Raw genomic sequence first — 72,089 nt, 5'->3', positions numbered from 1 at the left:
CCTGGGGTAGGGGTAGACCGAGCCACGCTTAGGGTGGACGACGATGGCGCCGTGCACGGTGGCGCGGTCGAAGTCGCTGTGCGCGTGCCACCACAGCGTGCCCTCCTCCTCGGTGAAGATGATGCGGTAGGTCAAGTTGGCGCCGGGCTTGATTGGGCACTGCGTGATGTACTCCGGCCCGTCGGACCACGGGTTCCGTGGCTGGTCCACGCCGTGCCAATGGAGGGTGATGTTCTTGCTGCTGCCCTGGTTGTACACGTTGACGACGACAACATCGCCCTTGCGGGCGTAGATGGTCGGACCGGGGAACTGCCCGTTCACGGCCAGGATGGTCTTCTCATGGCACAGCCGGGTAACCTTCGTCTCCTTTATCTGCAAAATAGTTGATCACACGCCGGCCGGCGTTATATTATTAGCTACATACTGTTCAAGCAACTGCCTGCATCTCTGAATGAAATATAAAACTGGTCGTAATATAAGTCGAAATGAGATCTATATATCGATGAATAACTTACAACGAAGTCATAGTGAGTATTCCTTGAGGCCTGCGCCGGGCTAGCTGCAACTCCAAAGGCTAACACCATGCTTAGTAGCAGTAACCAGCAGAGGCATGCAGCCGGCATCTTAGCTGCAAAGCCCATCGTGTATGATGATGATGTGTGTGCTCTCGGTTAGATTTGAGCAAATTGCAAGCGATCGATCGAGAATGCAAAGCAAAGGCAAGCTATCTTCAATTCTGCAATGCGCGCTCGGCTAGAGCGCTGCTGCGATGCTCATCTACAGCGGATACCTCAAGCATTTATAGAACTGCATGCCAATGCAACGACGAGGGATGTGTATGTCTTGGATGTAGTGTTGGACCATACTAAACGTTGTTTAGTACTATTCAGTATTTATTCAGTATTTTTCTGTTCAGTTTTGACTTACGGTGTACAATAATATAATAAATAATATAATATGATACACTTACATATATACAAGTACTATTCTACACTTTACGTGTATTCTACATCAAACTATTATACTGAACAGAATTTAATATTATTTTGTATTCACATTTTAGTTTGGTTCAGCATTTCGTGATCGGGAATGTAAACGTGGGTATTTTTTTTTTTTGAATTTGTCATGCTGCCACCCACCATCCGGTCGATAATAACTTGGAATGATTGGTCTTGGACGCCTAGCTTAGCAGCTCGTCCACGTTAGTCCTAGCGTTTTTATATTTCCGCCGTCGGCCAATGCACGTACGGTCTGGCTGCACAAGCCGCCGCGTACCCCTGAAACGGTCTCCTTGGATCCGTTAGAGTGAGTTGTTGATTGGCAGCGTACGTGGCCAAGCTATAGACGCATCTGCCCTAGCCGTCTCTGCTTTTTCATCTCTATAAATCTACAATAATAATCAACAATTTGTAGATTCTGAGCCGCCTCTACAAATATCATTGACCAGAAATCAAAAGTGTGGGCAGAAAAATAGCATTGCTCCTCCATTATTTATCATGTATTTCTCCTCGAACCACTCCACAGTGTCTATTTCGGACGTTCGTCCTCCTTTATTTATTATCCATCTGGTTTTTAAATAAGTATTTGAGACCAGAAATGGATTTTAAATGGATAAGTTGTAACTATAAAGTTTCATAACTTTTTGAGATCTATAATTTAGTTTTGGTAATTTCTCTATTCGAGGTTATCTCTAAAACTCGAATTTCAAATGTAAGAACCTGAAACATAATTTTCCATGCATAGTTGAATTTTAATGAAAATGCTATCAGTTGCAAAGTTACATGACTTTTGCAGATCCAAAAACCTTTTATTGGTGTGGACGTTTGAAAAATTAGAATTTTAGTATATGTAACCCCTATTTTTAGAGATGGCTGGAAACATAGACACCTCTAAAATTAGGGCATTTTTTAGAGATGGCAGGGAATAACAGCTACCTCTATAAATGCATTTCGAGGGACAGCTTAAGCAGCTATAGTGCCGATTGTATATATATTTACCCGGCTCTAGAAATATAGTTTTAGTAGTAGTTAGGTTCAGATGGCGAACAATTGATCGATTCTTCAGCCACCAGTACAGGACAGGCCTTTTGTCCCGGTCAAAAACAACTTGTAGTCCCGAGTGGCGAGCCGGGACTAAGGGATCGGGACTAAAAGTCCCACATTTAGTCCCAGCTCTCTGACCCGAGACTAAATGGAGACAGTTAGTCCTGGTTGGTAATACCAACAGGGACTACAGGGGGCACCAGGCAGTGACGTGGCGCCACCCCTGGCCACCCTTTTTAGTCTCGGTTGGTATTCCCAACCGGGACTAAAGGTTTTTTTTTCTTTTTCTTTTTCTTTTTCATTTCTTTATAGATTTTGGTTTTCAATTGTATATGTTCTCCAATTTAATCGTATACGCCGCAATTATCCATATACGTTGCACCTATACGAGAGCGTCATTATTGGACATAAATAAAGTATGAAACTACATATATATATTATCCGTATAATATATATATATCTATATATATTATATAGCTATACACATACGTACATACACATTACATTTACAATAATAATATTATGTACAAGTAATAATCAAGTGTGCTGCCACCGGTTAATGATTACATAATGTTTGCCCGCCCACTCAAAGCTCATACAAGTATTCGTCCTTGTTTGGAATGGGCTTGAAGCCCTGCGGGTATAAGTGGAACTCGCCGTCTTCCGGAATGACATGATCGTTGATAAATCCGGCGATCGTCTTCTGGACTCTAAGGAGTAATGTGTACTCGAACACTTTATCTTTCATATTCCACTCCTTCCATTTGCATTAGTTAAAAAAGATATTAATATACATAAAATCTATTTAGTTTCAACAAATAAATAAGATATAAATTTACTGTATACACATGCATGTTACTTACTTTTAGAACACTTTGAGCAGGTTTAAATAGGGTGCACTGCATAAATTCACAAACATAGTATCCACATAGATTCGTTCCAAACAGCTGCGTGGGCACCCAAGGGAGTAGAACAGGAGGAGGAAGTGACACATTCAGATCCGTACAATATTTTTGTTGTAGCCAAGCCCAAGCCCTGCCCAATAAGACGCTCGTTGATTAGGTATAGCTAGCATAATGAAGTAAAGGAGCACGCATCGATATTTAAAGTATGATATATACTTACCTCTCGATCATGTCTATTATGTCTTGATAGAGTGACAGGTCTTTTTTCATTGAGTCCCACACATGTATTCTTTGTTCCGTGATCTTAATCTCAATGAGTATCCAATGATCTCTGCATTTTTTTCGAGTCAACTTATATATGTATATCTTAATGCCGGATTAACTAAGATATTATATAACACAACACTTACCCCATATTGTAAGGGAAGAGCATCTTCTCCGTATGCCTTTGGTTATAAAAGAACCTCCGGAGGTTCTTCTCCATTTCCTTAGGCTTCAGATTCAATGGATCTTTAGGTTTAGTGTCCTTGTACACGACATATGGATCGATGAAACCAATTCGATTGTCTTTTTTCAATCTTTGTTCTCTCATCATGTGTCTGCACATCGTGAGCGTAGTTATTACGAATACATACATATACTATGATGGGATTAATGATTGAAAGGAAGAATCACTTACAGACAGTAGCAGCTCATGAGAGATTTGTCGAGAGCATTCATATGGAGAAGTTGGTGTACTTCACTAAAATCTATCCATATGACGTCATCTCCATGGAAGTAGTGTCGGTCGCGGACTCGGACGGCAATCAATTCTTCTTCTATATGTTTTGAGCTGACTCTCAAGTAGTACTCGTGCAGCTTGTATATTTGCGTACCAAGTCCTCGTACCTTCTCAGGGTGGCACAAACTCCTGCCGTAAATGTACCGACTCTGATAGTCATCGACACCTTTGTGGATTGGTGCATCGGTACACCCTAGAAGTGCTTCTAGGGGCAGCCCAGTTTCTTCCATCCAATTCCCGAGCTCATCTAAGTCCACATTAGCAGGTATAGTCATTGCCAGCAAGTTGGCGTTTGAACCGTACTCATTCGCAACCACTAGTGGCTGAACTGATTGTTGCGCTTGTTCGCCGAGCTGTGCAACTTTTTGCTGGACTTTTCTTTTGTCTGCCTTGATTTTCTTTAGGACAATACGGTCGTAGTCTGATATTGTTGACCCTGGTTGTTTACTCGCAGCACGGTTCGCGTCTGTCATTTTCTGCACCACTTGACGTAGCTTTGAGCGAGGATACATTAGGTATGGCGGCTCTTGCTCTGCTTTTCTATTAGCTTTGCATTTTTCAAAGAATGCTTTGACTTCCGCTTTGCTGGCAGCAAGGACTTCCTCATCGGTCTTCTCATATGAAAGCTTGGTCGTCTTCAGGATCTTCATGTTCAAAGCTTTCCTCTTTGCCGCAGGTGGTTGGAGTGATCTCTGTGTCTCGGCGGACGACCTCTTCCTCTTCGATGCAGCACCAGCCGGTGCCGATGAGGCGGCGGCCGTTGTCGTCGGCATTGGCGGAGGCAGCGGCGCAGGTGGAGCTTGCTGTTGTGGAGGAGATTCAACCGCGGGCGGCGTTGGATTCCTTCGTGGAGGTGATGCGGCGGCCGGTGGTGGGGATGCAGCCTTCTCTTGTACGTCGTCGTCGTCGTGTCCCACGGCACTATGGTCATGCGGTGAATGGACAGACGGACTTCGGTGAGGGGAGGCCCTGGATTTGAAGAAAAACAAATAAGGTATATGTATACATGACTAAATGTTTTTTGATACAGTATATAATTATAGAAAAAGCAGTAGCGTCCACAATAATCCGCACCTGCTAGGGTTCGGTTGTGGCGGCGGCACCCCAGGAATAATGATGTACCGTTTCCTCCAACATATGAATGTCTTCTCCGTTTCACCAAGTGTCTTCTCTCCATCACCGCCTTCGATATCGAGAGGCACATTTTCACGGCCTCTGACCACTCTATCCACCGAGACACAAGCATATCCGGCTGATATTGGGACAGAGTGGATCGTTGGTGTCTTGGTGGTGTCGATAGGAGATACAACACCAGTAGCCACCTTTACTGTGCCATCGCCCTCCGGAATATGGAGCTCACAAGACGTCAACGGAGCGGTGACGTCATCCACCAGGAATCGCAGCCCTACGTCATCAACTTGCCTCGCAGGCGCCTCCGTAGAAGCACAACTGCTGTTTAGATGAGCTGAGCAAGGGCTGATGTTGACAGCCGGTGGCTGTGATAAGCTTTGGAGGCGGGAAGTTACAGCTTCCTCCACGGCCTTTTGGATTTTCTCATCCATTGTGGCCTTCAGCGCTTGCTCCCGCTCAAGGGCCCGTTCAGCCACTTCTTGGGTCTTTATGAGTCCTTCCTCCAATCTGCGTATCCGTTCCCTGTCCTCTTCCTTCTTTCTCTAGCGGCTTCTATAAGTTTCCCTATCAGCAGGGAAGGCATGTTCCCACGACACGGTGCCATAGCCTCTCGTCCGTCCACCGTGCTCAGGGTTCTCCAGGGCGAATGTCAACTCATCTTTATCTCTATTCGGCTGCCATTCTCCACTTTCAGCGATGGAGCGGGCTTGATGGAATCTTTTCGCAACAGCTTGGATGCGTTCCCCATACACGACCTTTCCGGTCTCAAGGTCCAGTGAGCCTCCGTGAGTGAAAAACCAGTGCTTCGTGCGCTCAGGCCACTCGAGGGATTCGGGCACCAACCCCCTGTCGATTAACTCTTTTTCGGCCTTTTCCCACTTAGGAACTGCGGTTTGGTAGCCACCTGATCCCATCGTGTGGTGGTAGGTCTTGCGTCGGGCATTCTCTTGGTTCTTTCTCACCCGTTCCTGAGCCTCTTCGGACATCTTGAACCGTACAAAGTCGTCCCAAAACGGTCGTAGCTTCGCATAGTTCGGAGAGTTGAAATCTGGAGTCATGTTTTTCTTGATGTAGTCTTGATATAGACGCTTCTTATAGCCCTGGAACATTGGTGCCATCTTCTTCATAGACCAATCTCGGACTCTTTCCTTCAACTGTTCATCGTTTGTCTCCAGTGTAAAATGTTGCAAGACATCACCCCAGAGTAGCTCCTTGTCACGTATAGAGACATAACTGATTTCTGGGTGTTTCTTGTTCTCCTTCCATTCACGGACACTGATTGGGATCCTATCGCGGACAAGGTACCCTAAGTGGTTCAAGAAGGCCCTTGAATGGGGTCCGAGTGGCTTGCCTGTTGCTTCCTCGAATTCTGAGATTACTAACCGGCCCTCCATAGGCTTCTTTGGGCCTCGTACTCTCCGGCTGGTCCCCGTGGTTGTCGTCGAGCCAGAGGGCTATGTAGAAAGAAAAAAGACAATTTAATACAAGATTTCGAATTATATTTGTAAAAACAAAGGAGACTGCCATATTACAGACCTGCTGGCCAGCATTGTCTTGCTCATTCGGGTCGACCAAATACTGAGAGCAGTCATCGATTCCCTCAGGGTTCTCATCTCCTTCGCGATCATCGTGATAAACTTCTTCAGTGGGACCGCGGATCAGGTTCATCATTTCCTCTTCGTGTTCTCTCGGATCGGCCATTTCTGCAGAAATATGTGACACATCACTACTAGCACTATTGTGTATACTTGACAAGGAAACAATATATAAAACTAGGGTTTAGGGTTTAGGGCTTAGGGCTTAGAACATCACTAAATACATCACAGAACACTATATGTATACTATATGTTATTACGTGAAAAAAAAACTAAATACACCATAGAACATCACTAATTACATTAAAGAACATCGTATATATATTACGTGAAAATAAATAAGAAATTGGTGACACATGACTACTATAATATACATGAAAATAAATAAATATATATGAATTTGAGCAGAGGCAATATTCTAGATTTATAAGAAATTGGTGACACATGACTACTGGCACTACTGTGTATACCTGACAAGGAAACAATATATAAAACTAGGGTTTACAACTTAGGGTTTGGGGTTTACGGCTTAGGTTTCAAGGTTTAGGGTTTACGGCTTAGGGTTTACATCATTTGCTAACAAAAGTGGCATGATCTGAATCGGTCACAAATAAGTGAGAGAGAGAGTATATGTGTTCAGGGCTTAGGGTTTAGGGTTTAGGGTTTAGGGGTTAGGGTTCAGTGTATATCATTTTCTAATAATTAAATATATCATAATTGTACCACTAATTTAAACCAGTAATTGTACCACTAATTACGGCGGAGAGACGGCGGTCGGTGCGGAGACTCGACGGGGACTTTGGTAACGACAGTAGAGAGACGTCGATTTGGAAGAAGGAAGAAATAAGGAACAAATATTATATCACATTTACATATTGTGGCACATGCATGAAGCACTAAATACAGAAAAAAAACAAAAACTAATAACATAGTTTGTCTGTAATTTACAAGACAAATCTTTTGAGCTTAGTTAGTTTATAATTGGACAATATTTGCTACAAATAAACAAAAATGCTACAATACCAAAATAGAAAATCTTTTCGGAACTAAACAAAAAATATATAATGTAATACAAATAATGATTAGAGCAAAGCATAAGAAAAAAAATAAATACATGTAACAAAGAAAAAAATTTAAAGAACATCGTATATATATTACGTGAACAGTGCAATTAGTTTTTATTTTCGTCTATTTGCAATTTAGGAATAGTACTACTTTCGTTTGTATTTGACAAATATTATCCAATCATGTACTAATTAGACTCAAAAGATTCGTCACGTCAATTCCAACCAAATTGTGCAATTAGTTTTTATTTTTGTCTATATTTAATACTTCACGCATGCGTCTAAAGATTTAATGTGTCGGAGAATTAAAAAGTTTTACAAAATTTTTTAGGAACTAAGGCCTTGTTTACTTCCAAAATTTTTTACAAAATATTTCGTTTGTATTTGACAAATATTGTCCAATTATATACTAGTTAGGCTCAAAATATTTGTCTCGTCAATTTCGACCAAACTGTGCGATTAATTTTTTTCTCATTTATATTTAATACTCCATGCATATGTCTAAAGATTCGATGTGATGGAGAATCTGAAAAAATTTTGCAAAATTTTTGGGGAACTAAACAAGGCCTAAACAAGGCGCGCAGCGCCACGGGCCGGCTCGGGCGCACGGGGCCGGGGCTCGGCGGCTGCGCCGCCAGCCGGTGGGGGCGAGCGTGGCCGGGCACGGTGTACGGCGTGGGGCCCGCGCAGCTGCCCCCGCCCGCAGCGTTGTCGGTGTACGGCGGCGGCGCGGGCGCGCGGAGGGAACGCGGCGCGTGTACGGCGGCGGCTCAGGCGCGCGGCATTAGGCGACGGCGGGCGCGCGCGCGAGAAGGAGAGAAAAAGAGGAGAGAGGGAGCGCGGCGTACGGCGGCGGGGCGTCCTCGGGGCGGCGCTCGAGCAACGACGACGGAGCGGCGGTGGAGGAGACGAGCGGTCGCGAACGCGGCGGTTAGGGCAGGAGGAAGACGGACGCGGGCGCAGTGGGCAGGAGGAAGAAGGCCTCTGCCCTTTATAGGGCAGGGCACCTTTAGTCCCGGGCTCTGTCTCGGCCCGGGACTAAAAGGTTCTCACCAATTTATGGCGCCAGTTTAGGCGCCATAATTTGGTTTTTCCTTTTTTTTTCCTCTTTACATTGTTAAATGCATTATAAATTAAATAAATCTGATAAAATTGTTAAGAAATACACATTAATTTTATTCTGCTCTACTCTTGAGTATAAAAATTCTTAACACAATTGCTTTTTAAATATTCATATTATTCAAAATAAATGTTATTCATAATGAATATTTTGTTAATGCAAAAATATAATGACCAATTAAATTTTAAAAAATTGTTGGCTTTAGACAGATACTTTGTTTTTGGGTCATTTGGACGTTAAACTTTTGTTTCTTTAGTAATAATTATACAAATGCGCGACATTGATTGTATAAATTTGAAATTTAAATTTTTAAAAGTTGTAAGATGTATTTTGGAACCCTGGATGGCCTCAAATGGAAAACTCATGAATACTAAGTTTGTTCCACTCATCAAGACCTACATTTTCTCTAATGGTCACATTTTCATTTAAAAAAGTTTAGACCACTCAATTTTGAAATTTGAAAGAATTCATAGCGAAACGCTAATTTTCAGAACCATGGATGGCCTCAAATGGAAAACTCATGAATACCAATATTGCTCCACTCATCAAGATCTACATTTCATATATAGACCATTTTTACATTTGATAAAGTGTTGGCAAAGTGTAGTTCAAAATCCACACTTCCCACGTATAGTTTCATAAAGTTTGTGTGAGATTTAAGATTTGGTGAGTATTGTTTACATAAACTTTCCCAAATGGAAAAATGGTCTATATAAAAAGTTTGGATATTGATGAGCTCTAACCACTTGGTATTCAAAAGATTTTCATTCCATGTCATTTTCTCCGTCGTTTGACCAAAGCTCGTCTTCGAATTTGAAAACACGTGCCTCGGACTCGATCAAATTTATCCGGATGAAAATATGATCCATATATGAAATGTAGGTCTTGATGAGACCTAACAACTTGGCATTCAAAAGTTTTCCATTTGAAGTACTCAGGTGGGTCATTTGACCAAGTTTGACCAAAGTCAAAATAGTGGGTTTCACAAACACACACTTTGACCGAGCCCTGGATGGCCTCAAATAGAAAACTCATGAATACAAAGTTTGTTCCACTCATCAAGACCTACATTTCTCTAGTGGTCACATTTTCATTTAAAAAAGTTTAGACCACTCAGTTTTGAAATTTGAAAGAATTCATAGTGAAACGCTAATTTTCAGAACCATGGATGGCCTCAAATGGAAAACTCATGAATACCAATATTGCTCCACTCATCAAGATCTACATTTCATATATACATTTCATGAATACCAATATTGACCAAGTTTGACCAAACTCATGAATACCAATAGTTCAAAATCCACATCAAGATGTTACAATTATATTACACATAATGTTACAATTATATTACACAAGATTTCAAGTACAAATCACTACCATTATCAAGCTAGCACAGTGGTAAACTTTTTCTTAACATAATGCCCTTGGTTATGATCATTCCGTAACCATGGAGTGTCCTCTGCAGCGAGCATGATGCTTGGGTCTTTGGCCACACAGAAGGGTGGGATCCGTTCATCCTTTTCATAATCCTCTGACACGTCTGACTTGTCTTCAATTCCCACGATGTTTCTTTTCCCTGTAAGAACAATGTGTCGCTTTGGCTCGTTGGTGTTTTTCTCTTCTTGTTTCCCTCTCTTAGGTTTTGTAGACATGTCTTTCACATAGAACACCTGATTCACCTTAGTACCGAGGACGAATGGATCGTTTGTATATCCAATATTGTTGAGGTCCACTGTTGTCATTCCGTACTCCTTATCGACTCATACCCCTTCTTTCATCTTCACCCATTGGCATCGGAATAAAGGGACTTTAAAATTATGTGCATAGTCTAGTTCCCAAATCTCCTCTATACGACCATAATATGTGTGCCTGTCCCCATTCGTGTCCGTGGCATCCACACGGACACCACTGTTTTGGTTGGTACTCTTTTTATCTTGTGATACGATGTAAAATGTATTTCCATTTATCTCATACCCTTTGTATGTGAGGACGTGCCACGCTGGTTGCCTAGCCAACAAATAAAGTTCATCTCCAATATCTTTATCACCCTGACATTTTTTTCGCAACCAGTCACCGAATGTTTCCATGTGATGATGCGTAACCCAAGTCTCATTCTTTCCAGGATTCTCGGATCGTACAAAATCCATGTGTTCCTCAATATAGGGTTCCACCACAATGGAGTTTCGAAGGACTTTGTAGTGCGCTTTATTGAATAAATCATCACCCTGGCTAATATATGTTTTCTTTCCTAGTGTACCCTTTCCACCGAGTCTCCCCTCATACCTTGATTCAGGAAGACCAATTGGGTCAAGATCAGGAATAAAGTCCACACAGAACTCAATGACCTCCTCTGTCCCGTATCCCTTGATGATGCTTCCTTCTAGCCGACCCCGCTGGTGAACATATTTTTTCAGTACACCCATAAATCTCTCTAAGGGAAACATGTTGTGTAGGAAGACAGGACCCAGAATATGAATCTCTTTGACCAAATGAACTAGGAGATGTGTCATGATATCAAAGAAAGATGGAGGAAACACCAACTCAAAGCTGACAAGACATTGAACCACATCGTTCTGTAGAGTAGCTAGATCAAGAGGATTGATTGCCTTCTGAGAAATTGCATCGAGGAATGCACACAACTTCACGGTGGCCAGATGTACATGTGGAGGTAGAATTCCTCTTAAGGCAACCGGAAGCAGTTGTGTCATAATCACGTGGCAGTCGTGCGATTTTAAGTTGACAATTTTTTTTCTCTAGCACATTTATTATACGCTTTATGTTGGAGGAGAACCCAGATGGGACCTTGATGCTGCTTAGGCACTCAAACCTGATTTCCTTCTCCTCATTGCTAAGAGTGTAGCTAGCAGGTCTTAAATACTGGCGTCCATCATCTGTCTGCTCTGGATGCAGGTTGTCTCGTTCTTTCATGCGCTTTAAGTCCTCTCGAGCCTCAAGGGTATCCTTAGGGTTTCCAAACACACCCATAAACCCTAGGAGATTGACACAAAGATTCTTGGTCAGGTGCATCATGTCGATGGAGTGGCGGACCTCAAGGTGTTTCCAATATGGTAGCTCCCAAAATATTGACTTTTTCTTCCACATTGGGGCAAGCCCCGAAGCGTCTTTCGGAACAGGTTCGCTGCCTTCTCCCTTTCCAAACACTACTTTCAAATCTTTGACCATCTCGAATACCTCTGCCCCATCTCGTTTGCCTGGCTTGGACCGGTGTTCTGCCGTACCTTTAAAATGTTTGCCTTTCTTTCTCAACTGGTGGTTCTTAGCAAGAAATCAACGATGGCCAAGGTACACGACCTTTCGGCATTTTTTTCAAATAGATAGCTTGAAGGTCACCAAAGCAATGGGTGCAAGCATTATATCCCTTGTTTGTCTGTCCTGAAAGATTGCTTAGAGCTGGCCAATCATTGATTGTCACGAACAACAATGCTCGTAGGTCGAATGCTTCCTGTTTGTACTCATCCCACATACGCACACCTGGTTTGCTCCATAGAAGCTGGAGTTCCTCAACCAATGGCCTCAGGTAAACATCGATGTCGTTGCCAGGTTGCTTCGGACCTTGGATGAGCACCGACATCATAATGAACTTCCGCTTCATGCATAACCACGGAGGAAGGTTATAGATACATAGAGTAACGGGCCAAGTGCTATGACTAGAGCTCTGGTCCCCAAAAGGATTAAATCCATCCGTACTCAATGCGAACCTTAGGTTTCTTACGTCCTCTGCAAATTTCGGGAATTCTCTATCAATTCCTCTCCACTGAGAACCATCTCCAGGGTGTCTCAACATGTTGTCCACCTTACGGTCTTCTTTGTGCCATCGCAACAACTTTGCATGCTCCTTATTTCTGAACAAATGTTTTAGCCATGGAATTATTGGAGCATACCACATAACCTTGGCAGGGATTCTCTTTCTCGGATGTTCTTCATCCTCAACATCGCCAGGGTCATCTCGCAAGATCTTGTACCGTGACGCATGGCAAACAGGGCATTCATCTAATTTCTCGTGCTTGCCACGGTACAGGATGCAGTCATTAGGGCATGCATGTATCTTCTCGATTTGTAATCCCAAAGGGCAGACGATCTTTTTTGCTTCGTATGTAGTGGTGGGTAACTCATTAGGCTTCGGAAGCATCTTTTTTTGGATCTTCAGTAATTTTCCAAATGCCTTGTCAGAAGTACAATTCTCTGCCTTCCACTGTAATAACTCCAGTGTCGTTCCTAGCTTTTTTTGTCCCTCTTCGGCCGACAGGTAGAGTAGCTTCTTGTGATCCTCTAGCATTTGGTCAAATTTAGCCTTCTTCTTTGCACTTTCGCAATCTCTCTGTACGTCGCGAATGACATCACCAAGAGCATCGTCATCATCAACGATACTGTTTCCTGCATCCCCGTCTTCATCACCTTCATCCTCTACTGCGAAGTCGCAGTATTGAGCAAAAACATCGTCAGGGTACGCTTGCTCTTCTTCACCTTCTTCCATCATAACCCCAGACTCTCCGTGTTTGGTCCAACAAATATAGTTTGGCATGAAACCATTCGTGAACAAGTGCAAGTGAATTTCTCTTGAGTTTGAAAATTCCTTCAAATTCTTACAAACAGCACATGGGCAGCACATAAAACCATCCTGCTTATTTTGCTCCGCCACTCTGCGGAATTCTCGCACGCCCTCAATGAACTCGTTGGAGCGGCGATCAGCATTGTACATCCAATGGCGTGTCATTATCTGCATTATCATGGAATTATAATTTTTCTATTAAAAGCTATAATTTTATCAGTAAAGAAAATTAATTTTAATAATTTTTAAAGTGAAAAATAATTTATTTAACAATTACAACAAAAATTATATTATTAATATTTTAAAATAAGAACATGAACATATTAAAGTAGAAAATATCCTATAATATCTATAATAGAACTTAACATGATTCGTGTATACATAGTAGTAATGATTTGTGTATACTAGTTTTTAGCGGGCACACACTTAGCATCGTTCAAAAAAATTCAAACATGAGAAGACGATGATTGGAGAGATGGCAACATGAAATAATCAAAATAGACATATATCCAATATATGAAATTACATATGGCGGTGAAAAACATAGGAGGACGAAGCTAGCAACCTTTCAAACAAATCGACGACGGCGTAGAAGCGTTGAAATGGATCGATCGTGGGAGATGAGAGCACTAACAAGCAAGAACAATGAAAGAACAAGCAAGAACAAAGCACCTCGAGCTCGGGCAGGGAGAGAAAGAAGGGAGGAGGGAGATTCAATTTATTGCGGGGAGGATTTAGTCCCGGTTGGTGTTACCAACCGGGAGTAAATACCTACTTTTAGCCCCGGTTAGTGCCAACGACCGAGACAAAAGCTTTAGTCCCGCTTAGTGTCACAAACCGGAGTTAAAGGTAGGTATTTACTCCCGGTTGGTAACACCAACCGGAACTAAAGATTTTTTTTGTTTCGGGCGCCCAAAAAGCCGGGACTAAAGCTCATTCGGCACATCGACGAAAGGTTCTGTTTCGTTCTCTAAGTAGTGAGCCGTCTCTCCGGCCGGCTACTCAGCTCGGCTCATGAGAATCCCTCAAACGGGAACAGTTGACCGGCCGGGTTATAGTTGAGCACAAGTTTATGTAATAGAATATATACTTCCAGCTGTAGCTTTTTTTTTTTTTAGGACATATTAAGGTGTACCTACTCCCTCTATGTTATACTAGGCTAGTTGATCTTATTAGTAGTTAATTAACAAGTGCTTTATTAGTACTTAATTGCCTGCAGAGGATGGTGGCATCATGTGAGGTGTGATGCCCGTCATGATATTGAAGCAGCTTCTGCGCAGAACCGCCGCGGCGGCCATACGCCGACGACGACAACCACCCGGCGGCTGCCGCCGCCGTAGGTCCCTCCTCGTACTATTAAAATTTAAACTAAACCTAAAGCGTTGATGGCCTCTGCACATAAAATGCACCACGCCGGCATGCTCTGCCCACACACAAACTCCTCAGTAAACGCAACAAGAACCACACCCCCACCCCACCGCCTTTGAAAACTACAACCACTCGGAAGAAGCCCCAAAAACACCAGGACCAAGCATGAAGACCGGGCCTCCGCACGTCGCCATGCTCGCCACGCCTGGGATAGGCCACGTGATCCCGCTCGCGGAGCTCGCCAAGCGCCTCGCGTCTCGGCCCGGCGCGACGGCGACGCTCATCACCTTCGCGTCCACGGCGTCCGCCACCCAGCGCGCGTTCCTCGCGTCGCTGCCGCCGTCCGTCGCCTCGCTCCCGCTCCCTCCCGTCGACGTCTCCGACCTGCCCCATGATGCCGCCATTGAGACGCTCATGTCCGAGGAGTGCGCGCGCTCACTCCCGGCACTCACGGGCATCCTCTCTGAGCTCAGGGAGTCCACCCGCCTCGTCGCGTTCGTCACCGACTCGTTTGGAATTAAAGATGTCAATGGAGGCCCGCGACCCGATTGATATTTACTCTATTAGGGTACCAATATGGAGTGAAACCAATACCTATGGGTACACAAACGGAGCAAACCCTTCACCCATTGGGTATGCGGGTATGCGGACTTCTATTAGGGTACCAATATGGAGTGAAACCAATATCTATGGGTACACAAACGGAGCAAACCCTTCACCCATTGGGTATGCGGGTATGGGAACGTTCTAGTAGTCTCCATACCCATTTACCCATGGGTGAAAAATAACCAGCCCAAAACTAAAGAAGCCCACCAGCCACGAGTGAACCGGCAGCCCATACACTGAACCCCTATGTAGTACTAGCAAAGTACTACTCTCTACTACGTAATTTGTATGGACAATGAACCATACTTATGGTGTTGTGACTAATGGTTGCAGCAGAAATTATTATGTTGGTATTTGCTAGGTATATGGTGAGGTGGCTATGTGACGATGCTTGTGAATTGCTACTACGTGACTGGTGCTTGTGAATTGCTGATGTTTCGCGGGTATGGGTGACCCGTCGGGTCTAATTTACCCACTCGGGTATGGGTCTGGGGAAATTCCTCCACCCATCACCCTATATGGGGATACCCGTGGTGTCATATTGTTGTCACGGGGATGGGTCTGGAGAGTTCATACCCGATGGCAGTGGCGGAGCCACCGCCCGGCCACCCCGGGCGGCCGGCCGGGCTCGTGGCCAAGTTCATAAAGAAAATTTCTTTATATCAAAGTAGATTTTTATAATTTTCTAGCTAAATATTCTTATACAATAAATTTTGTCCGGTCTCCTAAAAACTTCTGGCTTCCCTAATGGATTTACCCATTGCCAACGCTATTCGGAATCGGCTCCTTCGACGCCGCGCGGGACGCCGGCGTGAGGAGGTGCCTCTTCACGCCCATCAATCTGCACGCGGTATCGCTCCTCCTCCACCTCCCCGAGCTCGCGGCCTCCGTCGCCGGCGAGTTCCGGGACCTCGCCGAGCCCGTGCGGCTGTCCGGCTGCGTGCCCATCCCGGGCCCCGACATCGTCTCGCCCCTCCAGGACAGGTCCAACCCCTCGTACATGGTGATGGTGCACCTCGCCATGCGCCACCGTGAAGCTGATGCCATCCTGGTAAACTCCTTCGACGCCGTCGAGCCTGAGGTCGCCAAGGTGCTGCGCCAGCCAGAGCCCGGCCGGCGGCGGCCACCTGTGTACCCTATCGGCCCTCTAATAGTGCAGCAGTCCAATGGCACCACCACCAACACCGTTGCCAACGGCGGCGTGCCTCCACACTCCCTGGCCCCGCGTGCGGCTTGCCTGGAGTGGCTCGATCATCAACCTGCCAGGTCGGTCATCTTCGTCTCGTTCGGCTCCGGCGGCGCAATACCCAAGGAGGAGATGCACGAGCTCGCGCTTGGCCTGGAGCTCAGCCGGCAGCGCTTCCTCTGGGTGGTGCGCAGCCCAAGCTACGAGGGCACACTCAGCGACAACTACTACGATGCGGAGAGCAAGAAGGACCCCTTCGTCTAACTCCCGGAAGGGTTCCCGGAGAGGACCAAGGACGTGGGTCTCCAGTCTCCTGGTGCCGTCGTGGGCACCGCAGACACAGGTGCTTGCCCACGGAGCCACCGGAGGTTTCCTGACGCATTGAGGGTGGAACTCCACGCTAGAGAGCCTGGTGCACGGCGTGCCAATGGTGGCCTGGCCCTTGTTCGCTGAGCAGCGGCAAAATGCGGTGATGCTGGCGGAGGGGGCAGGAGCGGCGAACCGGCGATACGGTTGCCGGAGACGAAGGATAAGGAGGCCATAGCAGCGGTGGTGAGGGAGCGGTGGCTGAGCTGCAGAAGGCTGCTGCAGAGGGCCTGCGTGAAGGTGGCGCCGCCACCATGGCACTTGATGAGGTGGTGCAGAAGTGGGAAGCTGATGCTGCCAACTAGAACGTGCCCGATCGGGAATACAGAATTACAGAGTACCTAGCAATGCTTTCCTCTACAAGCTTTTGTGTCCACAGTTTCAAGTCCAAGCCATGAGTTGTCAGTGTACATGTTCTTGAATCTGCATTTTATATTTTATATATCCATCAATTAAGTGGTTTGAAAGATTCGAAGGGAGGGATGGCTAAAGCTTTGCCGCTAAGAAAAAAAATAAAACAGAGCAAACCCGACGCTACTCCCTCCGTCTCAAAAATATTATTATCTTGTTGGATCCTCCGTCTTATTAAAATTTTTTTATAAATATTATTCATTTTGATATGACTTATTTGATTATTAGAAATGTTAACATTTAACTGGTGTTAGTGGTAGACCTCTTTCCATACGTGATCATGCATATGTGTTGTACTAAATATAGAGCATAGTCATATATTAGATCGTCTTTGGGCCTTTGTACGGTGAGCATAGTCATAGATTAGATCCTGGTTTTTGGGCCTTTGTACCGCTGTAACAGCTTGTAAGCCACGGTGGGGCTCTTCCCACCTTCTATTTAATATGCAACCCTCAACGACAGGCATCACGTTACAACCATTCAACCATTCTTAAGTTTAGGAGAATCGTTTGTTTCTTTATATATTATTCTCTCATACTTCACTAAAGCAACATATTATTCTCATACAACAGTATCCTAATTAAATATCCAACTAATTTAATATTTGCTTATCTGAAATTTATATCTTTAAATTTTTGTAGTAACACGCGGGAATTCGTCTAGTAATTGGAATGGACAACCCTTTCTATGATGACACATGTCCTATGGGCATATTAAGAGGACAAAGATCCAGTAGTAGTACATATCTCAGGCATTCAAGGGGCAACAAGGCTATGTTTAGTTGGTGAAGGAAAAAATTTCGCGACACTGTAGCATTTTCGTTTGTTTGTGGTAATTATTGTCCAACCATGAACTAATTAGGCTCAAAAAATTCGTCTCGTAAATTTCGACCAAACTGTGCAATTAGTTTTTATTTTTGTCTATATTTATTACTCTATACATACTTGTAAAGACTCGATGCATGTGATGGGGAAGTAAACAAGGCCCAAATGCCTTGGATGAGAGCCTATATTTTTTAATCACCGTACCTATGATTTTTTTTAATATATACATGCCATCCCATCAGATTGCTAAGTAGCTAGCAATAGCTTCATTATAGATGTACATTTGGCCCGTTAAATTTGGCCCGGTCCGTGGCACGGCCCGGTCCGGTGTTTGCGGGCCACGGGCGGCCCGGCCCGTTGCCGGACCGGGCCATGGGCCGCACCCTCGGCCCGCAGCACGGTGCTGGCCCGGCCCGGTCGGCCCGTGGCTCGACATGGCCCGCTCATTTTGTTCTATATGTTGTGATTTTGTGCTCTTTCTCTTTTGATATAACTTGTGAATTGAGATATGTTTTTGCTTGAAACAATGAAATTGTATGCTGCTTCTTTCATATGTTGTAATTTGTGAAAAAAATTGACCTTTGTTAAAAAAACTGGTAAATTAAGACATGAGATGCTTGTTGGGATGTGGGCCGGCCCGGCCCGACCGGACTGAACGGGCGGCACGGGAAAATGGCCCACGGGCCGGACCATGGGCCGCACCCTCGGCCCGCAGCACGGTGGTGGCCCGGCCCGGTCGGCCCGTGGCCCGACGTGGCCCGCCCTGTGCTGGCCCGGCCCGGTCCGATTGGGCTGTGTACATCTATAAGCTTCATTTAGTCATCCCATCGGTTGCTAAGAGCAGTAGTTTAGCAGCTACCAGTTAGAGGGGTAATGTCCGAATGATCACGGACGTTGAATCCTTGCTGGATGGTCGGATCCGGTGCTACACTGCTACTGCATCTGATTCTGATCTAGCCATCTAGGTCCCTCCAATGATTATTGACATGACCACACAAATGAAGATCAAACAAAGAAACGACCCACTGGTCCTCTCTGTAAACTTAATCCATGCATACATTCCTTGTTAAAAAAAAAATCCATGCATACATAAAACTACGTACGGGAGATTCAATTCAAGAACATACACAACTCATGAAATTTGGTCTTAAAACTGCAGACATACTCTGCTGGGCAGAGCATTGCAATTGCAATGCTAGGTGTTCTCGATCGGGCACCTTCTGTTCTGCTAGTTCGCTTCATCAGCTTCCCACTTCTCCACCACCTCGTCAAGCGCCGTCGCGGCGGCGCCACCCTCACGGAGTCCCTCTGCCGCAGCCTTCTGCAGCTCCGCCACCTTCACCCGCACCATGCCACCTTTCCCTTCCCCTGCCATCAGCTCCCTCACCACCGCTGCGATGCTCTCCTTATCCTTCCTCTCCGGCAACCGTATCGCCGCTCCTACCCCCTCGGCTGCCAGCATCACCGCGTTAAGCCTCTGCTCGGCGAACAACGGCCAGGCCACCATCGGCACGCCGTGCACCAGGCTCTCTAGCGTCGAGTTCCACCCGCAGTGCGTCAGGAAACCTCCGGTGGCCCTGTGTGCAAGCACCTGCGTCTGCGGTGCCCACGACGGCACCACGAGACCCACGTCCTTGGTCCTCTCCAGGAACCCTTCCGGGAGGTAGACGAAGGGGTCCTTCTTGCTCTCTGCGTTGTAGTAGTTGTCGCTGAGCGTGCCCTCGTCGCTGGGGCTGCGCACCACCCAGAGGAACCGCTGCCCGCTGAGCTCCAGCCCGAGCGCGAGCTCGCGCATCTCCTCCTTTGGCAGCGCGCCGCCGGACCCGAACGAGACGAAGATGACCGACCTCGCCGGCTGCCGGTCGAGCCACTCCAGGCACGCCGCACGCGGTGACGATGGTGGACCATCAGTTTCGCTTCCGACGAACTGCCGTATGAGTGGACCGATAGGGTACACAGGCGGCCGGCCGGACTCTGGCTGGCGAAGCACCTGGGCGACCTCGGGCTCGACGGCGTCGAAGGAGTTGACGAGGATGGCGTCAGCTTCACGGTAGCGCTTGGCGAGGTGCACCATCACCGAGAACGAAGGGTTGGACCTGTCCTGGAGCGGCGAGGGAACGTCGGACCCCGGGATGGGCACGCAGCCGGGCAGGCGCACCGGCTCGGCGAGGTCCCGGAACTCGCCGGGGACGGACGCCGCGAGGTCCGGGAGGTCGAGGACGAGCGAGAGCGCGTGGAGGTTCATGGGTATGAAGAGGTAGCACGTCCGGACGCCGGCGTCGCGCGCGGCGTCGAACGAGTCGATCCCGAACTGGTCGGCGACGAACGCGACGAGGCGGCCGGTGGCGGTGGTGGCCTCCCCGAGCTCCGAGAGGACGCGCGTGAGCGCGGGGAGGGACCGCGCGCACTCCTCGGACATGAGCGTCTCGATGGCGGCGTCGGACGGCAGGTCGGAGAGGTCGACGGGCGGGAGGGAGAGCGACGACACCGCGGGCGGCAGCGAGGCCAGGAGCGCCCGCTGCGTCGCCGACGCCGTGGACGCGAAGGTGATGAGCGTCGCCGTCGCGCCGTGCCGCGACGCCAGGCGCTTCGCCAGCTCCGCCAGCGGGATGAGGTGGCCCATCCCCGGCGTCGCCAGCATGGCAACGTGCGGCGGAGGCCCGGCCTTCATGCTCGCTCGCTCGCTCGGTCCCCGGGGGTCTTTTCCGAGTGGTTTTCCCGGTGTTTGGAGGCGATGGGTGGCTCTTGATGCGCACAGTGAAGATTGAGAGTTTTGGGTGCAGGTGTGCTGCGTTTTATACGCATGAAGAGGTGATCAGTGCTATACATTACCTACACTACACGAGTAGTATAATTTGGCAAACTTTTAGAGATGTTGTTAGTCAAAAAGCTACACTGACTCAGCTTTAAGCTCAACCAACATTTGCTTATTACAAAGCTAGTGTTGTTTGTTTGTGTTGGTTACAAAGCAAGTGTTGTTTGTTTGTGTCGGTTGAGAAGTAGTAGTAGTAGTAGTTAGGTGTGGGCGGAAGGTTCCCGGGCGGCCGGCCGCCGGAGCGCCGGAAGCATGCATGGGCGGCGTTGATAACATTATCGTGTGGAGGCTGGAGGGTCCTACGGCGGCAGCAGCCGGCAGGCTGGTGGTGCGCTGCATATGGCCGTGCGGTGGTTCAGCAGAAGCTTCGGTCGTCGTGACATCACGCGTGACCGTAGTCACGGCCGCCACATGCACGCATCTGATGGAGACTGATGTAGCCTTGTTTTGTTTCCAAAATTTTTCAAGATTTCCAGTCACATCGAATCTTGCGGCACATGCATGAAGCATTAAATATAGACGAAAACAAAAACTAATTACGCAGTTTACCTGTAAATCGCGAGACGAATCTTTTGATCCTAGTTAGTTTATGATTGGATAATATTTGTCACAAACAAACAAAAGTGCTACAGTAGCGAAATCCATTTTTCTCAAACTAAACAAGGCAGTATTGATGACTCTGGACAACCGTACTCGCCAACATCAACACTAATGTCCGTCCAAAATGTCATTTCACAAATCTAAGACCTTGTTTACTTCCACCCAAAATTTAAAATTTTTCAAGATTTCTCGTCACATCGAATCTTTAGACGTATGCATGAAGTATTAAATATAGGCAGAAATAAAAACTAAGTGTACAGTTTGGTCGAAATTTACGAAACAAATTTTTTAAGCCTAGTTAGTCCATGGTTGGATAATAATTACCACAAACAAACGAAAGTGTGTGAAAATTTTCACTTGAGAAACTAAACACGGCCTAAGTAGTATATGAAGAAAAATAGCAATTTAGTTTTTCTGGTACCAGTTGCAAAAGATGCGGACCATGGACATTATACTTGAACTAGTTGCTCTGGTACCGTTAGAATCTTAGGAGGCACCAACTAAAGAAAATTACTTATATTAAATGTTTTTTCTCTTCACTATTGTTCTAAAGTAATAGCTATAATAGGTACTCTATAGTCTGTATTCAGTTTTGATAGGAGAAAAATAAATTTTAATTATGGAATCTAGCAACATGATGACCACACCTTGTTTACTTTCAATTTTTTTAAATAAACAATGTAACACTTTTGTTTTTATTTTACAAATATTATCTAATTATAGATTAACTATACTCAAAAGATTCGTCTTATAAATTACAGACAAACTATGTAATTAGTTATTTTTTTATTTATATTTAATGTTCTATATATGTGCCACAAGATTTCATGTGACGGGAAATCTGAAAAATTTTGCAAATTTTTTTGGGAACTAAACAAGGCCTAGTCCATATGTGCCGCAAGATTTGATGTTACGAAAAATCTGAAAAAATTACAAAATTTTTTGGAAACTGGCCTTGTTTAGGCCTTGTTTAGTTCCAAAATATTTTACAAAATTGACACCGTAGCTATTTCGTTTGTATTTGACAAATATTGTTCAATCATGGACTAAATAGACTCAAAAGATTTGTCTCGTCAATTTCGACCAAACTGTGCAATTAGTTTTTATTTTTGTCTATATTTAATACTTCATGCATGTGTCTAAAGATTCGATGTGACGAGGAATCTGAAAAATTTTGCAAAATTTTTTGGGAACTAAACAAGGCCTAGATGTGAAAACTTTTTGCATTTCGCTACTGTAGCACTTTTGTTTGTTTGTGGCATCAATCATAGACTAACTAGAATCAAAAGATTCGTCTCATGATTTACAGGCAAACTGTATAATTAGTTTTTGTTTTCGTCTATATTTAATGCTTTATACATGTGCTGCAAGTTTCGATGTGACGATGAACCTTGAAAACTTTTTGATTTTTTGGGTGAACTAAACAAGGCTAGTCTGCATGTGCAGCCTGGTGCCAGCGATGATGTAGGACCCGTTAAATCGAATCTTATGGCACATACATGAAGTATTAAATATAGATAAAAAATAACTAATTGTATAGTTTATCTATAATTTAGGAGATAAATCTTTTAAGTCTAGTTAATTTATAATTGAATAAAATTTGTCAAATATAAATGAAAGTATTATTCATTTTATAAAAAGTTTTAGAACTACATAAGGCCCAGATGGTGTGGACACGGGACACCAGACATCTGTTCCTGCACGACCTGTCTCTTTTCCCACGCCCGCCCACACCCCTTCGGTCCCTTGGGTCTTTTTATAAATTTTTTTAGATTGTCGTCACATCAAATTTTTTAGACGTATGCATGAAGTATTAAATATAGGCGAAAATAAAAACTAATTACACGGTTTAATTAGAATTGACGAGATGAATCTTTTGAGGCTAGTTAGTCTATAATTTGACAATATTTGTTAAATACAAACAAAAATGTTATAATGTCGATTTTTCAAAAAAAATTAGAACTAAACAAGGTCCGTAGCCAACATCAGTGGTCATGAGAGCCCGTTCATTTGTTTTATTAGCTGTATATTTTTTTAGCCAACAGTGTTTTTCTTTCGCACTAAATTAGTCAACACTAATTTTAGCCATAATTTTTCAGACCAACGAACACAATATTTTTTATATTATTCAAATTATTATTATTGATTGATTATATATTTTTTTAGATCCATATTCATTTTCATTGGCAATACAAAACTCTCTTTTTTTTGTGACAACTTGCAAAAGCGCTAAGAGCTGACTCGACATATTGTTCGGCCGGACGCCGCGACTTCACCTCAATATGCATTCGCTCCCATGCTTGCTAGATTGCCATCTTATTGTGTTGTCACTTCTTGAGAAATAATTTAATTAAATATATATTAAAAAATATTAATATTTATGTTATATAATTAGTATCATTAGGAAGATTTTTAAATTTAGTTTTTTAATAAATTTATTTGGAGATACAAATATTACACATATTTTCTACAAATCGAGTCAAATTTAGGACATGAAAACCAAAAACAACACTTAATTTGGGATAGAGAGAGTAGTTGGTAGATTTTCTTGATACCTAGATTTTAGGCTATTTTGTTAGAGGCCAGGCCACAGACGTATTTGGTACGTATATTTAAAATAATGAATTTATCTTTTTTCTTTATTTTTATTATCTATAATAATGGCACGATCTTATCCCTCGAGGCTATCCCGTCATCGGTTGGAAGGCATGAAAAAATAATGTATTCATTGATAGTGTATTAATTATTTTATTTCTTTCTTGGTACTTATATATTTTAAAATAATGGATTTATCTTTTTTTTTCTTTCTTTTACCTATAATAATTGTAGAGGTGGGTAATTCTTTAGAAAATAAAATAGATCTAATGCTTTTAGATTGCCAGATCCTATAGATTCAATGGTTAGATGCTAGCTTCTGATTCATGTGATAATTTTCTAGCATTTATTTTTTTCTAGTGCATCTTGTGAGAATTAATGTCAAGGCTTAGTTATTATCTTTCTTTTTTTCTTCGTGTATATATTTTAAAATAGTATATTTATCTTTTTTTCTTCTTTTTATAATCTATATGATAATGGCACGATCCTCCGCTAGGATCCCTCGAGGCTGTCCCGTCATCTCCTGAAAGGCATGGAAAAATTTACAGGTGCAAAACTACCACATTTACACCCCCCATACATGGGCGCTTGACTTGATTGAAATATTTAAATTCATAGTTAAAAGTTAGAAAATGGTCCTATTTCCATTGCTTTGAAAAACCATGTAAACAAAACGTTAGTGTTTATTTTCTCTCAAGGGCTAAAACTATCAGAATATGTACTTAGTATGCAAGAGATACACAGTGCTTAATTTCATTCTGTGTTTTACCCTAGCGAGAGCCGCCACCGCCTCCACCACCGCTGATCCCCGTTCTCATATCGCCAGAGGCCGAGTAGAGTGGCGATCTATCGCTTTAATAGTTTTTCTAGTAGATCGAATGCTTTAGGGTTATGGTCTCTCGATGTCAAGTTTTTTGGTATTTGATATTTATTTTTTTCTAGTTGCTGACTGAAAGGTCCTAATATGGTTAGAAGGGGGTGAATAGCCTATTTAAAAATCTACAAACTCACTAGAGCAATAGGTTAGTAAATAACAAAGCGAAGCTTTTTGCTCTAGCTCTAAAGGGGTGTTTGCAAGCCACCTATCCCACAATTCTAGTTGATATGATCACTAGGCACACAAGAGCTATGTCACTACTTACACTAGAAAGCTACCTAAAGTTTCTATACAAGTAAGTAAGCTACTCTAGTTTGCGGGAATGTAAAAGAGTGGATGAGATAATTATACCGCCATGTAGGGGATGAACCAATCACCAATATAAACAATCAAGCACCGGGAGAATGCCAATCAAACACAATTGAGACACCAATTTTTCTCCCGAGGTTCACGTGCTTGCCGGCACGCTACGTCCCCGTTGTGTCGACCAACACTTGGTGGTTCGGTGGCTAAGAGGTGTAGCACGAACCTCGTCCTCACTAGGACACCACAAGAACCTACCCACAAGTGAGGTAACTCAATGACACGAGCAATCCACTAGAGTTACCTTTCGGCTCTCCGCCGGGGAAGGTACAAGACCCCTCACAATCACCGGGAGATGGCCACGAACAATCACCAACTCGTGCCAATGCTCCTCCGCTGCTCCAAGCCGTCTAGGTGGCGGCAACCACCAAGAGTAACAAGAAAACCGCAGCTAAAACGATCCCCAAGTGCCACTAGATGCAATCACTCAAGCAAATGCACTTGGAATCACTCCCAATCTCACAAAGATGTGTAATCTATGAAGGAGATGAGTGGGAGTTGTTTTCTTAGGCTCACAAGGATGTCAAGTATGTTAGAATGCCAAGAGTGTGAGCCCTAAGCCGGCCAACAACTATTTATAAGCCCCTCAAACAAATAGAGCCGTTGGCTCTTTTCACTGGGCAAACTGCGGGGTCACCGGACGCTCTTAAAGGGGCACCGGACGCTCAACACCAGCGTCCGGTTCTCCAACGTCAGCCGCGTGTCAGAGTCTAACGGTAACCTGCAGAGCACCGGACGCTGAGCAGGTTGGCACCGGACGCGTCCGGTGCACACCAGACTCATGCGCAGAGAGCTCCGCAAACTCGCAGGGTCACCGGACGCAAGCCACCGGACGCACCCTTAGCATCCGGTGCTCACCGGACCCATGCGCAGAGAGGGTCGCAAAACGCCCGCACACCGGACGCTCAAGCCAGCGTCCGGTGCCTATCGTCCGGTGCCTTACCCTAGCTGGGCCAGGCAGCCTGCACACCGGACGCTCAGACATAGCGTCCGGTGCCTCTGAGCCAACGTCGGTGAGTGTTCCTCAGCGAGAAACACTCCCGCGACTTCTCCAAATTTCCCCCCGGCGCAATAGAAAAAATGCACTTCATTTTCTCAAAAAGCGCCGAACCCATCCTCTCTCTACCTTTGAAACTCCACCTCCTTCTCAAAGTGTGCCAACACCACAACGTGTGTACCAACAAGTGCACGTGTGTTAGCATTTTCACAATCATTTTCTTTAAAGGAGTTAAGTTAGCTCACTAGGTTCTAAATGCATGCATATGAACAATGACACCTAGTGGCAGTTGATAACCGCTTAGCCAAAGAATTCCCTCTTTATAGTACGGCTATCTATCCTAAATGTGATCACACCCTCTATGGTGTCTTGATCACCAAAACCAAAACCCTAAACAATACCTTTGCCTTGATCTCCATAGGGTTTTGTTTTTCTCTTTCTTCTTTTCCAAGTTGAGCACTTGATCACCTTGTGGTCATCACCATCATCACCATGATCATCACTTGCTCCATCACTTGGTATGTACCAACCTCATTAAGTCTACACACACTTAGTATAGAGGTTAGTACTAGGGTTTCATCAATTATCCAAAACCAAACTAGGGCTTTCACTCACGACGCGACATGGGGGCAAGGTGGATTGTTTTCTCCATGGCAGCATTAGAGATAAGGATGACAACTATAATGGTGTTAGCAACTTCCTTGATTATTTGATGACATGGAGACTTACTTTTCTAAACAACGACAACAAGGCGAAGATGATGTCGCCGTTATGGAATAATTTTCTCTTGTCTCTTTTCTATTTTATCGCGGTTAGATCTGACCATGATGGACTAGGGACAATAAGTTCCAGATCAGTCTTTCTTATTCTTAAGTGGCAAAAATAAGAAGGAAGACACAAGAAAGAAGAAATTTCTTAACTCCGCCTGTAGGAATGTTGGTCACTACTCATTGGGCATATGTTCTCATTTTTTTGCCGAGTGTTTGGCTGTACGGTCATACATATGAATCATCATATAAGTTTAGTTTTGAGATTTAGATCTATACAAAGCATAGGTAGAATATAGATGAAGATCAATTTCTGGATATACGTAGTATATTCCAGAGTGTTTATAGCGCGATGATGTACGCAACTATGGTATAATATAATTTTTTTCTTTTGTCTCAAAAGCTATGATATAATATAATTTTTTTTCTTTTGTCTCAAAAAAACCTCCATCAGTGTTATAAGTAGAAAAAGATGTATATCCTAAACTACAGAACTCTTGGTGTGAACATCATATCACCTAGCTCAAACAAGACTTAAGACAAAGGTTAATCCACTAGTTGCCACTAGTGCGCACGAGATATAGAAAAAAAACTATTAGAGGATACAAAGATATAGAAAGTAAATTTTACTCATAAAATTGCTCTCGAATGATAATTTAGATAGACTCTTGGAGATACTCTATGCACCAATCTCTAAAGATAATAATTATCACCTAATTAAATATATAACCATTGCCACCTAATTAAATATATATATTATTATTGATTCTTAACATTCTTAAAGTAAGGCTCTTTTGTCCCTTCACTCTTCTCCTTCGGTTTAGGCCTGCCAAGGGACAGCTCAACCAGTTCGCGCAACACAATCTGCTCCTAGATTTTATTTTAGGCACTGTTTAGTTTCTGAAAATTTTTGGCTTTTGTTATTGTGTTACTTTCGTTTGTATTTGATAAATATTATCTAATTATGGACTAATTAGACTCAAAAGATTTATCTCGTAAATCTATACCTATCTATAAAGAGGGAAAATTTCAGTCTGCTTTTTTTTTCCTGTCCGCTCCTGCCTGTCCGTCGGAATCGGTTCTGTCCGCCGCCATGTCCGCCGCCATGTCCATGTCCGTTCTGTCTGCGTTTAAAATGTCCGTTCTGTCTGCGTTTACAATCCAAATCCAGTCTGTATACGTATATAGAATTCTTTGCATCCGAGAGAGATGGCGTCGATTTCAGGCTGCCCTGTCCGCCCGTCCGCCAAACGTTACAAAATCGGAATCCGGTCGTCCGATTTAACGCTGGTGGAAGAGTAAAAACTAGGGTTCAAAATCTCCAGACACATTAACAATTATTAAAAATAAGAAAAATATAAAGACCTAGGTGCAAAGGGTTTGTCCTATTAATTTAGTTTTTTTATTCTTTAATTCGGTTGAAAATTGATAAATGTGTAGTAATTTATAGAAAAATATAAAAATTATAAAACAAATTTTGTTCAGCTCCATATATGTAGATCCATATAGTAAATAAATAATATCATAAATTTTAGTATTTTTTTTGCTGGAGATGTTGCCTATGCTTTTTAGTGTAAAATTGAAATTGTAGTTATCTTGCTCTAATTATTATGAAAATTTTATGTTAGCCTATTTAATGTGATGTTTAATTTGTGGTAAAATTTTTAGCACCATTCCTGCATATCTCACTGATTTACTAATTTACCTAGATTTATGCTTGTTAAATAGTTTACAATCAATTTAAGTATGTAAAAATATAAAAAGAATGCTTCCACTACCTTTGCACGGTGTGTTGTTATGTCATATGAACAATTCATGAGCCCATAAATAGTTTAAAATCAATTTAAGTACGTAAAAATATAAAAAAGATGCTTTTCACTACCTTTGCATGATGTGTTATTATGTCATATGAACACTTCATAAGCTCATGTGTTCATAATCTACATACATTTAACTGATATATCATATTTTACAGGAATCCTAAGGTTTTCCTAATTTCTAATTTTATCATTATAAATATGTCTCTAAACTACATATTATTGTAAATATTAACTCTAATACCATAGATGTCATGGTTATCAATAAAATAAATTATGAACTTTAATGTCATAACTTTATACGGTCATTTGATGTTTTTTCCCGTTACAACGCACGGGCATATTTGCTATTACAGATAAATTGTGCAATTAATTTTTATTTTATCTATATTCAATGCTTTATGTATATGTCTAAAGATTCGATGGGATATGAAATCTTAAAACTTTTTAGAAACTAAACCAGGCCTTATTATATTGCTTTGAGCGGAATCTGCTCCTGGGCTAAATTGAACCCACCGTTACGAGCTGGCCGGCCTAACATGAAGAAGGCCCAAACTCAAAAAGGCCGCGGCACCGCAGTCGGCGACTCGGCATTCCATACTCCCCGGCTTCCAATTCGTCCCCTGCTAATATTCCCTTCTTCTTTTCCTTCTTATATCTTTGTGGTTAGCGCCTAGTTCCAACAGCTTTACTATTCTTATTATGAAGGCCTTTTAGAATTTTTGTAGTAGAAAAATAGGCTCCAACAGATGTGCTATTTGGTTTTGTAAAATAGAAAGTTTGCTATCCCTTGAGTTTCGTTGGCCATATATAGCCAACCACTGGCACTAGCTATCTGATAGCAAGGCTGTTGGTAACCTCTTCTTTTTTAAGAAGTTATCTATTTTACAAAATGACTAAATATTAGAATTTAGCTACTCATTTTAGCTAAGCTCTTGGAGATGCTCTTAACACCCCTATAATTGGCACTTGTGTTTTTACTTTATATACATGTGACATGGGGAGTAATGCTCCACGGATTTCCTAAAAAAAATATTGCCACATCAGCCGGCGAAGGTGCTCGACAAGGCATCTCACCCCTGTGTGGAGGCCGAGGCCATGGAATGCAGTAATGCTCTGTTGCGGGCGTCCATCCTGTGACTTCCGTCCGGACGATCCTCATCCACTCATTTATGGACCCAACCGCTCATCTTCATCCACTCATTCATGAACCCAGCCCGCATCACACGCCCACTCTACGACTCCACTCGCCTGCGCCGCCCATGCCACCTCCGCTTGGATGCCCTCCATCTCCACCGGCGCACTTAGCCACTCTACTGGCCACCACGGCCATCTCCGCCCGCACCGCATCGTCCTCAACCTCGACGTTCTCCTCCTCCACCGCGACATCATCCTCAACCACCCCGACGGCTCCTCCCCCCATACTAGTGCCCGCACCTACCCCGGTTGTTCTCACTTTTCGCCGCGGCCTCCATGCATTTGGAGAGGGAGAGCAACGACGGCGGCTTCCCCACGTCCCCACGAGGTAGGTGAGGTCCTCGCCTAGATCTCAACCTTCTTCTTCTTCTTCTTCTTCTTCTTCTTCTTCTTCTTCTTCTTCTTCTTCTTCTTCTTCTTCTTCTTCTTCTTCTTCCTCCTCCTCCTCCTCCTCCTCCTCCTCCCTCTAGACCAAGCTTGGCCTTATCCTCGTTCTCGTTCTCCACTCTCTGGGTCTGGATCTAACGTATGCGGCGGTGGCTAGGGTTTCGGCGAGCCGTTGAGAGTCATATCTCGTCGTTGTTGGAATTGTTCTTTTTCAATGTTGCAACGGATGACTTGAAAATGTTGTAATAGTATTTTTTTTTGGATTGTTGCAACAGGCATTTTCTGATGTTGCCGTAGCAGTGTTTGAGATGTTGCAATAGCTCTTTTTCATTGTTGCTGCAGATCCCCCCTGATGTTGCAGTGAATGTGTTTGAATGTTGTAGTAGATATTTTTTTTATGTTGTAGTTCATATTTTTGTTTTGTTTCATTATATGTTCTTTCGATGTTGCAATAGATTTTTTTGTTTGTTGCAGCAGTTTTTTTCCGTTTGTTTCATCAGATGTTCTTTCATTGTTTCAATAGCTTGTTTTTTTGTTGTTGCAGCCGGTGCTGGACGGGGTGTAGGGGTGAGCTGGCGATGGGCGGATCGGAGGTGCTGGGGGCCGGCGAGGTTGGTGGCGGGCAGATCCCGTGCATGTGGGAGGCAGGGCGAGTTGTTGCACGGGGAGTGGAGGAATAGGGACGCGGGGACGGACGGGATCGGCTTAGGGGGCGGCGAGGTTAGGGGCAAGTAGATCCCGTGCACGTGGGAGACAGGGCGAGTCTTGTACGACGAGTGGAGGGAAGGAACGTGGGGACGGACATAATCGGCTTAGCAAACCTAATTTTCTTTTTTTTATTTTCTATATGAAGAGCGAGCGGGGGGAAGGCCCGGCGTCTGACACACTCACGCACCGGACGTCCGGGCGTTAGCAACACCGCATGGAATGCAGCGGCCACCCGTGATGACCCTGACCGCCATAACCACCACTGAGCAGATCTAAAAGGGGCTTCCTGTGGCATTCAAGTTCTCCCTTCCAAAATCTTGAACAGGGTATGCTATACTTCCAAATTATAAGATATTTTAGCATTTCGTAGCATAAAGAATGAATTTGGACAATGCCAAAACATCTTATAATTTGGAACGAAGTGAGTAATTAGAAAAAAAAACTAACAGATTTCATTTAGTCTCCATGTCCGAGATATGCACACTCACTTAATGAGTATATGTAGTGAAAACATTTCTATAGATATATGTAGTCAAAACATTTCCGTAGATTATCTCCGCATGTGATGTGACGTCTAGGTTTTACGCATCAGATACAATTTTTTATCACAACCTATACACGCGATAACATGACACCACAACAAGTTTCGTGATTTTCAAAATTCATTTACATTTTATATAATTTAAAAATACTTTTCCCACAAGGTCCTCGATGTGTTCCATGAAAAAGATACTTGAAATTTCAGATTCGACAGCGACGGTGCGGGTCGCGAGGTGGCCGAGGACGTGTGGGCATGCGCATGGTGAGTGGGCCAGTTAGGGTTAGTCGGCCTAGTCTATGTTGACTGGGCCTTTGCCGAGGGCCTAGATCCAGAGCTCTTGGGCAAAGATTTTTTTTTTGTTTTCTTTGCCAAGAGCACAGGGCCCGACGCTCGGTAAAGACCCTTTTTGTCGAGGGTCCTGGCCAGCTCTCGGCAATTTTTTTTGGTTTTCCCCATTTTTTGTAATAGCTAAATATTATACTTAAAAGTCAATTTTGAAATTTGGAGCTTTTTTACTTTATTTGGTATATTTAATAAATTAATTCCATTTTACTTGATTTTTTTAATAATTCAAACTTGAACTACATGTGCATCAAATATTGGAATTGAGTGATTAAAAAATTCATATTGATGGTGTTGAATGTGGTGTGAGGCTATTTCCAGGGACATATGCAAAATTATGTGTCCCTAGAAATGGCCTCACACCACATTCAACACCATCAATACGGATTTTTGAATCACTCAATTCCAGTATTCGATGCACCTGTAGTTCAAATTTGAATTATTAAAAAAAATTAAGTAAAATAGAATAAATTTGTTAAATATATCAAATAAAGTAAAAAAGCTCCAAATTTCAGAATTGACTTTTAAATATAATGTTTAGCCATTGCAAAAAAATTGGGGCAAAAAACAAATTGCTGAGAGCCGGCCAAGACCCTTGGCAAAGAGGGTGTTTACCGAGAGCCGGCCCTAGGCTCTCGGTAAAGAATTTTTTAAAAAATAAAAAATCCTTTGCCGAGAGCCGCCCCTAGGCTCTCGGTAAAGATCTAGGCTCTCAGCAAAGGCCAAGTCAACATAGACTAGGCCGGCTAACCCTAACCGACCCACTCACTCACTCACCATGTGCGCGCCCACACGTCCCCATCCACCTTGCAACCCGCGCCGTTGTCGCCGAATCCCGCTGCCTACGACGCGCCGCCGCCGCCACAACCCCTTCCTGGCCCCGCCCTAGGCCGTGCCCCGGCAAGGCGCTCCGCTCCGCCTGGCCCCGTGCTGCCCAAGGCCACCCCGTCCCGGCAAGCACCACCATTGTCCTGGGAGCCGGTCGGGCAGTGATGCCGCCCCCGACATTCGCCTCCAACACACCGCTTCTCCCGGTCAGGCCCTAGGCCGTCAGACGTGCCGCCTCACCCCGCTCGCCGGTAGGTGACCGACACTGCCCCCGGCCGTGCCCAGCGGTGGCCTACCACTGTGCTCTACCCTATGCCACGGCTAGCGCGTCCTTGGTCGACCCCTAGCGCTCCTGGCCAGCCCCTATAGAGAGGAGGAGGAAGGCAGAAGAGAAGTGGAGGAGAAGGGGAGAAGAAGAGAAGCAGGGGAGAATGGAGGAGGAGGGGAGAAGAGGGAGAGGAGAAGAAGGGAGGAGAAGAGAGGAGGGGAGAATAAAGAAGGGGAGAAGAGGAGGAGAGAAGGAGAGGCCGACGACCGTCATGCCCCCACGGCTGCACGTCATGCCCCATGGTCGTCCATGCCATTTTCCCCGTGTCCAGCCAGAGATGAAGGTGATCCCAACTCCGCGTCGCTCGACTACACCGCCTCCCAAGGTAAAGCCCCCTACCTCCTTGGTTGTCAGCCATAATGTTGTGTATGTTGTTGCTAGCCTTCGTGCCGTTTGTGGATTAGTAGGCCTTCGTGCCATATGTCGATGTGTCGGCCATCATGCAGAAATTGTGGATGTCAGCCATCGTGCCACCTTTTTCCTTGTAGGTTTTGGAAGTCTCCCCATATAGGGGAGGTTCTGTCATAATTTTCAACTTATATATATCTTGTTTCTTCATTTGGCTTTTGCAGAGAAGAGCCCGTCAGAGGGGACCTGGAGTACCCCGAGCGTTTGCCAGGAGGTCTGCATGCACCGCATCGCCTCTCCATAGCACCGACCTATCACGGCCCCACTAGCCTGACTCCACCGCCACACTAGGTATAACCCCTTTGTCTGTAACCCTAGCTAGATCGTGTACACCATTTTGGCGTCTCCCGTCCAGAAGGGATACAATCGTAGGTATGTGGATCTCTATATATCTATGATTGTATCTATTTTGGATTGTCCACATTATTTGGACATCCCATGGATGCGTAGGTGGGTTAGTTTCTACGGTCCTCTTTGGTTTGAGACTGAGTTTTGGCAGCACCTCTCAAGTGTTCTCCAGATACATACTGTCCCCGCCAGGTCATCTATCGAGAGAATAGCGGGAGGTGCTGCCGAAATTCTATCTCAGATAGGAGTGGAGCATGAAAACTAACCTCATCTATGCATCCATTGATGAGATTAGGACCTATCCCTACATATTAGATAGTAGGCAAGCTGTTCCTGCTCCATCAGTAGCCGCCTACACCTCCACCTCAACATGATTCTACTCTGGTGAGTATGACGAATGTTTTAGTTTCTCTAAATATGAAACCCAGTAAAACCTAGTGAAACCTAGTGGCGGTGGTGATGGTGGTGGGTAGTGGTGGCGTGGTTGTGGTAGTTTCATGGGCGGATACAGAGGGTATTCCTGGTATTCCTAGGAATACCCAATTTTTTATGCACTAAGTATAGGTATATTTGTATATATATGTATATCTAATATATTAGCATTTCTATATCAAATAAAAATTCTCTTTCATTCTTTTTAGTCTATCCTTGTATTCCTTTTTCCACACAAGTTCTATGTTAGCTCTATTGCCAGAATTATTCTAGTTTATTGTTTTTGCAAATGACAACCTAATTATTTATCTCCAGACCACATATATATTGACTCATGCTACCAAATATTAGTATAAATCACATCGTGTTTCCAAACTCTTTTCTAAGACAAATCGGAATATGCATATGGCAACATGTATAATAGAGTATTCTTTTCGTGTGAGTGAACGAGGTATGAGTGGGAGACAATTCTATAATCCTCATTCGTAAATCTATAATCCTAGCTGACCATGCATGACGTGGTGGCGGCACTGCTCGTTTCCAGTATCCTGAGCTCCTAGCGACGCGGGCGCGGCCTCTGTCTCTATGTATGCTGCGCCTATATGGCGACCGACGAGGGCACACGTCGGTCATGAGGTTAGAGGAAACAGCTGAGTGGTGGCCCACTAGACACTAGCAAGGGAATACCCAAGATTCAAATATTGGCTCCACCACTGGGTGGTGTGGTGGATTGGTGGCGTGGTTGTTAGTGGTGGTAGTCGTGGTGTGGTCATGGTGGTACTAAGTACATGTAGTGCTATTACTTGTTGGTTATCTATTTATGTTGTCTAACACATTCCACATCTTCTTGTTTGTGCAGTGCTAGTCGGCGGTGTCGAACTCCTCTCACCTTCTCCTCGGCAACTCCCCAGGATTGCACGTGGGGCCTTCTTAGCCTGGACCATCGTTGTGAGCAATTTGGTGCCTCCTGTCTCTTGTTTTATGTTGGTTGTCATACTTTACACTTGTGGCACCTTAATTATGCATGGAGATTTGTTTGTGAGTTCGAACTTGGAGACTATACACTTCTTTGTGATGTGGATGTGAATTATGTGACGGGGATGTGGTTCATGCGAATGTAGATGTGCTTAATGTGATGTGGTTGTGATGTATATGTTATGCATTGTGATATATGTGTTTATCTTGTGAATGAAGATGCAAAAAACAAAAAAAAATCCCAATGGCTTTGCCGAGAGCTATGGTCATACCCTTGGCAAAGCTGGGAATTCTTGAACACACAGATTTCCAGCTTTGCTGAGAGCATGACCATAGCTCTCGGTGAAGAGAGAGGCTTTGCCGAGGGCATGGTCATAGCTCTCGGTAAAGATTTTTTTTTAAAAAAATTGACAATTCTTTGCTAAGAGCTGGGAGTGTCATGCTGTCGGCAAAGATTTTTTAAAAAAATAAAAAATTCTTTGCCGAGGGCCGGCTGACGCTCGACAAAGGCTTTGCCGAGAGCCCGACATGTGGCTCTCGGTAAAGAAGCCTTTGCCGATTAGGGCACTGTCGAGCATATAAGCCTTTGCCGATTAGGCGCCATTGCCGAGAGCAACGCTCGGCAAAGCCTTTGCCGAGCGTTTCGGTCCCTCGGCAAAGGACCTGGATCCAGTAGTGATCGGGTTCAGCCATTCAATTGTCAAGTGTGAGCAAGTAAATTTATTAATGTAAGCTATCATGATTCATAAGCTGCATAACAATTCTCTTTCTGCTTGCATTTTGGCATAAAGAACACATGCCTTTAACTTATAAATTGTGATATTCAATATGTACATGCTTTTGAGGAATCAGAAATTCAGAATGCCAAGATCAGTAATCAGTATATACATGTTTCTTAACTAAAGCTGACCGGTTTAGGCTTTGGTTCGGTCTTTTACGGGTCCGGCTAGCGGTCTGGTCCGATCCTAATAACTATGGCTCCAAGGAGTGCATGTTCTTCATAACATGAGCAACATTCCTTGTCGCTCCTCCTGTCGGGAAAGAGTGGCAACGTCGGCATCTAATTTGCATCGATGAGTACCACTCAATTGGAGACCATGCGTGCCTCGTTCCACAAGCTCTGGTGCTAGGGGCCTGGCATCTTCATCAGCTTCCTTCGACACAGGCAACACCTCACCCATCATTGTCCTATTCACCCGGACAACTGGGGGTGCTCCATGGTATCTCAACCCTCAGGACCACAAATGTACCTGAGGGGATGCCATCCATGGCCTACTACTGCACTATGGGACATGGATCATCATGATGATTACAACTTCCTTAGGAGATGCTAACTCCTCTAGGGCCAGGAAACTCTTACATGACTGCTCCTCAGTGCACGCTGCCACACGGGTGCACATGATGTCTCCACCAACCAACCTCCATGACATCACTAGCATTGACAAAGGAGCCTATCTAAACGGCAAAAGCATCAGTCACTCCTCTCTTGGTTCCCCAAAATTTGAGAATGCCCTGCCTCATGTCAACAAGGAATGGGAGCACCAAAGGTCATTCTCTCCCACTAGTCATGGACCGACGATGGCATGGTCGATGCATACTCTTGGGAGTAGAATCCCTCAATGATTTCTTCAGGACCGATTGCAGTGAAGAATCGTCTGAGGTTACTGTGTTTCGATACAGTGGCGGAGGACAGGGAAGAATTATGGTAGGGATTGGAAGAATTAAGGTATGGCTTATACGGTCTAACGAAACAATCCACTATAGTTTATAGCATCTTTAGCAAATAAAAAAACATGCTACAGTAGGTATCAGGCAAGCTCAAGGTTTGGCAGTGGCCCCACCTTGCCATACTGAGAGCTCCGCCACTGTTTCCATATCATGTCTTTGATCCCCATGCTTCACAAGTTCTATTTGGCATCGGCATGTCCCACCATACCACCTCGCTTCTCTAGTCCCCAGCAGGTTCCAATGGACAGATGGAGCGGGACAAGTCCCCTAGCTTCATTTTATCCTCCATGCTCCAGGACAATCCAACTTGATCCTCTAGGACCTACTAATTCTTGCTCTATACAAGAATCTAGTGCAATAGAAATGTCTAGCCTAATCCTCTTGAGCGCTTATAATTTTTCTTCACAAGCTTTGGATGAGACCCTCAGTGTTGCCTTGGTAGATGCCTATGGCCTCTACCCCTTGTTTATATAGTCACCTTCCCCTTACATGCAAGTAGGAGTCCTACTCCTAGTAGGATCTCCTACACTCAAGTCCTAATACAACTACAAATCCTAATAGCACACCTGTCTTGAGTCCTATTATAAATAGGATTCGAGTCACCATATAACAAGGCCCCTATTATAAGACTTGAGGAAATTATGAAAATTTGCACATAGTTCTACATCATTGTGGAGATCACTTTTAAGAAGTGCATGGTTGTGTGCATAACATCGTTGTCGAAGAGAGATATTACACATTTTGTGACAATGTTCAGAACTGCAAGACATCATGTTTTCAACAAAGGTTGTGAAAATCTGCACAAAGTTACACATAGCCCTGAGACAGGTCTGGGCCTAAACATACCAGTTCATTATTTGAGTACAAATTCTTCTATTCCTCCATCGATCAGTCCATTGATTAGTTTCCTTTCATTTATCCATTTCAAGCAGAACATGATTAACAAACTCTGAACATGATAACTCAAATCAGGTTGATCTTGCTGCTGCTGATGCATGGCATGCTTGGAGAGTCTGATAGCAATCATGATGACCTCGGTATTTGTTGCTTGCTTGAGTAGTGTCCATTTCATATCCATAAGCCAGAGGACACGTTATTGTTGCCTATTATAGCTGAAGCAGACTTGGCCAACATAGATGTATCTGGATAAAACCATCTGGTCATATAGAACTCCTACTCCAAAGAATATACCAAAGGCAATCACAAACATGTCCTTGTCAATGTACTGTTCTGTGGAGGCAATGGAAAGTGCAGCTGCATCTGTTGAACTACAATGGCGCACACAATGGTGCACCGGGGTTGGGGTGCACAGCTTTGGGTTGCCAACAAAGCTACTGTCTGGAAAAGTGCTAAACTGGCCTCCAGTTGGAATAGGCCCTACCATATCATTGTTAGAAACGTTGAATTTGGAAAGGAAATGAAGCATCTCCAACGTGGAAGGGATTGCACCGGTCAGATTGTTATATGACAAGTCTAGCATCTGTAGATTCGCGAGGTTGCCAATTGATTCAGGAATCTTCCCATATAAGTTGTTGAAGCTCAGGTTGAGTATAAGCAGTTCTTTTAACTGACCAAGCTCTGGTGGGATTACACCGGTAAATTTATTGTAGCCTAGATTGATCGTTCTTGGGAGACCGCTGGTCGTACGATATTGGAGACACGGAGTAAGATAAATAGGCAACCGAAATATAATGGTGGCTGGGAAAAATTTGTCTGATTTGGCTTGCTCAAGCATTGGCATCTCCATCAGTGCTACTGGTATATCTCCGGTAAGACTATTATTCGACATGTCTATGTAGAAAAGGAAGTTTAAGGTGCTAATCCATGCTGGGATTGGTCCAGTGAGCTGATTGTTGTTTAAAAGCAGTGCTTGCAACAGTTTCAGCTGGGACAGCCAGTTTGGTAGATTTCCATACAGTGAACAGTCATTTATGACAAGTCCCTTGAGATTCTTAAATCCATTAAAGGTATCATAGTCTGGCATGGTCTCATGCTTGAAGTTTCCACCCAATATTAAGAGAGACAGAGTCGTAGAGGAACTGAGGATCTGAAGTGTATTTGTGATGTTTGTAAAGTTGTTATGGGAAACAGCTAGGAATCTTAGGGACTTGAGATTCTTTATTCTTGACGAAAACTGACCATGGAGTCTGTTGTAAGATAACCGCAGTGCAATAAGGTTGCTGCAAGAGTATAGGCTTTCTGGAATTGTGCCAGTGAACTTGTTTAATCTAAAATCTAAGATTCTTAGATTAGACAGGGTGGAGAAGTTGACATTTGTGAGTTTTCCATGGAAGTTATTCCCTCTGAGGATGAAGGTTTTGAGATTTGAGCAACTGCTCAAAGATGGTGGCAGCTCACCAGACATGTTGTTATATTCTAAGTGAAGCTCTTCCAGCATCTTGAGCTGCCCAATCGAATCTGGGATCTTGCCATTTAGCGAATTCCCCCCAAGATCAAGGACAATTAGTTTGCTGAGTTTGACTACATGCTCAGGATCAATTTTTCCTTGCAAGTGGTTGTTAGGGAACGAGAGGTGCTCTAATGATGTGATATTGAAGAGCTCAGCCGGGAGTGTCCCACTGAGTTGGTTATGTCCAGCCTTAAGCACTCTCAGCATAGAGCAGTTGCCAAGTTCTTGGGGTATGCCACCATGAAACTGGTTGTAACTCAGATCAAGCACCACAAAGAACGGCTTGTCAACACAAACCGTGCTTGGAAATTTCCCGGTAAAGCTATTGTTACTCATGTTGAGAGTGGCCAGATTCTTCATGCCTTCTAGTGTGGCAGATGGAAAATATCCTGTGAAAAAGTTGCTTGAGATGTTGATTACCTTCATTGCCAGTTCATGGGTGGATGGAAGCTTCTGGAACTCTCCATTGAGCTTGTTGAAGCTAACATCAAGGATGACGATGCTGCTGGACCACAGCAGCTCCAGTGGTAGTTCACCAGAGAGTAAGTTGCCGGATAGGTTGAGCCTCAACAAGCCGGTAAGATTGCCAAGTGAGGGTGATATGTGCCCCTCAAGGCCCCTTGAAGCCAGAGAAATATCCAGGACAGCCCCATCCAAGTTGCAAGTGACGCCCTCCCACAAACAGCAGTTTGTGTCATTTCGCCATGAATCTTTGATGGAAGAGGCTTCAGAGAGACCATAAAGGAACCCAAGGAGGGAGGTCTTCTCCTCTTCTTTGCAAGAGCTGATGGGAGAGGCCAAGAAGAGCAACAGTACAAGAGCAGCACTAAGTAAAGATACTTTGGAGGAATGGGGTTGGTGTGTGGTCTTTTCCATTGTACAACGTTGGACAACTTCGTTCCTGTGGTGGGCCTGATAAATAGAGCACCAGCAACTGAATATTTAAAAGCAGGCGAGGATGTTGATCCAATTTTGCTTTTACTTTTTTTTCCTTTTATTTTGGATGCATTGTAGCTTTTCTGGAAGCGCAAATTGTGATATATATATAGATGCAGACGAGCTTTGTTAAGTTGTGACTCTCGTATTCATAATTTTGTGGTTTTTGTGATGTTTACTGAACAAAATAGCATGTTTTGTGGTGATGCTTAGAGATGCTCTAACATGCAGGATTCCTTCTTAAAATGGGCCCTTCAAATGATGATTTACAGGATAAGTTGAAAAAAAAAGACGCTTAGAGATGCTCTAACAGGGTTCCTTCTTTTTCTTTCCCTTATCTTTCTCCGTCTTCTACTTCCTAAAAATTAAGTAGTGTCTTAGGAGGAAGGCTCCATTTTGGGAGACATGATAGAGGGAGGGAAGTGGGGAGCCGAGGAGTTTGCCGGCCTTGCTGCTCGATCCACACCTGGATTTTCATGGTTGTAAGTATTTCATTTGTAAAAGCCACACAAAGTATATGTCATGCACATACACATATCTGCACACAAGATTGTGTTGGTAAATTGGTTTCGTGGTTCACTATATTTTTTTTATCTGGACAATGAAATAATTTTTATTTTCCTTAATTGTGCATCGACAGTGGGTACAATTGTAGCGGTGTGAAGTTCTACGAGCTAGTTTCAGCGGAAAAGTATATTGAGACGTTAGCTTTGAAGTTCTTCGGTTTCAATGGATGGCTGTCAACTAGATTTTTGTCTCTTCTTAGTTAGCTTTATTCTGGCTGTTTTATTTTAAGTTGGAGCTTTATTTAGTTGCGTGTTGGCCTGCGGGTGAAACTTTGTAATAATTGGCCTAATTCTATTTGTTGATAGATGAAGTCGGATATAAACTATTCTTTATTAAAAAACATCGTGCATTGACTATCTATTGAGTCACCAAAATAAATTAGTTAATGCAATGAAGCTCCAGAGACTGAAAAAAGAATTGGATTTTGTATGCATCTCACTTAGATAGGGGACTTGGATATATAAGTGATATTGATGGTAAGTGGAGCAAGGATAAGTGATTCATGGTTCAAGATTGAGTACATGGCTAATATGGAAGTTCTGAACTTAAATTCTTACTCAATGTATGCTCACAATTTAAGTTAGAATCTACTTCCTCCATTCCAAATTGTAATTGTAAATCATCGTTTTACAGATACAATAGCTTTTACTATGCACCTAGACTTACTTTATGTCAAAGCTAAAATGACTCATAGTTTGGAAGGGGGTACAATCGAAGTGAACATATATATACTTGGCAAATTTTAGCTTTCTCTGTTTCAACGCTAGAAAATTAAATTTGTGGGCAATATTTTAGAATCATAGGGTTACACGCACCTGTCGTTGGCAAGTGCACTCTTGGTGGTTGATAGTAGCTCTAACAGTGGTGTCACCGCGCACCAAGAGGAAGCTGTGCTAAGCCACACACCTATTCTGATCCGATCCCATCCAGCTTTTGGAAAAGAGAAGATGCCATAGCGATCTATTGAAGGCAACAGTGTGGATACACGTCAACAACGTGGAGCCTTTGATCAAGTGATGATGTTCCGTAGTTGGCTACTCAGGAATTTTGAGCCACAGAAAGATAGAACGTGGTCAGTCCGTACAGGTTCTCGTTTTTATCCTTCTATACAATATTCTGGTTCTTTAATTGAAATTCCTTAATTAATTTTCCCATTTATCAGCTTCTTACTTTTTCGTGAATCTTTGTCAGATTTTTTGGTTCAAACTGTGGACAGGAAGACACCGTTAAAAAGGGGGGGAAAGGAACTACAGACAGAAGGGGGGGGGGGGGGCAGAAAGTATTATTGAGCTGAATGACAATAGGTGACATTATTGAACTCGTTTGAGACACGCATGCACAGGTTGATAGATGAGTATTCATGTTGGGGCCAAGCCGCATCCTTCCCCTGGTCGCTTCGAAGGATGTCCTCCACCCGAAGAACCTTCGTACGAAACTATGCGGAGGTCCTGAGAAAGACTAATGCTAACGCGTCTCTTGTGATACTGAGCAAACGCAGGGACTAAGACAACGACGGAGGTCGTTAGCGGAGAAGGAAGGAACCTTCGAACCTCCCCGTGACGGAGGATGGCCGAAGGAAGGGCGTAGGACGCGGCGGAGGAGGCGAGCCTCCGGCGCGTCTACGCCGGGAAACCTCCGGCGTGGCCAAGTCGAGGAACCTTCGGCGTAGAAACGTCGAAGGTTCGGCAGTCGAGCAGAGGATTCAAGCATTTGACAAGCTGAAGCCCTAGGCGAGGAGCATGTGAGAAGCCCATGGTGTGAAATTACACAAATGACTTAGGGTCAGTAGACTGTAATATAGGAATATGCCAGGATATTTCCCCACCGTCACGGGTATTTCTGTAATTACCTTAGGTCGGTTTCTGAGCCCTATATAAGGGGAGTGATGCCACCATTAAGAAGAGAGAGCATTTATTGTTTCCACCTACTGTTGTGCTCACTGTTCACTGTTGTTTAGCCTCTCACTGCAACGTGTGAGAAGGTTCTTGGTACTCTGCGTTGCTCAGGAGTGCAGTGCGCATTTTCCCAACATTGGCGCCCACCGTGGGGCCCGAAGGATCACCTGCGATGGCTGGAAAGAGATCGAGCACCACAAGACCGCAAGCTGAGTCCTCTAGGAGAGGAAGGCCGAGGAGGGCCGTGCGGAGTGCGTACGCGACCGCGGAATAGGAGGGCCCTGAGGATGTGCAGCTGGAGGCTGGTCAGGCCCCTCCCGTCGCAGAGCTAGCAGAACCAACGGCCGCCCAGGAGCTCCAACTGCTGCAAGCACAACTGCAGAACCTTCAGCAAGAACGAGACCGGATTGCGGTTGCCTACGCGGCAAGTCAGGAGGCAGCGCTGGCAGCAGCGCAAGCAAGCGAGATCAGGCAGCAGCTTTCAGTCTTGCAAGCAGAGATCCTAAGCATGCAATCTCTACCACAACCGACGGTCCAGCCCGCGGTTTTATCGAGTGCTGGTCCGATGGTGATTGTGCAACCGGTAAACTATAGTGGCACACTGCGGACTACTCTGGACCTTCGTTCCCCTCTGTCCAAAGGATTGCAGGCGTCAACACCTGGCCGGCTACCTACAAGCTGATCACTCTCCCCAAGTTCAATGGAAAGACGGACCCTCGTGAGTTCCTAATGAGTTTTGAGGCAGCAGCAGCCTCAGCAGGAGGAAATGAAACTGTAATGGCAAAATCTTTTGTGATCACAACCGAAGGGGATGCCTTGGCATGGTACTCAATGCTCAGGCCTGGGTCGATCTATTCATGGGAGAACCTCCAGGACAAGATTCTGGCAAACTTCCAAGGATTTGCAGCTGAATCACTGACCTCCACGGATCTGTTCTAGTGCCGGTAGAGTCAAGGAGAAGCATTATGGGACTACTTTCAAAGGTTCGTGTAGACCAAGGCAAGAGCACCTGGCGTGCCGGAGGAGATTGCCATAGAGGCGGCCATCAAAGGCCTTCGCATAGGGCCCTTTGCAGCTCATTTGGCCAGGGAAAAGTCGGCATCCATGCACGAGCTGTACCACGAGTTTGAGAAGTATTGCAAGTCAAACAACGACTTCCGCAAAAAGCTGGAGGAGCAAAACTCCCAGAAAAAGTAAGTTAATGACAGAAACTCGCAGAAGAAGAACCTTAGCCAAGATGCGCGTCGTCCTTAGCAGGAAGCTGGTGGGCAGATGATGAATATTGAGCAACCGAGGAACGACAAGTCGGGGCAGAACCGTCCACCAACGGAACCGTGAAACTCAGAACGCGGATTTAACCAAGCTGGAGGAGGAGGTAAGAACAGAGGGTGGCAAAAGAATCAGAAGCAGCGGCAGCGGAAGCAATATTGTTTCTTCCACGGGGAAGAGAAGGGTCACTCGACCAGGGATTGCTGAGACGCCAAAGAGACCCAGGAGAGAATCAAGAATAGGTCGGCGCCGCAGCCTCAGCCTTCGGTCATTCAACCAAGGGAAGTCAACCATACATTCCCACAATCCTTCTACCATTCCTATGTCGGAGGATCAAGCCAACACCTAGCTCCAATCCAGCCCGCCGCATTAGCTTCCGCTTACTATCCTAGTTTCCTACCAGCTTGGCGCCCGGCACAGCAACCTGCAGAGCAAGGCTAACAACCTACCTATGTGCCCCCCCCCGACCCCCACAGATTACATACATCAAAACCGTGCAGCCCCACCAGCAATCACTACCTCCTCCACCAAACCAACTTCAGTTAATCCAAGCTCCACCTCCACCAAAACCAGAACCTCACCCTGACAATCAGATTGGCCCCCACACACCGCTGCCCATGATTGGAATGATTTTGCCAATAGCTGGAGGGTCCACAATGGAGTTCCAGACTAAGAAGCAGAAGAAGGATCACCTTCGTCTAGTCAAAAATATTGCAGTGCAAGGCCCAGTCCGCTGCACCGATTGGTCCAGAACCCCAATAACCTTCTCCGAAGAAGATCTAAGGTTGGAAAGCTACCCACATGCGGATGCAATGGTCATAATGGCAAACGTTGTGGGTTGGGGAATCAGCAGGATCTTGATAGACTCAGGAAGTTCTGCAGACATAATATTTGCCGGAACCTTCGACCAAATGAAGCTCAGCAGAAGCCAGCTCCAACCTTCAGAGTCACCTTTGATTGGGTTAGGAGGAAAATACATACATGCTCTAGGCAAGGTCGCCCTACCGGTATCCTTCGGCACAGCGGAAAACGCAAGGACAGAGTACATTACCTTCGACGTGGTAGACCTGCACTACCCGTATAACGCCATATTCGGGCAGGGGTTCTTGAACAGATTCAATGCGGCTGCTCACATGGGGTACCTGTGCATGAAAATCCCAGCTTTGCACGGGGTGATCACTGTTCACGGAAGTAAAAAAGAAGCGAGAAACATAGAGAAAGCAATCTACAAGTCTTTCCGAAACATAAACTCTGTGAACTCCACGCAAGAAGAAGCTTGCCAATCACCCGACATGCCAAAGGGGAAAACAGACCTGGCTGATTAGGAGGAAACAAAATGTGTCCCTCTACAAGAGGCGGTGCCGGATAGGAAAGTCACCATATCCGCCACTCTTAGCAGAGAGGAAGAGCTTGAGTTGCTGGACGTGCTACAGAAGAACCAGGACATCTTTGCTTGGGGTGCCTCCGACCTGCAGGGAGTTAGCAGAGACATTATACAGCACTCGTTGGACATCGACCCGAGAATGAGACCGAAGAAGCAGAGACAGAGGAAGATGTCTGAGGAGAGAACCTTAGCAGCTAAGGCAGAGGTACAGAGACTTCTGGACGCAAATGTCATCAGAGAAATCATGTACCCAGAATGGCTAGCAAATGTAGTCTTGGTCCCCAAGAAAAATGGCAAAATGAGAATGTGCATAGACTTCACAGATCTCAACAAAGCCTGCGTCAAGGACTCCTTCCCCTTGCCAAGGATAGATGCCTCTGTCGACAAAGCCACCGGTTGCCAGAGATTTTCGCTGCTGGATTGCTTCTCCGGATATCACCAAATTTGGCTCAAGAAGGAAGATGAGGGCAAGAAAAGTTTCACGACTCCGTTCGGGACATACTGCTATACCAGAATGCCTGAGGGTCTCAAGAACACAGGAGCAACCTTCTCCAGAATGATGAAGAAGGTTCTGGGCAGCCAGCTGCAGAGAAACATTATAGCGTACGTCGATGACGTTGTCGTCATGAGCAGAAACAAGGAGGATCACATCAAAGACCTGCAGGAAACCTTTGCTAACCTCAAATCTACAGGGCTGAGACTGAATCTAGAAAAATGTTTATTCGGGGTTAGCAAGGGAAAAATACTGGGTTACATCATTAGCTCCGAAGGAATCAGGGCCAACCCAGATAAAACAAAGGCAATCATGTCGATGGCAGAACCTTTGAACAAAAAAGAGGTGCAGAAGCTAACTGGTCGAATAGAAGCTCTCAACAGATTCATTTCCAGATCTGCAGAACGAAGTCTTCCATTCTTCAAAGTGCTAAGGGGAGGAGATAAAACGGAATGGGGTCCGGAACAATCAGAGGCATTCAGGCAACTCAAAAGCTATATTGCGACCAATCTAGTGGTAATTGTGCCCGAGCCAGACACTCCCTTACTATTGTACGTGGCTGCCTCTGAACACGCAGTCAGCGTTGTCTTGGTGCACGAAACAAGTGACCATAGGGGAATGGTGCAAAGGCCCGTCTACTATGTGTTCGAAGCTCTCTTAGGAGCAAAGTTGAACTACACAGAAATAGAAAAGATCGCGTACGCAGTCCTGTCTGCATTAAGGAAGCTCAAGCATTACTTCTAAAGTCATGAGATCAAAGTACCCACATCGCAGCCTTTGGGTGACATCCTTAGGAACAAGGAGGCCTTTGGGCGTATAGGGAAAAGGGCAACTGAGCTATCACAGTTCGACATCACCTATGTCCTAAGAACCTCCATCAAGTCGCAGGCCCTGGCTGACTTCGTGGCATATTGGACACCTTCGAACAAAGAATAGAAGAAGGTAGTCGACCAACCATGGACACTGTATACAGATGGTGCCTGGGGGCAATCAGGAGCAGGAGCGGCAGCGGTTCTGATTGCACCGTCAGGACTCAAGCTAAAATACGCTGCGAGACTCGAATTTAGAGCAACGAACAACATAGCTGAGTATGAAGGACTTGTCCTCGGGCTCAACAAAGCTAAGGCTTCGGGAGCCAAAACCCTGCTCATCAAAACAGACTCCCAGGTGGTAGCAGGACAGGTGGAGAAGGAGTACTTGACACACAACTCCGAGTTAGCAAGATATTTGGCCATCGTAAGAGGGCTGGAGAGAAGGTTCAAGGGGTTTACTCTGCAATACATTCCAAGAGCCGAGAACTACGAGGCAGACGAGCTAGCCAAAGCCGCAGCCAACAACACTGCCTTGCCAGAGGGAACCTTCTATCAAATCCTTGGGGCACCCGCAACCGAATCGTTGCCAAAGGCTTTCCGCTCAGTCTTGCTGATAGAAGGCGAGGACTGGAGGCAGGCGATAGCAGATGCTCTCAATGGCAAAACGACCGCAGAAGACGAAGCGGTGACTAAAAGAATGGAAGCAACAACAAGGAACTACATCATCATTGACGGAAACTTGTACAAAAAAAGGTGTAGTCCAACCTTTGCTGAAGTGCATACCGCAAACTGAGGGTAGAGAACTCCTGCAAGAGATACATTTTGGGATATGTGGATCACACATCGGCCCCCGTGCATTGTCTGCCAAAGCACTGAGACAAGGTTTTTATTGGCCAACTCACATCAAAGACGCAGAAGAAATAGTGAAAACATGCAAAGCTTGCCAGACCTTCTCACCAATTCAGTCGGGACCTTCAGGACCAACTCAGCTCATATCACCATCATGGTCATTGCAGAGATGGGGAATGGACCTGGTAGGGCCGATGCCAACTGCCCAGGGGGGAAACAAATCCGCTGTGGTAGCCATCGAATACTTCACAAGATGGATCAAAGCGAAGCCCCTAGCAACCATAACCTCAGAAACAATCAAGAAATTTTTCTGGCAAAACATAATCTACAGATTTGGAGTTCCTAGCCTGCTCACAGTTGATAATGGGAAGCAGTTTGATTCAGACAAGTTCAAGGAATTCTGCCATCACATAGGAACCAGAATCGCTTTCACGTCTATCTACCACCCAAAATCAAATGGAGCAGTGGAGAGAGCAAACAGAATAATATTCTCCGCAATCTCCAAAACACTGCTCAACCTAAGAAAGGGGAAATGGGTTGACGAGCTACCTAGGGTTGTGTGGTCTCACAACACAACAGTTTCAAGAGCAACTGGGTTCACACCATTCAAACTCTTGTACGGGGAAGAGGCAATGCTGCCCGAAGAAATCAAACACCAAAGCCTGCGCTCCATGAAGCAGTAGTTGGCTGAGGATGAAGACTATTTCAAGGAAACTCTTGAATCAACAAGATTAGAGGCAGTGGAGAACATTACCAAGTATCAGTAAGAAACTAAAAAGTGGAGAGACCGCAAGGTAGTGCGAAAAAACATACAGGATGGGGACTTGGTTCTCAGAAAAAAAGGAATCACCCAAACACCGGGAAATTACAACCCAAATGGAAGGACCTTACACAGCAATGCAAGCGGGAAGGTTAGGATCCTTCTACCTCAAAGACCCAGAAGGAAGAACCTCCACCCACACATGGAACGTCGACAATCTATGAAGATTTTACATTTAAGTGTAAGGACGACTCCCGCAAAATAAGCGGAGGCGCCCACTTCTTTTTTTTTCTTTTTCTCTCTACTTTCTTGCAGTCCAAGGTGTGCACTCTTTTCCTCACAGGGGTACTCCTACTAGGAGGTGAGGTTTTTAACAAGGCAGAACCTATGTAAAAAACCTCTGAGATATAAAGAGAAATTCACCCCAAAAACAAAACTCAAAAGTCAAAAAACAGCCAGCAACGAGGCTGTAGCATTCGACAAGACATCACGTGATTGCAAGGATCCTCCGCAGCTTTCAGCCGAAGGCTAAAAAAGCCCGGAACGTCCTCAACAGTGAAAAGACACCATATCCTTAGCAAAAGACCTGGCCAAGAGCCGGGCAGCAAGGAAAACATGGTCACAAGTGAAAAAGCCCTGTCCACATCAGGCATCACAGCATGACCAGAAAGGATAAAACCATCAAACCTGAAAAAGACCTGAAAGACAATCAGGCATCAGGAACCAGCTAACCTTCGCCAAAATGTGACGAAGGTATCACACACAAAAAAGAAAACCATTTCACCAACACTCACATAACCTTCGGCAAAATAAGGCCGAAGGTATCTTGTGAATCAAAGAAGGCCACCACCACATGACCTCCATTAGAAACACGAAGGTAGCTTAAAGCAACAAAAACATTCAAAAAACAAAAAAGAACGCCCACAAAGGATGAAGGTAAAACTAAATTTATACTCTGCACCAAAACAAATGACCCCAACAACCTCAACAACCAATCATAAACCGACAATAAACTCTAACCTAACAACGTACGACCAATCAATGCAAGTGAGCCTATAAAACCAATCGCACCAGGACCCCAACCCTCAGTCAGGATCAGTACACTCAGAGCCAAACAGCCAGTGCAAGCCTAGGACACAGAGAAAAAAACCTAGGCCAGCATGGAAGCAGGAGTTAGCCTCTTAGTTATCCAGAAAATTGGTACTGCACGAAGCTTCGTAATACCAGAGCCATGACATTGTGATGAACATCGACCATAGGGTTGTGTACAGCCATAATAAAAGCACTGCAAGTTAGTATCAGAGGTTACTGAAGGGTATCGCACGAAGTCTCATAACATCCCCTCAGAACCTCCGACACACAGACTCGAAGGTTACCCTCAACAACACTCCACGGGAGTTGAACAACGGCATAGATAAGCCCAATCTAACAAAGGCTCCTTCGACCCAAGACTGGCGAAGGTCCTAAGGTCAAGGAGCAGCAATCCTGCGCACACAACACGGCCACCAACGCCTTCGCAACATCGAGCAACAAGTATGTAATCGCAACAGCAAGACAAAGATCCTTAGGATCTACACCACTACGACGTTGTGGTATGATCAACAAAAACAACTAATCACAATTTTAAAGGACCCAAAGGTTGTAATAAAAAGGCCGCTAAGAGTGCGAATGTTGTAAAAGAAAAAGTCCTAATGAAAAAATCTCTGGTCTTTATTCATGATAACCAATATGTACATCAATTCCTTACATCAAAAAGGAAAAACAAAACTATCTAACCTAAGATCCTTCGTCGTCAAAACTAACGAAGGATCTAAGGACCATGTACAAATCTCACATCCGAATCACCAAAGGTCCTAAAACCACTACAATAATCCTGAGCAATATGATCAATCAAATCATCCATAGTGCCCGAAGGACGTGCGCTCCTCCACCAGTCCAGCAGTCAACCCTTTACGTATAAGTCGCCTCGCTTGAACGTCACAGGAGTCACGTAGCTTCCTTCGTCAAAATCCGGAGGAAGAACATCACGACTGGTGGGAGGCCTGGCAACCTACATAAAAAACTAAGATTAAGACACACAAGCGAAGGATAAAAATATAAAATAAGACACGAAACAACCAACCTTAACACGCCCAGTCAAGAAAAATCCTCCGGCAAACAAAACCCATCATTCTCACCAAAAATGTGAAGGATCGGGTACGAAAGCTGCAAAGGCAAATAAAAGTAAATCACAACAAGAAAGCAACACAACCTAAAACAAAAACAAACAAGAGAGAATGAAACCACCACATAAGTCGGAGGCCAAGACCCTCGGTACGCAAGCGAACGAAGGAACTCAGATCGTTTGTCGTCAATGTCAAATTCGACAAAGTTAAACATATAAACTACACTCAAGTTAGGAAAGACAGTTCGCCAATATTCCCACAAGTCACCCAAAACATAAATTCCATTGAAAAAATGGAGAGCGGAGCTTCACAAGGATCCTGCGCAGGTCCTCCGCTAGAGACCTGCGCAGGATAAAGTTTAAAACAAACACTTCATTCAAATCAAAACAAAGTCGATATATCACATAACCAACATATCTTTACAAACTTACTAAACCTCTGTCCTTTTTTACAAAAAGCATCACTTAGAAGCAGACGCAAAAACTAAAAAACACCTCCAAACTAAAAACCCTCACACCTGGGGTGGCGGAGGAGCAGGAGCTTCGGGTCCCTCTGGAGCCTTGGCACCAGCTTCAGGGTCCTCTGTTTCAGCCTGAGCCGAAGGACGCACTCCACCAGGAGGACACGAGGGGCCAGCCTAGTCAGCTTTCGTCTTCTTCTTGGCAAGCTCCTGTGAAAGCAAAGACTTGAGACACAAAGGAAATAGCAACATAGTATGCAAAGGATAACAAAAATATGTGTACCTCAGCGCGACGAGCCTCCGCCATCCTCTTCGCCTTAGCCCGCCCAAACCTAATCCAGAACGAACTGATAAAGTTCCGGAAAGATTTGCGCAGGCTGGAGGTACCTTCGCCAACATCCTCCGCAGAGGGGAATTCTTCCTTCGCAATCGCCTCGGCGTGAGAGCAACCTCCGCGGCGTAGGAGCCATGCGAAGGAGTTAACCGCAGCCAAAGCCCCAAAATCAATAGCCCCACCGACAAATTCGGGGAGCATGCTGATATGGGACTTAAGCCATGCAAGGCTAACCCTAACGTCACTGCTGGCCGGGGGAGTGGAGGTGTTACCTCCGAACTGCGCCAGTGAGCCGGAGTAAAGTCCGATGACAGCCGCAGCCTCCACCTCCGCCCTCTGCAAACGAGTCTGCATCGCAGCCGCAGAAACACACTCAGCCTCAAGCTCCGCACGAAGGCGGTCAGCAATGTCATCAGCCTTCTCGGCCCGCTGGACAGCCGAGTCCCTAGCCCTCTCCACCTCAAAGATACTCTCGCGCAGGATGGCGGCCGAAGCTTCAGCCTCCTCCTTCTCCTTCCTAAGGACCTCCGATCCAACTTTGAGCTCATCCCTCTCCTTCCTCAGCGCCTCAACCTCCTGTTGGGTCGAAGAAAAATCTTTAACTTCCTCCGACAGGCGGGCCTTCTCAGCCTCCAAGATTCCGTTCTCCTTTTTCAAAACCTCGATAGCTTCATCACGGCATATAACCTCTCGAGAGCATCGCTTCTCCAAGGCAGCAACCATGTAGTGCCCCTGGTCAGAACAACAAAAATCAAAACCTCCAAACAAAAACTACGAAGGAAAATTAAAACAAACTCAAAACTTGCAAGGCTATGATGCTCAAACTGCACGCGAAGCAACGTCGCGTAGTCCATATCGTGAAGCTTCTGCCGGAAACGATCTGAAAAGCAAAAAGCAGTAAGAAAAACATAAGACAAAGTTAAAAGCGTAATGGACGGAGGTCGAAAAACAAACCTCCGACGAAAGCATGAACCTCATGTAATGTATCAGTCCAACCTGTGATCGAAGGATCAGAGGCTCCTGCGCACGATCAGAGCACGGTCAACACCAATCAGAGACAACCGACTCACTTAAGGATACAAAAACGGAACAATCTTTGAAACTTACAAGGACCAATAACGTTAGCAGGCAAAGGCCTGCTACCCAGCGCAGATGGCGCAGGAATGCGGGGCGGAGGAACAGCAAGCCCTTCCTGCGCAATGCTAGCTCCTTTAGCTAGTTCCTCCGTGCTGGCCAAACCCGCGATAACATCCTCTGAAAATGTACAAAAAGTATAAGACTTAAGCAACACAAACATGGAAAAACCTCACAAGCAACAAAGTAAGAAATTCTTTACCCATGTACAAAGAGTTCATCCCTTTGTCAGCTGGCCGTGGAGGAACAACTGCCTTCTTTGTCCTACGGACAGAAGTGGACTCAGCTTCTTCAGAGTCATCATCCCCCTCCTTCAGCGGCGACGCTCCTCCGGCAGGAATTTCCCGTGAAGGACTCGCTCGAGGAGCCTCCGCATCAGAAGAATCCTCCCCAAGAAGCGACGCGAAGGGTAGGCGGACACACGAAGCTCCTCGGGACACTTCACCCTGAGGACCGCCAGTGGCAGCAGTCGCAGGTGCAGCCCACGCTTCCTCCGCATGCTGAGATGCCACCAAGTTGGACTCGACCGCGGAGGAGCGATCGGAGGAAGACTCAACAGGAGCTCCACCGGAACCTCCGCCTTGCGCCTCTTTGCCAGTGTCTTGGTAGCCCCGCCTCCCCTCCTCTTCCACGACTCAGCAGCGGCAACATTCTTGGAAGCATCCTTCCTCTTCTCCAATCCAAGCAACACATCCGAAGGAACGACGTACTCATTGTACTTGATCCCCAGCTCTTCAAAAACATGGTTAAACCGCGGCATTTTCCCTAGCGTGGTTTTCCGCTGGACATACTCCTTCTCAGAGATCTTTCCCACTATCCTACGGGCCGAAGCTTCAACTCGATCCAGGAAAGATTCCTTCGTTTCATCCTCCGACAAACTCTTATTGAATCGGGGAAATGGAATCCCCTCCGGAGGACTGAAAACAGGAACCTGAACCATCTCGATGGTGAACTCGTCATTCCTCCGGCCAAGAGGCCAAAAGTCGAAGGCCACCATCTCCTCCACCAAGTCGCGACCGCCTGAATAACGACAAGCCAGCGCGAAGGCTTTGTCGCAGGCCTTGCGCTCATCCGTCATCTCTGGCGAAGGATCCACCTTGTACATTAGCCTCAACTCCTTCATCTTCAATGCATAGGGAAAAATTTTCTCAATCTTCCCATCCTCCAAGGTGCGCGAAGCAGCAGGAGACTTGACGTAAAACCAAGCCTTAAACCATTCCTTCTCCCACTTCCCTTTCTGGCAAAAGGAAATTTCACAGCGTGCGCCAGGCATAGTGCGGCGCGCCATGAACGCGCAGCTTCCAAACTGCGCAATGAACACTTCTCCTTCGGCATTCTTGACCTTCTTCGGCTGCCGTTGGAGTTCAAAGTAGGAGCAAAAAGTATCAATGTGCGGCACTGCTCCATAGGACTCACAGGCCCAAGCGAACTTGCTAAGCGTAAGAATCCCATTCGGGCAAAAATGCTGCAGCTCAACATTGAAGGCCTCCATCACCTGACTGAGGAAATGATACGGAGGAATACAGAGCCCGCAGGTAAAGAAATCCCTGAACACAACAGCATACTCCTCCTCAGGGGCAGGCACTGTCTGGCCCGCAGGAGGAGCCTTCGCACGACCTTCCTTGAAGAATCCAACCTCAACCATGTCTGCAATATCCTGCGGCCCGATGCTCAACTCCCCAAACTCAAAAGTAATCGCAGCCATTGATTCGAACTCCTTCGCACTAATCAGATCCCCAACAGAAGCTTCGACGTGGGATAGAGTTTCCTCCAGATCTTGAGCAGCGGCAACCTCGAGCATCCAATCCTCAAACCTCCGCAGCCAACCTCCAAACCTCACACTAAGAACATTCTGCAAAGGACCAGAAAAATCTGCCCTCAAAGGATGGGGCGAAGGAATAAAAACCGCCTTAGAACCTCCGCAGACACATACGAACCCAACTACAACCCAACTATAGCTCGGGCAGGCAACTTAGAGAATAAGCGAAAGATGGCGAAGGAAACTAAGCAGGCAACGAGTGGCAAGGGTGAGGACTCACTCCTCCCCCGCACCCCCTTTTATAGGGGGCCTGTGGCCTAGTGACCGTTGCGATTCCCGGCGCACAACGGCTATAAGCGGAGGAAAAGCCGCGACCGTTGCGATTCCCCGTCTCCAACGGCTACCAGCGAAAAAATAGGGAAAGCCAACGGCTAGCTGCGGAAATTTCGCAACCCATTCAACGTCTCTTCAGTATCCTCCGCCATTTGACCGATGAAGGATAAACCATCCAGTTACTTATAACGCAAATAACCCTTAACAACAGCAAAGGAATATCTCGCAGACAAACTAGTCACCACCAAAAACAAAACAAAATTCGAAGGAGCGGAGGACTTCAAAAACCTAAGCAAACTAAGAGAATTTATGACTAAGTACAAGAAACTTTCGTCATACGGCCAAGAAGCACATCCTGCGCACCAAGGGGGAAGGCAGCAACCATGCTCACAGCCTCTGCGGCGTGACACGTTTTTTAGCACATGGACCGCAGGAGTGCCATTAGCCCAAAAAGGGGGGAACTGTTGGGGGCAAGCCGCATCCTTCCCCCTGGTCGCTTCGAAGGATGTCCTCCACCCGAAGAACCTTCGTACGAAACTGTACGGAGGTCCTGAGAAAGACTAATGCTAACGCGTCTCTTGTGATACTGAGCAAACGTAGGGACTAAGACAACGGCGGAGGTCGTTAGCGGAGAAGGAAGGAACCTTCGAACCTCCCCGTGATGGAGGATGGCCGAAGGAAGGGCGTAGGACGCGGCGGAGGAGGCGAGCCTCCGGCGCGTCTACGCCGGGAAACCTGCGGCGTGGCCAAGTCGAGGAATCTTCGGCGTAGAAACGTCGAAGGTTCGGCGGTCGAGCGGAGGATTCAAGCATTTGACAAGCTGAAGCCCTAGGCGAGGAGCACGTGAGAAGCCCGTGGTGTGAAATTACATAAATGACTTAGGGTCAGTAGACTGTAACATAGGGATATGCCAGGATATTCCCCCACCGTCACGGGGTATTTCTGTAATTACCTTAGGTGGTTTCTGAGCCCTATATAAGGGGAGTGATGCCACCATTAAGAAGAGAGAGCATTTACTGTTTCTACCTACTGTTGTGCTCACTGTTCACTGTTGTTTAGCCTCTCACTGCAACGTGTGAGAAGGTTCTCGGTACTCTGCGTTGCTCGGAAGTGCAATGCGCATTTTCCCAACAATTCATTTAAAATGAAAGATAAATTTGGAGCTTGGGTATTGTCAACTTGATAGTTTATATGACAATCCGGCTAAAAGAACAACCAGATGCTACAAAATAACAGATACTACTAAGATTGGAATTCAATGAAAATTTCAGCATAACCTCCCTATAAACAAGAATTAGGTTTCATCAGCTAAATATATATCTGGCTAAAAGAATAAATCTTAGATATTAGCATGCCCCTTCTTTTCTCTCTTCACTTCTCTTTCGATTTACGCATGCAAAGCGGTCAACCAGTTCTATTTATTTATTTATTTATTTATTTTTGAGCAAAACACAACAATTTTTTTTGACGAACATCAAAGCACAACGATTGAACCCACCGGTCAACAGCGGGCTGGCCCAACATGAACAAGGCCCAAACTCTAAAAGGCTAGAACATGTTGACTTTGACCCCGATCCGAGGGGCCGCTCCGATCTGCTAGCGGCGCTCGTTCCCCAGCCTCCGGCAATCCCAATCCTCCCGACCGCATCGCAGCATCTCGCACTGCAGTCAGCGACTCGATATTCCATCCTCCCCGCTGCTTCACGGCGTTTCGTTCCCTGCTGATACCGCCACATCAACCAACAGATCGATCGAGGTCATATCGGCGAAGGTGCTCGACAAGGCATCTCACCCCTGTGTGGAGGCGCGATGGAATGCAGCGGCCACCGCGGATCTCCCTTACGCAATCTTGATAGGGTATGCTATACTTCCAAATCATCTTATAATTTACTCCCTCCGTCCATCTATCGGGGGCGTATTAAGCTCGGGTGCAATGACCAAGGGAAGGCGGCGCATGCAAAATCGGCGCTTTCCATTTACTCCGTATGCTGCGACGCTTGAATTACTCGCTAACCCCGCTGCAAACACCGTCAAGCGCGCGCCCAGGCTTCCGTTTCACCGACGCTAACGGGAGGGAACGGAGACGAGGCAGTTCAATCGACGCGAGACGTTGCCGCATCAAATGCATCGGTTCATCCCAGGAGTCCGGCTCTCGTAAGTTACATGCATGCACTTGGGGACCTGTGGAACGACTAATGCGATCCCAATTTTTGGCCAAATTTTTTTTGCTCATACGCCCCCGATAGATGGACGGAGGGAGTAGAATAGAGGGAGTGATTAAAAAAAGAGTAAAATGCATGGATAGTCCAATAATTTGTGAGGTTGTGTCGATTTTGTCAATCAAGTTTGAAAGTGTATTTCTGGGTTCAAAATCTTGATCAGCGGTGCATAAATAGTCTATACAGCTTCGTTTTTATATTTATAATTATAGAAAAACCCTTGTATTTATTTATCTTTCACAAGCTTACCCTTCTCTATGCTAGGCGCTGAGGGCTGAGGCCGAGGCTGCGCTCTAGCTCGTCAAGGCGTGGGGTGCCAAGGAAGCGGCGGTTCCTGAGCGTGTCTGCCATGGTGGCCATCTGCGCTGCAGAGGGCCGAGGCTGCGGGTGGTGCTGGCCACGACCAGAAGATCAAGGAGGTGGACGAGTGCATCGTGACCACCAGCTCGATGACAAGTCATCGTCGCTGCACATGCATGGGGGAATAAAGGGCAAGCTCGCTGCCGCCAAGATGGTGACGGAGAGCACCTCCGGTCGGAGGACCTGGTGGCCGACGCCGACGGCGCTGCTAAGCAAGGTGATGGAGATCATGCGCGGCGCTTTCGGCACGGTGTCCATGGGTGACGGCCATGTGGTGGCGGAGAACAAGGTGCGGTGCGGTCGCGCGAGGAGTTCGAGCAGGAGGTGCGCGCGCTGGGGAAGGTGCGGCACCCGAACCTGCTGCTACTCAAGGGCTACTACTGGACGCCATAGCTGCAGCTACGCTGATCACGGACTACGTGGCACATGGCAGCCTGGACCTGGATGCGCGGCTGCACAGCATCGGTGAGCCGCCGATGACGTGGAAGGGTAAGCTTTCTACAAATATAAATGTAAAAAATACACTTTCAAACCTGATGGGCCAGATCGACACACTCTCACAAGTTAATGGATTATCCATGCATTTTACTATTAAAAAAAAACTAACAGAATTGATTTAGTCTCCATGTCCGAGATATGCATATTCACTTAAGATCGAGTATATGTAGTCAAAACATTTCCATAGATATATATATGTAGTGAAAACATTCTGATAGATTATCTAGCTAGAAAATAAATAAGATTACTTTGCATAGTTTGGTGCCAAGTCAATTGACCACACAAAGAACATGGCCTTTCCACATGGTTCCATGGAAGAAAAAAGTGTATATACTCCCTCCTTACAAGATTTAGAAGTCGTTTAGGATAACGACACGGTCTTCAAAACACAACTTTGACCTCTTAATTTTATAAAAATATTTAGGAAGAAATAATATATGTATATATTTATGAAAGTATTTTTAAGACAAAATCTATTTATATGACTTTCACATTTGCAAACTCAATCATGTAAAAAATATTGATGATTTATATTCCTAATATTTGACTAAACCTTATCCAAAACGACTTCTAAATTTTATACCGAGAGAGTACTTCCACACAGTTGCCATATAAGACTGCACTGGCTAGTTAGTCAATGTTTTGACTAAGTGTAGAAAAACTGAGATCTCGGGATCACTTGGTATCACTATAAGAATTCCAGAAGTAGCAATACCCTTTTTCTTCAGTCTTCAACACAGAGACGAACTCAATTTGTCTTTCCCACCATGCATCCTGCTGTAAAGCTCCTCCTCCTCCTCCATGTCTTGGCTGCCATGTTCCTGAAATCCAATGCGCTGCAGCTTCGGCCAACCGGAGGTGGAGGTGGGGGTGCAGCTGGTGCAAGCTGCATACCGCACGAACGGGAGGCCTTGTTGGCCTTTAAACATGGCATAAGCAGTGATCCCATGGACCTCCTTGCCTCTTGGAAAATGGACCGAGATTGCTGCCGGTGGAGAGGCGTCCGGTGCAGCAACCGAACGGGCAATGTCCTTGAGCTTCAACTTCCTTATTATGGCTAGCTGGTGGGACAGATAAGTCATTCCTTGCTATATCCGATTTTAAGAACAAAACCAGATATGCACCGTATATGAGTCTTAGAAGCCAAATCTCACATATAGCTACAAATAAAGGGTAATATCAAAAGACAATGCATAAATTATATAACGTACATAATATAAAAGAGATAACATTTGATAGCAAACAGCGGATAGACAACTCCAAACTCCAGGTATTAACTTCTCTCTACAGGATCCAACTAACTGGTTGATCACAAGCCTAAACTTCTCCTGAGGTTTGGAGGAAATAGCAAAAGTGAGTCCATGTCGAACTCCACAAGTATAGCAACCAGATTGTATAGCTCCCACAATCTCATGATCAATGTGACATAAGTAATGTAAAGCATTAAATAATAAATAATGAACATATATAACACACAATAATCATCATCGTCGATGCAAGAATCCCCAAGGCCACTCATGACCGTGAGCACGGCTAGTATACCAGTTTTACACTCTGCAGAGGTTGTACATCTTTACCCATGAGTCATGATTTACCCTTTCGCCCGAGGTGATCAGCCTCTTAACCCACTACCAAGGAAGGTCGGTAGGGATCACTATGAAACCTTTCAAAGGTTTCGTCTAACAAGTTAGGGCCATTAGATTCACTCGGCAGGCAAATATAGAGCCCCCCTTCCATGGCACATAACCCGCAGCCTATACACATGGACAGAGGCCACACTATACCCAATGTGTCTAGTCATTCTTACGCCATTTAAGGTAACCGCTAACAAGCTAGAAAAAGATCCTCATACTGAGGTAAAGCCAGAGCCATTATAGCCCTCATGGTTGCACTGTTGTCCCGGTTATCACTTACAGATAAATCATCAAGTGGCTAAAAAATCATTTTTATCATTTATTACTTAACATTAATCTAGTCACACGATCATGGTCACAGAAATAAAATCCAAATGCTATACTTGCCTTAATCCAATTGCTCTTGCTGATCTACTAGTTGTCCAAGGCTCTGATCTTGATCACTGAAGCACTCTGGTTCACCAAGGATTGCTCATCGTCTAATATCGATCATCGATCACACAAACAATCGAAGAAAACATACACGAAGCAAACAAGACTACAATTAGAACAGTACACCAAACATGTAAAAACAGTATGAAAAGTTTATAAAATGATTCTACGCATCGCTATGATTTTATAGACGCAATTTGAATGGGTCAAAACGGAGTTAAGATGAATATTTTATGGCCAAAAGAAAGTCAGTGGCAATTCTGTAAATAGCGAAAACGTATTTTTAATCTAAAACCGAGCTGTTTGTGTTTTCCAAACTGAAAGACAAAGTGATTGGGGCTTACGTTGGTGGACAGGGAGTAGGTTCACCGGCAGTGACGCTTTCTTGGAACTACAGCAACGCCCGAGCAGCCGACCGTTCGTAGATGTCGTGTATAGGCGAGACGATGGCGATGACGTTGTAGAGAAGAAAATATAAATTTTATTTTACTACCTTAGAAATTCTTAAATTAGAGGCTTTCTATATGATAGTTTTTGATGTGCTTTGCCTAAGGGGTTGCTACATATATATATAGGGAGAAAAACTCCCTACCTCCATGTCAAGTAGCGATATAGTACTAACTGATTTGCAACATTCATCTTTACTAATAGGCCTAATTAATTATTAAAGCCCATTAGTAAATAAAAATATGGTCTTGGAATTTATTATGATTATTGTAACTGGGCTTTGACGTTGGAAAATAGTAATAGATTTATTATTTTCGAAATTAATTATTTGCATGGATAAAATAATTCTAGAAAAGTCCAGAATTATTATTTAAACTATGATATTCTAAAAGCTCTGAAAATTCGGAGAAAATTCTCAGAGACATTATGGAATATGAGAAACTCAAATAACGTATTTGGACCTCATGATAAGATAACTTGGGGCATCTAAAAATTAGATTTATGCTCAAAGAAAAGTGAGAACAGAAGTTGAAAAAATTCCCGAAAAAATTGTAGAGAGTGCTTGATGGACAAGGAACTAAAAGAAGTGCTTTGAGTGACAAAGAAAATATTTTAGGAAGGTCCTAATAAAAATTTGAGCTTAGAAACAAGAAATTTGGTTGTAGATAAAAGATAAATACGTGCCGAATAAGGAAGATCGATCTACTAAACGTATTTTAAATATTTTTCTTACTATCAACACATAAAGGAGCAACAAGCATCACATCAAAACATATGCACCAGCATGTATGCATAATAATATTGCTAAGTCTTATGATAAATTTTAATTTAATGAAAAATATTATTTTTCCTATATTTTCATGAGCACAAAAATACAAAATTAAATAATTTTATCTATATTTCAAAAGTAGTAAATTTTAGGGTGTTACACTTGCTCTCGCTGGATCGTTTAGTTTACCTTGACCTCAGTATGAACTGCCTTAACGGATCGAGCGGACATATACCGGAGTTCTTGAGCTCCTTGGTGAATTTGGTACATCTCGGCCTCTCCAACATGTCATTCTCTGGTAGAGTCTCTCGAACATGTCGTTTAGTTTAGAAGATGTAGATCTAGCACTTTGCCAAATAGGTCCTCTGTTTCCTGCTTGGCTTCGATCTCAGGTGGATCTTGTTTGGGTAGATATCTCAAGCACCGGTATAACTGATAAGTTTCCGGACTGGTTTAGTACTACATTCTCCAAGACCACCTATTTGGACATCTCGCATAATCAAATCCATGGAAGATTGCCAAAATATATGGAATTTATGTCTTTGGAGTGGTTCTATCTCAGTTCAAATAATTTAACTGGTGGCATTCCACCGTTACCAAGAAATATTAGCATGTTGGACCTCTCTCTAAACTCTTTATCTGGAAACCTACCAACAAAGTTCAGAACTCAGCAACTAGTATCCCTAAATTTGTTCTCGAATCACATCACTGGTAGTCTTCCCGAATCAGTTTGTGAAGCGCAAGGGTTATCTGAATTGTATTTATAGGTAACAATCTTTTCGAGGGCGAGCTTCCTCGATGTTTCAATGCTACAACCCTCAGGTTTCTACTATTAGGCAATAATAGTTTCTCGGGAGATTTCCCAGTGGTCCTGCAAAACAGCAAGCAATTGGAGTTCATTGACTTATCGCAAAATAAGTCCTCTGGAAGTTTACCACACTGGATTAGCGGTTTGGTTGAACTTCGGTTCCTACGTTTAAGTGAGAACATGTTTTCTGGAAATATTCCAATCAGCATCACAAATCTTACCCACCTTCGTCATTTGAATCTGGCCAGCAACAGGTTGTCAGGTGTTATACCCTTGGGTATGTCAAGTCTTACAGCTATGACACGAAAATATGTGAAGGACCCTTATATTGTTGAAGAATATGAAGAGTTGTCGCGTGAAACCGGGCAGTATACTTCTCTGTGGTCACCAAGGGGCAAGAACTGTATTACGATGTCACAATTTTTGAATTGGTGAGCATTGACTTATCATTCAACCACTTATCTGGTGGAATGCCAGAAGAAATAGCTTCTCTTGATGCACTATTCAATTTGAATCTCTCAAGAAATTATTTCAGTGAAAAAATTCCAGACAATATTGGGGCCATGAAGTCACTTTTCTCACTGGACCTCTCAAACAACCTGCTTTCTGGGGAAATTCCTTCCAGCTTATCAGATCTATCAGGATTGAGCTATTTGGACTTATCTAATAACAATTTAACAGGGCCAGTACCCTCTGGACAGCAACTTGACACCCTTTACGCAGAGTACCCATCTATGTACAGTGGCAACAGTGGTCTTTGTGGACCTACTCTTCGAAAGCTCTGTTCAGGAAACACTTCATCGAGGCAACATGTCCATAAACATGGTTTTGAGCCAATGTCATTTTATTTTGGACTTGGTTTGGGATTTTTGCTGGGTCTCTGGCTTGTGTTTTGTGTCCTGTTGTTCAAGAAAGCATGGAGGGTTGCTTATTACTGCCTCATTGACAAGATGTACGATCAGATGTATGTGTTTGTGGTTGTTACATGGAAAAGCTTGGCAAGGAAGGGATCTAATGCTAAAGTATGAGAAATTGAAAATCAAACATTACTGAGCTCTTGACACTTGAGCCTTGAAGACATGAGGCTTAAAAAGTATATATACAGCAGCATCTTACGTTCTATTTTTGTTGTTGTACTAAAGTTAATGTAGAGTGTGTGTATAGTTGTGTACCTGTATAATAATTGTTCTGTACTCCACAACCCCTGATATATCTTGTTTGTGAGCCCAGAGAATTGATAGAGCACTTTATATGCTGTGAAAGTTGTATGAAAGTGAACTCTGTCATGTGATAAAGGTGAACTTTACTATATAATGATGAAATTTTATGTCGGGTTCAACCTTTTCAGGCTTCGAGTGGAAGTCACTAAATTTATTAATGGGCTATCACAATCGAACTGCTTAACCAATTCACTTTCTTCCTACATTTTGGCATGACATAGAACCCACATGCCTTTAACTCATAAAATTGTGATAACCAATATGTACACACTTCCGAGGAATCACAATGCCCAGGATCATAGCCACTTGTGGTAATACAGTCACGGTGCAGTTCTCCCCTCCTTGGCATCCTTGTACATCTGGTCGATGCGATCCTACAACAAATTTGTTTTTTGATGAATAAAACTACAAGCATTGCAGCTTTCCATAAAGAAATCGCCACAACATTGTAAAACTTTTGTGTGATTTAGATGATTCCCTCAAACCTTGTAATATTTGAGCAGCTGTGGTCTCTTGAGCTTAAAAGTTGGAGTGATGAGGTCCTTCTCGATGCTGAAAGGCACCGGCTCCAGGTAAACTGCTTTCAACATCTCAAAGCCTCTCAACTGTAAACAAGATTGAAATTTATTGTTATTCTGAATAATTGTGTAAGAACCATGAAAATAAATTGCTGCAATTAATCGCTTGCTAGCTGTCTTGTAGATCGAGCACCGACTTACCCCAAGTTTCTTGCCAGTTTGGTTCAGCTGATCCTGAATGTAACTCCTTGCTTTGGGATCAATGCACAGCTCTGCAAAATCGCCGGCCTTGTTGTTGGCTGCTGCCCATTCCTCGAGAGCTTGCCTCTCAGGGACAACCACAGCGACAAGGAATGACTCAAAGCTGTTCCCATAGACCCAGACCTGGTTCAGAGGAGACATCCTCTAGGTAAGTTAAATCTGAGCAAGAAAGTAATTTGGTTTAGGATTTTGTTGGTATCAGTTGGTGTACCGATGCCACAAGGGGGGACTGCATGTATGCTCTTTCCAGGACCTCAACTGCTACATACTCTCCCTGGGACAGCTTGAAGATGTTCTTCTTTCTGTCAATGATCTTCATCGCGCCATTGGGTTGCCACTCGCCAATATCACCTGCAAACATAAGGTGATGGCTAGTTTAACAAATTAACCCTCCTCACTAACTGATCGTTCAGTAACGAGCTGCGAAAGAAGAGATATTTTTTTCACCTGTATGGAACCAGCCATCAGAGAACACTTCTTCAGTGAGGCCAGGGCGCTTGTAGTACCCAGAGAACATGGTGTGGCCCCTCAAACAGATCTCACCCCGGGGCATATCTGACAGTGCATCATAGCCCATTTCAGGGACAGACTCGAGTCGTGCTTCAATTGTTGTGACAGGAGGGCCAACTGTTCCTATCATTGAGAAAACATTGGCGATTGACGTGAAGCATCCTGCACAACTCTCAGTGAGCCCTGCATAACAATATGACAAGTGAGGCCACATGGTTCTTAGGACCAGACTGTAACTGTAAGTAGACTACTAGAGTTTGTTCTCTTAACTGGTTTATGAAATCCAATACTAATTTTAGCAGATGAACTTGGTTGTGCATTTTCTATCCATAAAAACTGAAGTGAGTCATAGTAAAATCTGAAGCTCTTACCATATCCTTGTACTACAACGCTGCAGCTGGTTACCCGCATGAACTCTTCGATTTGCCCTGGCAAAGGTGCTGCTCCTGCTATCATGAGACGGATACGCCCTCCAAGCCCTTCCTTAATCTGTATCAGCAACAACATAAATGTTCAGAGCGTTGTAAATAAAAATAAAATAAAATAAAATAAAATAAAATAAATATAAAGAGGTCCAGAACAGTACACACTTTGCTGAAAACTATCTTGTCGAAAAATGGTGATGCTTCATGCTGCTTCAGCCCTTTCTTCATATTGGTAAGTTTACTGTTGGCAAATCGAGATTTTTTTAATTATATTTGAAATGTAAGCATGCATGGATTTAAGCTTCTTTGCTTATTCAATCTTGTAGTACTTACTAGTTGTATGCATACTGAAAAAGGTGTTTGGCTATCATCCCTCCAGACTGAATTTTCATGTTTATACCTTCAATAACGAGATCAACAGATTATGACTAAGCATGGAATCAGGATGGAATTGAGAATAATAATGTTATTCTGGGTTGCTTTGAACCTGTATATATACGATCATAAACACGAGGAACACCACAAAATATTGTCGGTTTCATCACTTGCACATCCTCCATCAGATACCTAATGTCCTGTAAAAAGGTTTTTCACCTCAGTAGGCATAAGAGAACAGCCATCACAGTATTAAGAAGAAAATCAAAGAATTCTTTGAATTGCAACAGTTAGTCCATACCCCTTGCCAGAATCCGATGGAGGCTCCTTTAGAAATACAGTAGTTCTCAATTACTTGATCAAATATATGTGCTAATGGAAGGTAGGAAAAATAGGAATCCTCTTCTGTGATCTGCAATAGTATTAATATCAGCAGTGTAACATTACTTTAACTAAAGAAATCAACTGAGGAAGAAACCATGATAAATTTTACAATAGATGTTGATCACAGATGCCTTTGGTGATGTACAAATGTGTGAAACTACAGAAGAAATTAGTACCACAGATCTAATAGGCTGGAATCATGCTTGATATTTGTGCTGAAAAAAGATGATTAGGGCTTACCACTTTATCTGTCTCTTTGAGGAGGTGTTCTGTGGTCATAATACCAGCAATGATAGCCCTGTTTGTGATTATCACACCTTTGGGATCTCCAGTTGTTCCGCTGGTATACATGATCGTACAAATATCATCCTTACATTTATTGGGAAGTTTGTAGTCTTGTTTTCCCTATTCAAATGGAACATTGCGACGTTGTCATGGTATTCGTAATCAACTAGTAGTCCTTTAGGCACCCACAAAGAGTTGATAAGAAATCAGAGTATCAGACTGACCATTGAAGAAAACTCTTCCCAGGAAAAGCAAGAGACACCCAATTTTTCAGCTTCCATTTTCATCTCACTTGCAAAATCTCCAAAACTAACAATGGCTGAAGATGCACCGAGTCATAATTGATCATAAAGCAGTAGATAGTCATATTAAGAAATCTGTTGTTCTGCAAGCTAACCTCTAAGGTGGGCTGTGCACTTAGGGACTACTGCTAGTATCTGAAAAACACAATCCAACGAGTTGTCAGATGTAAACATAATGTGGTGTGTATGTAGCATTGATCTCCAAAACTAATTTCAAATCAATAGCATTTACTGGAGACATATTAATTAGTATAATGCATAAACCAGAGGGTAATAATATTGTTCCAAGGGGAAAAATGTTTTTGCTTACTGATTTGATCTTGCTCTCCTGGACAAAGGCAATGGATATCTCAGCATGGTCCATGATGAATTCAACAGCATTCGCTCCTGCATCGTGTTACACCATAATCATCGATATGACAATAGGATTTGATGAGTGCAAAATGAAGGACAAGATAAGCACGCTGTTGTGAGTTATTCATTCATTGTAATTTTTTTTTTCTAGTCTAATAAGATAAGATTGTTCATCAACACATGTTAACCATGTGCGTAAATCTGAGTATCCTGAATTCAGACATTCAGGCATTTATGTGTTCCAGTGAGTGTGATGAAGTGGAGAACCTACCGAGGGTGTCATACAGTGGCACATAACATATTCCTTGACAGTTGCATGCCTGAAGAAAAAAGAAGTTTGGATCAGATTATTACACTAAAGAATAATTCGGATAAAAAATGAAATAAAATAAAATGAGGTCACCTGCATGGCCATAACCCATTCCGGGCAGTTGGATCCATATATGCCACAGTGAGCTCCCTGCATATATCAACTTGACGAATGAGTTCTCATACTGGCATGCATTTTCAGGATGAAGATAAAATCTCAGCATAGACAGGGACATCAAACATTCTTCACTGACCGGCTCTACGCCCAAGCTTCTGATGGCTGATCCAATCCTCATGACCTTCTGGTACACTTCCTCGTACGTTTGCCACACATACTCACCGGCCTATATATAAGAAAAGCAACTGAGTTTACTATCTAAAAGCAAATGGTAAAGTTCCTGTCAAGTTAAATCCGTAAAGGTTCAGTTTTACCTTGCCATCTGTAATAACTTGGCGCCGGCCGAGCATCCTGTTAATGGGGTACTTCTTGACTGCTCCACTACGAAACCACAAAACCAAAATCAAACTGAAATTTCAACCTGACATTATCTGAAAAGTCTCGGACCTCAACGGTATAGTATAGTACAACCCAAAGATTGGCATTATGCTAAAAACACTACTAGTGATTAGTGAAAGCTGGGAGAGGAAAACACACTGAAAACAGAGTGCCTACTAGGAAAAGCAAACCTGAAGAAGTCCCAAGGGGAGTGGATGTCCTGTGGGAGCACCATGAGGCCGTCCTTGGCATAGATGCTCCGGTAGACGGGCCCGGCCGACGGCCTGCCGCCGGCGGCCGGCGTCGCCTCCCCGACCTTCACGGTGAACGTCTCCGGCATGGACATCCTCCCTCTCCTCTGCAGTCTGTACCGACGGGAATGAATGGGATTTGGGCACAGTAGTGAGTGCAGTGTGGATGGATATTTGAGCTTTGCAGGAGGTGCTTGGCGGTGGAGATGGGAGCGCAGTTATGGTGGTTAGAAGGTTGGTGGGCAATTTAAAGCTTGTGTTACTGCTATGCCGGCGCAGTGTGCTGACCTCAGTGTGTGACTGTAGCAGTGTAGGTGACAGTGTGTTGTTGTCCTGATACTCCTGTTAATTAGGTGAAATCTGACGTGTTTTACCGACAAATTATGCAATTGCTCTCCAGAAGTCGAGAGTCCAGAAGCGGCAGCAGGGCCGGACGGAGGGCGTTGGTGGTTGGAGGAATGGAGGATGAAATGGCGGCAATTGAAGGCGCGAGGCTCGCGGCGGGAAACAAATTATGCCGTCGCGCCAACAGCTTTGGGAAGCATTCATGCCCGCGATTTAAATAACCGTTGCAGGAAAGTTCAATTCCTCTGGCGTCATATGGTCGGCTCTTTATGTTTTATCTTTTTTAAAAAATTTTAATTTAATAAACAAGGCTCTTAATCCTGAATTCCTGACGATGATGATAGTACTCTTGCTCTCGTCGGTAAGAGGATCTTGAGCCGTTTGTGAGCTTCGGGGCAGACGGCCAAGGATGGGCCACTATAGGCCGTGCGGTCTGCAGCCTCGCAGAGACGACGCAGGCCTGCTTTAGACTCGCTCATACAACGACCGCTCGACTCCTCCACCAACACTACCACCCACCCGTGCCCTGCTTTCTTCACAGTCACGTAGATCCCACGTGTCCTTTTTTTTTTTTATGTTCACGTATCCACCTCAATCTTTAAATTTCATACCAACCCACCTCCAACACACATGTATTGATATGGATACATGAGCATCCAAACGAGGCGTTATATGTCGTCTGGCGTCTAGGATTTTTGTTGAGATTAGAGATTGGAGAGGGGAGTTGTCGAAATATTTCTAGGTATAGAGAGAGTAGCTTGTACAACCATAAGTAAAAAAATCAACGTATCAATAATAATCACGGAATACCGATGACGTTGCTACCCCTACCAGCCTCCTATGGCCTAGGGGTGGGGGATTTTTACTTTTTTATGAACTTTAGTTTCCAAAATCGACAAGAGAACAAATCAAATACTTTGTGCAAACAAAAAAACTCATATAACTTTTTTTATTTTGGTTGTAGTTCATGGATTTCATCCCAAGTTTGAGGAGCCTATAGAACAATTATTGAGCCATGTCTAGTGAGGACTCTTACTGTTAGTCAGTGTTTCCAATTGGTGATAGATTGAGCAACTTTGCGGGAACTTGCCTTAATACCTCACTTTATGCCAACAACCGGCCACCATATCCTGTTACCATACTCGCTCGGCTCAAAGTCGATTGGGGATCAACCTAACGTGCGCTTGGGCATTAGAAGTCGTGAGTCAATTTTCAAATCAGTTTCAACCTCCTTGTTGTTTTGGATAAATGCAACAAAAATAAGATCCAATGTCATTTTATGTTTTCTTCAGTTTCTTTAGTTTTAAATTGATATATGTACCTTTTTACATTTTACTACTTCAACATAGTATTTTTAATTTTTTTCAAATATAAATAGAGAAAGTAGTTTATGTGAAACGTTAAAGTAACTTTTAGATTATTACAATTACCTTTGTGGGTTAACGTGGAATTCAGATTTTTCAACTTTTAGAAAAATAAAATTTTAATCCGGTCTGTGCAAGTGTTTTGCAATCAACCATTATTATTATAAAGCTTTAGCGTCCACCTGACGAAAGAAATCCCTCAAAAAGCAAAAAAGTAGAGAGACCAAAGAAGACTAATGACGACCTCGGCACAAAATATATTGAAAGACAACCACCCATTTTTAACAGAAAACTCCATTATTGTAGTCTTCATCATTTGACATGTCTATTTGAAATTGGATCGATCGGCCTCCTTAATTCTAAAGTATAGACCAAAACTACATTCAATTTACTAGATTGTCCTAAAAATAACCTGTAAATAAGAGTGTCACACTATTATAAAAAATTACATCATTTTTTAAAGAAAAACTACATCATTTTTGCTCAACCGCATATACCAAAAGAATGCACTTGCTCCCACTCAAATTTGAGATTTCAATTATGGATCCAGTTGTTGTAATGTTTGGAAAAAAATAGTCATATTTGTTGGCGACTGCAAGCCAAAAACTACATGAACAATCCTCCAAACAAATCGTACTACATGACTCTTAGAAAAACAACACTTTTTCATCACCCTCAAATTTCCTTTTACGAGATTGTCTTTTGTTAAAATCACCCCTTTCAATAAGGACAAACAAATATCTTAACTTTTAGTTGTAATTTGATCTTCCACAACAATTTATTTGAAGGCATAGCCATTTGATTTACTAATCTTCTATACATCGATTGCACAATGAACACCCCCACTAGTATGGGTCCATTTAACAGAATCAGAATGATCATCGAGTTGCACAAATGCCACTCTTGTGACTAATTCACTCCATTTAATTAGTTTATCCCCCAATAGCACTTTGCGAAAAGAAATATTAAGAGGAGTGATGCTAAAAACTCGAGCAACTTTCATATGTTTGTATACAAGGATACAAAAAGGTTTTGGACCCATCGAAAGATTACAGTGGTCCTTATCCTTGCACCACCAGAGAGACATCTAGCCTCTTTGAATTTTCCCACATAGCCTCTCCTCAACTCTATTTCAGGTTGGAGCCTAGCTCCGGTGCATCCTCAATAGGGTCACCTGATAAATCCATGGCAATGCATTTTAGTGCACTAAGTCCTTCTCTCAAATCAATTTTGCATGTGTGCTATCTCCAAATGAGTTCCATTAAACCCTTTCACCTTGAAGCACTGAGTTATCATTTATTCAAAACATTGTCAGTTGCTTTCTCACCATGTCACTATGTCTAATCCATATGTAAAGTTAGATCATAGCTAGTGGCACTAGATTAACCATCTTTGGCTTTAGAGATCCTCTCTTAATAATATAGGTATTTATCCTAAACCCAACTACGTACTCTATTGCATCTCGACTGGCAAAATGAAAACCCCTATCATATATCTTAGCCTTCGGGATAGTTTTCATCTCCTTCCCTGATTCAAGTTTGAGCTCTTGATCTTGTGGCCATTACAACCATTTTGGACATCATCATCTCCTCCATGTCACCTTAGTTCATCCCTGTGTGGACTATACCTAGCTTATCAACACTTAAGGACATAGATTAGTCCACTAGTTGTCACCTAATTACCAAAATAAAACTAGGGCTTTCACCTATCACATCCAACCTCTATTGGTAGAAAGACCAAACTATCTTTCGAGGTCCTCTTTAATGTACATTAAGCTTATTTATTTGTTGATTCACTGACAAACCTGATTCCATCCATACATGTCTCTCTTGATCTTTGAATTGCTGTTGGCAAACTTTTTTTTGCCCAAGGTGCTCTTGTTGAGGATCTGTCGATGCCATGCTACTACATCATCCAAAGGTTCAAAGCATGTACCTGGCTAGGAAGAAAATTTGGTTAACCATAAGATGGATGTGGAAGAGGAGTAGGTGTGTGAATGATGGATTGGACCTCTTAAATTTTATAAATCTAGTTTAGACTTCAGAGCAGGTGATACTGATATTGATATAGATGTGAATTCCAAAGCACTCTCCAAAACCTATAAATTTGGTTCACTAGTGCTCAATTGTTGACGGGGACGTCTTTCATCACCATGAGTGCTAAGAATTTCTAGTGCCAAAATAGAGCTGCCAAGAAAAGTGTAGTTTTTGTGGTAGTGCTCTACAAGAAAAACCTTTACACATAACGGTTTACTTTTGTCATAGACAAACAAAATGCGTCATAGTTAACTACCATGACGATTGGCAAAAACGTCATGTATCCAACGTCATACATTTACTAGACGGATATAAGCTATCACAGATTGGTATTTGTGTTTGTCATAGAATCCTAGAAGCCCATTCAGCCCAGACTAGGCCCGATAGTTTGTGACAAAATAGATCGTCATATCCATCCGCCAGGTATGATGTTTCTCGTCACATATTGAGTTTGCCATGTAATCGTCACATGTACATCAAATAGTCCATCATTGACCACAGATCATATAAAAGAAAATCACATAAAACCCAACAATTTGGTTATTTTTCCAGTACGTACATTAACACAAGATGTTCTAATCAACATAAAACTTGAAACGCAAAAATAGGTCCTTGTCGACCTTCACATCTATTACAATAGCATTCTACAAAGCAAGTGCATAGTCTTGAATTTTTTTGCTATATAGTGGCACTCCTTAAAAAATCCATTGTATCATGGTCCTGGTCTTTGTATTTGTCTCCTGAAAATGACACATGTGCAATATTACTCATATGTAGGCAAAGTAAACCATAGGCAAGGAACAAGGTGTCAAGTCATGTACAATAAGGACAGATAATAAAGCTAATTAGAGTTCACCTCAGGACAGATAATCAAGTCTCAAATAATTACTGCTAACTTACCTTGT

At 44.2% G+C, this 72,089-nt stretch overlaps 3 protein-coding genes and 3 pseudogenes across 3 annotated transcripts; 2 read left to right on the top strand and 4 right to left on the bottom strand.

Moving 5' to 3' along the window:
- The window catches only part of LOC8061729, a 2,286-nt pseudogene extending 1,552 nt beyond the window's left edge, over positions 1 to 734 (bottom strand).
- On the top strand, positions 14,742 to 17,039 carry LOC8061728 (annotated as a pseudogene).
- On the bottom strand, positions 18,973 to 20,844 carry LOC8061727 (UDP-glycosyltransferase 72B3). Its single transcript, XM_002449659.2, has one exon. The coding sequence runs from the start codon at positions 20,638 to 20,640 to the stop codon at positions 19,198 to 19,200; it is 1,443 nt and encodes a 480-aa protein (XP_002449704.1). The 5' UTR covers positions 20,641 to 20,844; the 3' UTR covers positions 18,973 to 19,197.
- On the bottom strand, positions 37,739 to 40,348 carry LOC8058627 (receptor-like protein 2). Its single transcript, XM_002449658.2, has one exon. It carries the CDS (start codon positions 40,306 to 40,308, stop codon positions 38,116 to 38,118), a length of 2,193 nt encoding a protein of 730 aa, XP_002449703.1. The 5' UTR covers positions 40,309 to 40,348; the 3' UTR covers positions 37,739 to 38,115.
- On the top strand, positions 58,166 to 62,940 carry LOC8061726 (annotated as a pseudogene).
- LOC8058626 (long chain acyl-CoA synthetase 2) lies at positions 63,038 to 67,611 on the bottom strand. Its single transcript, XM_002449657.2, has 19 exons — positions 67,380 to 67,611; positions 67,125 to 67,191; positions 66,947 to 67,036; positions 66,787 to 66,843; positions 66,655 to 66,703; positions 66,340 to 66,416; positions 66,125 to 66,164; positions 65,952 to 66,046; positions 65,683 to 65,847; positions 65,360 to 65,470; positions 65,171 to 65,258; positions 65,017 to 65,083; positions 64,849 to 64,924; positions 64,630 to 64,747; positions 64,196 to 64,441; positions 63,960 to 64,099; positions 63,689 to 63,871; positions 63,455 to 63,574; positions 63,038 to 63,343 (listed from the first exon to the last, which is right to left on the bottom strand). The coding sequence occupies exons 1-19, from the start codon at positions 67,532 to 67,534 to the stop codon at positions 63,290 to 63,292; spliced, it is 1,998 nt and encodes a 665-aa protein (XP_002449702.2). The 5' UTR covers positions 67,535 to 67,611; the 3' UTR covers positions 63,038 to 63,289.

Source organism: Sorghum bicolor, chromosome 5 (assembly GCF_000003195.3).
Source record: "Sorghum bicolor cultivar BTx623 chromosome 5, Sorghum_bicolor_NCBIv3, whole genome shotgun sequence".
NCBI lineage: Eukaryota > Viridiplantae > Streptophyta > Magnoliopsida > Poales > Poaceae > Sorghum > Sorghum bicolor.
Note: the sequence above shows the minus strand (reverse complement) of the source record. Positions and strands in the feature narration are given on the sequence as shown.

Bases quoted from the DNA above. Each gene is read 5' to 3' on its own strand.
- LOC8058626 (XM_002449657.2), bottom strand. From the start codon at position 67,534: ATGTCCATGCCGGAGACGTTCACCGTGAAGGTCGGGGAGGCGACGCCG. The intron at 65,471-65,682 runs GTAAGCCCTAAT...ATACTATTGCAG, and splicing joins TCAAAGAGACAGATAAAGTG to ATCACAGAAGAGGATTCCTA. The intron at 63,872-63,959 runs GTACACCAACTG...CCTCTGAACCAG, and splicing joins AGTCCCCCCTTGTGGCATCG to GTCTGGGTCTATGGGAACAG.
- LOC8058627 (XM_002449658.2), bottom strand. From the start codon at position 40,308: ATGGAAAAGACCACACACCAACCCCATTCCTCCAAAGTATCTTTACTT.
- LOC8061727 (XM_002449659.2), bottom strand. From the start codon at position 20,640: ATGAAGGCCGGGCCTCCGCCGCACGTTGCCATGCTGGCGACGCCGGGG.